The 72,089-nt window shown below is 33.1% G+C and overlaps 1 protein-coding gene across 2 annotated transcripts; it reads left to right on the top strand.

Annotated features, from left to right (window-relative positions):
• Positions 1-23,602: 23,602 nt before the first annotated feature.
• LOC129754639 (myb-like protein AA) lies at positions 23,603-64,048 on the top strand. Of its 2 annotated transcripts, XM_055750807.1 has the most exons (4): positions 23,603-24,410; positions 34,510-34,718; positions 34,755-35,183; positions 63,994-64,048. In XM_055750807.1, the coding sequence occupies exons 1-4, from the start codon at positions 24,339-24,341 to the stop codon at positions 64,013-64,015; spliced, it is 732 nt and encodes a 243-aa protein (XP_055606782.1). In that variant the 5' UTR covers positions 23,603-24,338; the 3' UTR covers positions 64,016-64,048. The 2 variants fall into 2 exon arrangements, with proteins under 2 accessions (XP_055606782.1, XP_055606781.1); XM_055750806.1 differs by having other exon boundaries at positions 34,510-35,183.
• Positions 64,049-72,089: the final 8,041 nt, after the last annotated feature.

Genomic DNA, 72,089 nt, shown 5'->3' with positions numbered 1-72,089 from the left:
TTTAGAATCTAGCACCCAGAGCTCAGATACGCGTTCTTTGAAAAAATTATTATTGAATTGTCTAACAAAAAACTTATTTCCACCTAAAATGAATCTTGAGCTAACATCAGATATTTAAATTTAAACTAAAATTCGAATTATGAATTCCAATTTGAAATTCAGTTTTAATTTATGGATAAGTAATTCAATCCAAAATAACATTTTCAGGTTCATATTTCTAATATCAGAAACCAAGGCTCAATGAAAAAGTTTCAGTATGAGGACAGAAAAAAATAATAAATTTTTCCATTGAATCTTCGGATCCAATTTTTGGATAACATGGAGTTAAATTAAAGCAATATATTATCAAATCCAACATATTTTTGTAAAGTATCCAAACAAATATTCATATATTTAAATATCTACATTTTAGTAAAAAAGAACGACAAACTGATTTCTTCATGATAATAAAAAACCGGGGAAATAATATACGAGCAACTAAATATTTAACGAGCAACCCGGGAAAACCGGGAATTTGAAAATCGAAACTCGCTGGCCACCCCGTGTATGGGGAATATTTGAAGATAAAACTTTGAAAATTTATTATGTAGATTATTTTATTTTGTAGAATTTCCCAACAAAAACTTACTCGTGCAAAATTTCAGCTCAATCGGACTTGATTTAGCAGTGCCTCAATGCGCTCAAAGTATCGTTTTCTTTTCTCGAAAATCACCAAAGAAAATCGGAAAAATCGCAATTTCCACTTTGATGCTAAATGACTAAAATTGGAGAAGCCCGCGAAATCTGGTGTTATCTCTAAAAATCTTTTTGTCAAAAATTGACTTTAAAGTTTAAAAAATCTCCAATGGACCAAAGGAAACTCGGAAAATCGAAAATTAAATTTTGATGATAAATAAATGACTTAAATATGCATGAAACGTCGAGATCTAGTGTCATCTCGAAAAACATGTTTGGCCAAAAATCGATTTTGGGGACTGGAATTCATTTTTTTGGCAACAAAAAATTAACTTAGTTCTGTTTTTGCATCGAGTGTCATTGGCAAATTGTCTTGAAAGAATTTTTGAATGTATTGCAGTTTAGACAACATAAATTTGATTCTCGACCAAATTACTCATATTTAAGTACTGGATAATTTTTTTTTTTTGCGAAATTCTGATTTTATGTTAGTTTCAAATGCAGAATTCTTTGGTGGAAAATTTCTTGATTGTTTAAACAGTATTTGAATTTTTAATAATCAGTCTAAGAAGTCGTTTTTTGAAAATTTGTTTTCACATTTTTGCGTTCTTGTTGGGAAAGTTATAAAAAAATATATCAACACATCTCAACATTAAATCTCCTGTTCCAGTTCAAGTGTGAATGAAGGGTGCTTTCTGGCAGGCAGCTCATGTCCAACAAAGAATGAATGAATATGTAATATAATTTCCTGTTGCATCCTCTCTGACGTTCTGGTTGTTGGCAACCGAGCATCATCCACATATTCCGAATCCCAATATCATATGGTTTTCGTCTTAATCGTCTTTTCCGGATGAAGCTGCCGGAACGTGTCATGATGATGGCGATGATGATGGCGAAGGGGATGCAGATGGGAAGCAGCCGTTATCCGTTTTGGAATTTGTAGCTGTGATTTGATTTCGAATCATGAAAGTTTACTCATATCCGGTACGGCGACGCTTTTGAAAGCGCATGTATGGGGGCATTTTATGTATTGTCGGCAACAAGTTTTTGATGGGAAATATTTCTCCGGCATTTGTGCTGAGCCATGAATCAGGAAAGGAACACATATTTTATGAATGAAATTTCAATAAGGTTTAAATGGGGATTTTTGGGCACATATTTGCTTTCAACTTTTCGACCAAAATAAAATGCTCGAAATTGAACAAAAATTTCACTCATTTAATTCTTTCGAAAAAAAAAATAAATTTCAGTGTATTTTTTTAAATTTTTATTTATGCTCTTCAGTATCTTATGTGGGTTGCCAATGATGGATTTTTGAATCACAATTTCCCATCCTTCTATCTTAAAATTATGCTTTGCTCTTCTGTTTCCTTTCGAATGCTCCGTAATTACCTGTTACCCAGTTCAAAAGTTCAAGGGAATCCAGCTCAATTCTCCGTTTTGCCTTATCGACCGGCAGCTCTCCGAAACCCATTTATCGTAATTGCTTCGCTTAGCTCATGATGCGTGCTCTATGGGGTGCCCACGATTTGCCAAAAATATAAATGAAACAACGAAGATTAAGATCAGAAGCCCATCTTGCTGCTGCTTGGGTCTTCTGTGTTCTGCATTTATGTTGCGTGATTGCTAGAAGCATAATTTCAATTGAAAAAAGAGTATTGAGTAAAAGGCAAAAAAAAAAACAAAAATTAAATAATCCTTCCGAAGGCAATGGAATCGAATGTCCGGAAAAAAAGAGATCACTTTCAGGCATGCTAAACTTTTTAAGGGGAAAAGTGGATTCGAACCAAAACATTCCGGCTGGGGAAAAAGGCTATTGTTACCCTTTCGGGATGTGAATTTTGTTTTGGTTTTGATTATTTACGTTTTGCTGACTCGTCTGCTTTTTCCATTGGCTGATAGACTTTGTCCGGGGCTGGCAATCAAAATTATTTTTTCATGAAGAAGCATTTTTTGGGAAGGAAGATATTTGAGAACGAGCTTCGGCGCTTCAGAATATTTTTGCTTCGGATAGTTTGAACCGTATAAAGTTTAGATCAATATGTATAAGGGTTGAAATTTCATATGGCTAAACTATTTTAGCATTTTCCAATTAAAAATAATGAAATTAAATAGACCCAGCGAATTCAATTTGATAAAATAAATTTGTAGCCAGATGTATAATACATGAGAACAGCATTCTTGACGCTTGTTATATGAATTTGATTCATTAGAGAGATTTAATCAATTATTTCAATGTAGGGACCAGAATTGCCCCTTGCATTTTACACAAAAATTCAAAATAATTTGTGGCATCATTCAAGTAAGTTTTTGAGCTATTCGCCAAAAAAACAAATTGATTTCGACATTCTTGAAAACCACCGATTATTTGAGGTAAACTAGAAAAAACGAAATTCAGCTTATGTTAATAATCTTTGAAAAAAAAACACCTATAAGATGTATAATTGTTTCTTACGGATACAAAAAACACTAACAAATGCTAAAATACACTAAGATGACTGTTTTTTTTTTAAACAAGAGTTGTTCGAGAAAACTGATAGCCTATTTCTGAAAAACGATGCCTTAAATTTGTCAAAATAAGCAGAAAATAAGCTTGAAATCTGATTTTGAAATCTGAAACTGAAATCTGCTGAATCTGAAATCTTAATCTGAAATCTTAATCTGAAATCTGAATCTGAAATCTAAATCTGAAACCTGAATCTGAAATCTGAAATCTGAAATCTGAAATCTGAAATCTGAAATCTGAATCTGAAATCTGAATCTGAAATCTGAATCTGAAATCTGAATCTGAAATCTGAATCTGAAATCTGAATCTGAAATCTGAATCTGAAATCTGAATCTGAAATCTGAATCTGAAATCTGAATCTGAAATCTGAATCTGAAATCTGAATCTGAAATCTGAATCTGAAATCTGAATCTGAAATCTGAATCTGAAATCTGAATCTGAAATCTGAATCTGAAATCTGAATCTGAAATCTGAATCTGAAATCTGAATCTGAAATCTGAATCTGAAATCTGAATCTGAAATCTGAATCTGAAATCTGAATCTGAAATCTGAATCTGAAATCTGAATCTGAAATCTGAATCTGAAATCTGAATCTGAAATCTGAATCTGAAATCTGAAATCTGAATCTGAAATCTGAATCTGAAATCTGAATCTGAAATCTGAATCTGAAATCTGAATCTGAAATCTGAATCTGAAATCTGAATCTGAAATCTGAATCTGAAATCTGAATCTGAAATCTGAATCTGAAATCTGAATCTGAAATCTGAATCTGAAATCTGAATCTGAAATCTGAATCTGAAATCTGAATCTGAAATCTGAATCTGAAATCTGAATCTGAAATCTGAAATCTGAGATCTGAGATCTGAAATCTGAAATCTGAAATCTGAAATCTCAAATCTGAAATCTGAAATCTGAAATCAGAAATCAGAAATCAGAAATCAGAAATCAGAAATCAGAAATCAGAAATCAGAAATCAGAAATCAGAAATCAGAAATCAGAAATCAGAAATCAGAAATCAGAAATCAGAAATCAGAAATCAGAAATCAGAAATCAGAAATCAGAAATCAGAAATCAGAAATCAGAAATCAGAAATCAGAAATCAGAAATCAGAAATCAGAAATCAGAAATCAGAAATCAGAAATCAGAAATCAGAAATCAGAAATCAGAAATCAGAAATCAGAAATCAGAAATCAGAAATCAGAAATCAGAAATCAGAAATCAGAAATCAGAAATCAGATATCAGAAATCAGAAATCAGAAATCAGAAATCAGAAATCAGAAATCAGAAATCAGAAATCAGAAATCAGAAATCAGAAATCAGAAATCAGAAATCAGAAATCAGAAATCAGAAATCAGAAATCAGAAATCAGAAATCAGAAATCAGAAATCAGAAATCAGAAATCAGAAATCAGAAATCAGAAATCAGAAATCAGAAATCAGAAATCAGAAATCAGAAATCAGAAATCAGAAATCAGAAATCAGAAATCAGAAATCAGAAATCAGAAATCAGAAATCAGAAATCAGAAATCAGAAATCAGAAATCAGAAATCAGAAATCAGAAATCAGAAATCAGAAATCAGAAATCAGAAATCAGAAATCAGAAATCAGAAATCAGAAATCAGAAATCAGAAATCAGAAATCAGAAATCAGAAATCAGAAATCAGAAATCAGAAATCAGAAATCAGAAGTCAGAAGTTAGAAGTCAGAAGTCAGAAGTCAGAAGTCAAAAATCAGAAATCAGGAAATTTAAATCAGAAATCTGAAATATAAAATCTTGTAAATCCGGTAAATTCTAAACCAAATTTCGAAAGAAAAATGAAAAAAATAACAGGGTTGTGAATAATTTTAATTCCAGTGAAAAAATTTCAGATTTATTTTGAAATTAAAATATAAATTGATTTGAATTTAGTTGAAAATGCGAGTGTTTAAATTTTAATTTTGTTACGTTCTAAAACTCGTTTTGAGCTCTCAGGTTTAAATTCGATGTCATGTCGACCTCAAAGCTGAGCTTAAAAGTTTTTCCGATCATTTCCATCCTCATAATTTACGGGAAATATTCAAATTCGTAAATCAAACCGAGGTAGAAGCTTGTCTCTTTTCGAATGCTCTTCCCATGCATTCAAGCCATATGTCATCCAATTTACTTTGGTTTGGTTTCTGTGTGAAATTTTTTGGTTCATTGCCAACAAATCTCAACTCGTATGAGACTTTCCACATTCATGCGTTTTGATTACAGCTCAAGCATAATTTGACACGTGAAATCTGCTTTTCTCATTTATTTTTGTTAGTATGAACAGTTACAGTTCTTGTACAATTGTTTAAATTTCAATTTCTTTTTCTCAATTGATCGAGTTTTATTTCACATAAGATTCAGGAAAATTTTTCGAAGATTTAAAATCTATTAGAATTTTCAGAAAGGCTTCATTTTTTTCATCTTATACTCCAGACATTCGAGGAAATCTGGTAAACAATTTCTTCTAAACTTCTCCTGTAAATTCTTAACAGAGAAACCTGCTGTGCCTTTGTAAGTGTACCATACAAATGCAAATTAGTTTGTCACTTGGAATACCATCAAACGATCGTTTAACATAAACATTCCTGAAAATCTGTTCCGCCCAAAATTAACGCCGGAGAAACATACTTCGCAGAAATAAAAGCACCTCTGAGAAATATTTTCCAACCACTTAGAAGGAAACTTTTCCGACTCTCGACTCCGGAAAAGAAGCGAAAAGCAAGAGGAAAAAACTGAATGCGAAACACACAAATGACTGCCTCCATCTCTGGCCCATTCGACTTAAACCGGAGGAGCAGCTCGGATGAACCGTGACATTTCCAAGTGAAGCCCTTCGGGAATAGAAACCACTTTTCGGTTGCCATTCAGAGATCTCCTTTTTCTAGCTCAGTGAGTCACACAGTTTCTTCTGTTGTGTTGTCAAAAAGAAGGAAGCCCCCGCGCCCTTCTTCTTGGGTTCCCATCTTCCTTCCCTTTCAACTTCCTTCCGGCAGGGACCCCGAGGCTGCCGGTGATGGTTAACATCGTTTCCGCTTTTCTTCTCCATTTTCGTCCCCATATCGTTTCACTAACTGCTCGAAAGCTCACATTTGCATAATTGCAAACGAGACTTGTTGCCATCGAGCGGAGAGCATGTGTACACGTACCACGTGGAAGGGAAGAGGAAGGCTTTCATTTCCAGCAACAGCCATTTGACATCGAGTTGGGGGGACATTCTCGAATGTCCAAAAACAGAAAAAGAAGGGCCGGGGAAGGAAACTCCAGACACGAGGATACCTCTTATTTCCGGCCCAAAATGCCCGGTCGACTGAATGTACCGGAATAATGTCCTGCTGCTCTCCCAAACATGGTACATGTTTCACTTTTCCGGAGCACACACACACCCAGTCAAACATTTACAGACCCACTTACGAATGCGATGGAGGACGACACGGCCGGTGGCGAGCTGGAATCCTATCGGGGTTGATGTTCAAATTATTATTTCCATCACGAGCTGAAAGGAGGAGTTAAAAAATTTGCTATCGGTTGCCGGTTAAGGATAAGTAAGAACTCATCTTTTTTTTGCAGAAATTAACACTTTTCGCAGAATTTTAATTATTTCTCGGGAATACTTTTAGAGAGATACTTATCTATACACTTTTTTACGAGGTATTTCGTCCCGCGTAAAAAAAACCGCGTTAATTCGAAAATCCGCGTAAAAAAACCGCGTTGATTCGAAAATCCGCGTAAAAAAAAACCTCGTTAATTCGAAAATCCTTGTAAAAAAACCCGAAATTCGAAAATCCACGTAAAAAATCCATTTTAATTAAAAAAATTGCACGTAAATTAAAATCAGCACGTTACTAAAAAAACGCGTGAGAACCATGATTATTTAAAAATTTGCGTACAATGATAGTTTATTTTTCAGATAAAAAACAAAATTAATTAGATTGATAGAATAGTAGAATATAGTGAGGCTTATTTGACAGTGTGGAATTCAGATCGTCTCATGTCTCATGTCTCAGGTCTCATGTTCCATGTCTCAGGTCTCAGGTCTCATGTCTCATGTCTCATGTCTCATGTCTCATGTCTCATGTCTCATGTCTCATGTCTCATGTCTCATGTCTCATGTCTCATGTCTCAGGTCTCAGGTCTCATGTCTCATGTCTCATGTCTCATGTCTCATGTCTCAGGTCTCATGTCTCAGGTCTCATGTCTCAGGTCTCATGTCTCATGTCTTAGGTCTCATGTCTCATGTCTCATGTCTCAGGTCTCATGTCTCATGTCTCAGGTCTCATGTTCCATGTCTCAGGTCTCATGTCTCAGGTCTCATGTCACAGGTCTCAGGTCTCATGTCTCATGTCTCAGGTCTCATGTCTCAGGTCTCAAGTCTCATGTCTCAGGTCTCATGTCTCAGGTCTCAGGTCTCATGTCTCAGGTTACCTCTTGTTGGTGATCTGTTTGTGAGATACGCAGCGCACAAAACAGCATCACCCCTCATCGTCTTCGAAAATCCGCCACCATGGATTATCCTTCTGACCAGTGCTGCAAATAATCAGTGTCAGCTTTCAATTTTCAATTGAATTTACTGCAGTGTGCGCTCAGTTCATTTCCATCTGCATCCATCTGATAATGAACAGAAAGCTCAATCCCGAAAGCACTCTGCATACTCATTCACGAATCGGCAACATCAGTGTTCAGTATACATTCAGGCTTTTTGCAGGTTCATGAGATTATCCAATCTTCATTTTCAGTTTCAAGCAAACATTGCTGAAAGTGGAAAAAGCTCAATTCGATTATCATTAAGTTTAGTTGAATGGTGACAAAGCTTGTTCGATCCGCAAGACTTGCGGAAATTGAATAATTACTGCTGAGATTTCTATTGTAGAGGTAGGAAGATTGAAAAATAAGTGTTCGGGTTGGCGAGAAAAACGCTGGCGAGGGAGCGTGTGGGACGACTGTGGGGGACAAAATTATGACAAAATTCCGACAAAAATGTAAAAAAAATGCACAAATCTGACCAATATGACTTAAATTTTACAATGTAATAAAAAAAACGCAACTCTGTCGAAAATATTACAAATGTGATAAAAATATGACAAATTTTTTTACAAAAAATTAAAAAATTTTGTAAACATATAACAACTGACAAAAATCTGACAACTATAACAAAAATATGACGAAATATTGGCAAAAATATTCAAAAATAAGACAAGCGTGGTAAAAATATGACGAATATATATTAATAAAATGACAATATCATGAAAAAAATTGTGATAAAAATAAAACAAAATAATGATGTAAAAAAGACAAATATGACCAATTTATGTTTAAAATATTTGAAAAATTTAAATTGAAGGGACAAAAATGTCGTCAACTATGTAAAATTATGACAAAGTGGTAAAATATGACAAATGTCGTATCTTTCAGATTATTGTCATTTTTTTACCAAATTTGTCATAAGTGTGCCATTTTTTTTCATTTTATTGTTTATCTTTTAGAAATAATTTTGTCATATTTATCAGATTTATTTCATAATTTTGTTTTATTTTTAACGCATTTGTCATATTTTTTACTAAGGTTTATCGAATTTATGTCATTTTATTGTTAAATTGTTTTAATTTTGACATATTTTTGTCATATTTTTCAGATTTTTGTCATAATTTTGTAATTTTTTTTGTCATGTTTTGTTATTGTACTGTCAAAATTTTGCTATATTTTTGTAGTATTCATATTTTTTTCCATATTTTTATCACATTTGTCAAATCTTTATCTCATCTGTCAGATTTTTGTCATGTTTTTGTTATTTTTTGTCATTTTATAGTTCATTTTTTTTGCCATAGTTAGGCCATTATTTTGTCATATTTGTTAGATTGTTGTCCTTTTTTGTCAAATTTTGTCATATCTGTCAGATTTCGGTCATACTAAATATTGTCATAATTTTGTTATAGTTTCACCATATTTATTTCATTTTGTCATAATTGGGCTGGTGATATAGCTTAGTTGGCAAGTCTGTTGTCTCCTGAGCCGATGTCCGCGAGTTCGAGCCCAAGAGTAAACATCGAACACAGTTGTACCGGATAAGTTTTTCAATAACGATCCGCCAACTGTAACGTTGATAAAGTCGCGAATGCCATAAAGATGGTAAAACGACTATAATCGAAACAAAAAAATTGTCATAATTTTGTCCTATTTTGACCACAATTGTCAAATTTTTGTTATATTTGTCAGATATTCGCCATGTCGTCATTAAGAAATTTATATTCATCTCTCTTCCCGTCCCCTCTGAACAATCGTATAGTCTTAGGTAATTTTAAATCGTGTTTTCTTTTCGAATCCCATTTCACAATTTTTGAAAATGGCGAAAAAACTAATGCCTACTGAAATTATCAGCAACTTTATCTGACACTGATTTAATGCTAAAGCTGAATTCACTGATCGAATGCAGTGAGTGACAGAAACGCCTAAGCGAAAGACGCTTTCGTAGCAGTCGAGTGAAACAAGTTAGTTCGGGTTTACGAATGAGCTTTCTACTGACTGATACACTCAGAAAAATCCTATTATGTAGGCCATAAGATTCTCTTATGAAGTGGCGCCATAAGAAAAAATAATGAAATTCATAAGATTGTCTTATGATGGAATGAACTCATAGGATGAACACCGGTTTCAATGAGAAGTTGTTGGTTTTCATAAGATATTCTTATGAGAAAAGAAATGTCGCATAAAATAAAAATAATTAAAGATTTTTTTTTTCATTTCATTTTATTTTCCGCTTAATTCGTATGAAAAAAAAAACATCATGGTGACAATCAGCTGGCTTTCAACACTCGGTGCCATAAAAAAACCTCGGTGCGCCTCGGACCTTTGACTTTGCGCTTTTTGCCGGTAATCAAGCTGAAAAGTAAATAAAACATAAAATTTTTCCATTGAGTTTACAAATATTTCCAAATAAAAATAAATTTCAACTCAAACTTACCATTTAGAAGAATAAAATCACATCAAAGTATTTAGTATATGTAGTAAATTTACAAATGGTGAGAGCTTCTGACGACGATGATACACATAACTGATGGAATGAATGTGTTCATCATTTTTTCACAATGCGGTTTCTTCTATTTTCCATAAGAACTTCGTATGGGAATATGAAGAATTTCATAAGACTCTTATGAAAAACAATTTTACACTCTAAAAAGCGGTTCATAAGAAGCATCTTATGAAAATTGTAATCAGAATTTGCCTGAGTGTAGACATACTCGCAAAGCTTGCCGTAAGCACGAAGATGACTGAGCCGATCAGAAGCTTTTATATTTGTTGACTTTTCTATTCCATTCATTTCAGTTCAAGCTTTTTACACTGATAAAAAATCACAGTCAATATCATTCGTGCTTTCAGAAAATTTGCAGCACTTCTTCTGACCTTTTCCATCAGTGTACAATTGGTTCGCTCGCTGAAGCCGTTCAGCCGAGTATTCGGGACCGTAAATATCATCTGTACTCCTTTTTTAGAACAATGACTTTGAAATTCTTTACTAACGTATTCACGCCCATTGTCGCATTGCAGCTTGCACAACTTCTGACCGGAGTGTGCAGTAGCCATAGTCTTGTACTGCTTGAAGCGCTCAAGCACCTCGCTCTTGTGTTTGAGTAGTTAGACGGTCATGAAGTGGGTGTAGTCGTCAATGTCGTGACGAAATAATGGAATCCGTCAAACGTCGGCACCTCCATATACCCACACACGTCCGAGTGCACAATCTCTAGATAATGGTCTACCCGACTTGTTCAGCTAGACGTCATGAAAACTGTTGTTGTTTTGTCTACTTTCCATACAGCTTGTTTCTCTACCGTGGCTGGAATATGACAGATACCCTCTACCACGTTTTCACGGACCATTCTCTTCAACGCCAAGATGTCCGAGTCGCATACCCCATTGTTTGACTGTTGACTGACTTACAAGTGAGGCTTTACGCCTGATTTTAGGGCTCCAAAACAAATCCAAGCAGTACAAGTCGTTTAGGAGTTTTCTTTGGGCAAAACCCTCCTCTGAAAACTCAATCTTGGCTTGCTTCCCAAAAAAAGTGACCCTTTACCTGTTCTCGGTGCACTTTCTGACAGAAAGAAGGTTTTCGGCGAGCTCTGGAATCCCAAGTACATTGTACAGTAGAATTGGAACAATTGACTTTTCAATTATACAGCTCAGATGCATTGTTCCAGTTTGCTTGGCTGTCAAACACTCGCCAGCTTTGTTGTGGTGATGATGTATGGCTCTGGCAGAGTCTTGACATCAACCGAAAACCTTTGATCTCACACTATGTATTGAGTGGTACCAACGCTGTTTCTCGATAATTTCGAGAAATCTTTAGATTCAGAAGCATGGGGTGGTTGAAGTCACTGGTGACTAACCGTAGCCAAAACCACCACCTCGAAGAATCCAGCAATTGCTTCTAGCTGTGCTCGAGCATGCTAACAGAAATGCACAATCAGGCTGACAGCTTCATCCTGCTCTTCAAGGGTGTTCCTCCAGGTGAACCTTCCGACCTTCGCGCTGCCCAGTTGCGGCTCCAGGAAATCCACCCGGCCGTCTGACGTGAGCTCACGTATGTTGACCGCAACGTGGCTCGTGACGGCATCGACAAAAAACCCTCTTAATCCGCGAACCTCCCCGAACTTGACCTCCGGTGGTACCTCCTGGCTGGTCTGGGACATCTCGCTGCCTGACGGTCCTCTGTTTAGTCCCTTTGCGCTAACTGGTCCCTCTGGACTGGGTCGTCTCGATGCTGACTGGTCCCTCTGGCTAATGGTCTCCTTCCTAATCGTCCTCTGGCTGCAGACTGGTCCACTTGCAAACCGCATGTAAAAAACTTGGGAGTACTCTTCTTGAACTAACTCGTAATTTCTGTATCCAGATGTATCTGGCCCCAAAAATTATTGAAAACATAGGTTTCAGAGGTGGAATAGAGTTATTTTTTATTCGTTATCATTTTCAAGTCCTTCAATAACTACACATTATATTAGCGATTGCTTTTTGTCACTTTCTTCTTCTCATATTCTCTAAGCGGGACAAAACTCATTTCTCAACGAGTAAAATGATACTTCTACTCAGAATATCTCTCAACACTGTTAGGATACCACGATTCCAATTTGAGTAGTTTTGCTAAACCGTATGATGATGTAAACGTTTGTAACGCGTTTATCATCATCACCTGTTATCATCAATCATTGATCATTTATTTTCGATTGCAATTGAACATAAAGCATCTCGTAGAACCAAAACAGTATACGTTTTGGCTCTGCGAGATGATGCAGCAGAATACTTCTGCTTGAAGAACGTATTTCGAGAGATCCAAAACCAAAGCTAGTGAGAGGAGTACTCTCAATTCTTAAACTTGCGGTTAGCAATTGCGCCAGCTACCAGCGTCAGCGAGAGGACCTCCAGCGCAGAGATTACCCAGAGGACCATTGCAGAGGGCCAGCCAGCAGCCAGAGGACCGCTAGAGCAAGATGTTCCAGATCAGCCAGGAGGTTGAGTCCGGAAAAGTTGGTGAACCAAGGAGGTTACTGTTGCCACGCTGCGGTAAGTAGCGTGAGTTTATATCCGACGTACGGGAGAAGTACCCTCGCGATCTCCAACGGAGATGGGTCATCTTCGAAAGCTTCAGATCCAACTCGGATCGAAGGTTAGAAGAAGCTGTTTGTTGAGAGGGCTACTCTCGTGATGTGGAGCTACGCTGCAGTCAGCACGCGTAAGCTGATCCAAGTCCCGCAGTACGATTTGCCGTAACCGATTGCCAGTAACTTCAGGAACACTTCAGAGCCAAATCGGATTCAGGCTGCTGAACGTTGTTCTCCGGTTTTTTCGGAACACTCGGAGCGTAAAAGTAACAGAGAGAAAGGCCGTGAAGCTGCAAGTCGAGAGTTTATCTTCGTCTGTTGAAAGAAATTGCTAGCGCTTCGTGGGAGATAGTCTGGTCGACGGTTAGTCATTAGTTGTTCTCGAAGTCTTCGGAACATCGATTCTGGTGCCAGTCAGCGTATGATGCGAGACGAGAGCGACTGCGAGAGTAGCGATGACGAAGATGAAGATGATGATCAAGACTCCGTCAATCCTGGTCAGAATTGCTCAATCTGTGAATTAAGGGGAGGTGTTGAAACTCACCGTTCGGATCCTTCAATAGAGCAATGTTTTGTGGATCGAAACAATTCACCAGCAGAAGTTATCTACTGCACCGAGCAGAACCAAAACACTGTTTGTTTTGGTTCTCCACATGCTTTGGTTAACTCGTAATTAAACAATAGATTTTTGATTCTTGATGACAGGTTACGATAAACTTGGTGCAAATGTTTACATCATCACACGGTAAACCTTGGCAGCACTGCTAGGCCTCTTGTCGGAAAAACACAAGCCTTTAAAACAGGAGCATAACAAAAAAAAAAACAGAGAAAAGAAATGGAAACCATAACCGTGATGGGCAAACGTGCAGAACAACAGCTCATCTCGCGTTCAGGGCGCCGGGTTCGTCCATATCCGTCATGACTTTTGGTCCGGCCAGCCAGTTGAGGGAAGGAACAGACAGCAAGGCGGAAGCACGCGGATTCAAGTGATGCTTGACAAATTTTTGCCGGAGAGCCGTGACACTGTTGATGGAAATGTTGCCCGAAAAAAGAGGAAAAAACACGGGAAAGAAAAACTGCCCTTTCGAGGTTCCTAAGTTTTAGGCAAACCAGGAATTCCGGATGATGGATTTAGAGCTTAGCGTGAAAACGTCAGACAGAGGCCAATTAGAGCCGGTGGGGGGGGAACAAAAAAAAAAATACTTTAAAAAAATTGAGTCCCATAACGATATCATTATGACACCGACATGGGTTCAGAGAACGGGATTTGGTGCTGTCCCAAATTGAGGTGCCGTGGAAAATGACGACGATCGTGATGGCGCAACCCTCGAGACAGGAGACATGGAGGACATGGAATTAGATGAGCTTAATCCCCGCCATTAGGGTAGATGAAGCTGAGTGATTGTGGGTGGGTTTTTTTTTTATCTGATAGACTCCGTCTCGTTGGGTGCTGCCGGGATAATATTCTGGTGTACGACAATTAGTTTGATTAGCTGAATAGTATTAATTAACATTAGGTACAGCGTGATAATGTGTTCTGAGATGAAAGCGAGCAGCCATTCAAGGATATGATGTTACATTCTGATGCTGAGAAATGGTCGTAAGGACCAACTTTAATCGCGAGATATTCTCCTTAACCGCAAGGAGGAAATTTATGACAATTAAAATTGGAATCCAGAAATTTGAAATCTGGAATCAGGAATCTTAAATTCGAAATCTGAAATTTGAAATCTGAAACCTAAAAAAAAATTATAATGAAAAAAAATTTAAAAAAATTCAGAAATTTGAAATTTGCAATCTAAAATCGGAAATTTGAATCTGAAATCTGAAATCTGAAATCTGAGAACTGAAATCTGAAATCTGAAATCTGAAATCAGAAATCAGAAATCAGAAATCAGAAATCAGAAATCAGAAATCAGAAATCAGAAATCAGAAATCTAAAATCTAAATTTTAAATCTGACATCTGAAGTCTGAGATTTGAATCTGAAAGCTGAAATATAAAATCTGAAATCTGAAATCTGAATCTGAAAGATGAAATCTAAAATCTGAAATCTGAAATCTGAAATCTGAAATCTGAAATCTGAAATCTGAAATCTGAAATCTGAAATCTGAAATCTGAAATCTGAAATCTGAAATCTGAAATCTGAAATCTGAAATCTGAAATCTGAAATCTGAAATCTGAAATCTGAAATCTGAAATCTGAAATCTGAAATCTGAAATCTGAAATCTGAAATCTGAAATCTGAAATCTGAAATCTGAAATCTGAAATCTGAAATCTGAAATCTGAAATCTGAAATCTGAAATCTGAAATCTGAAATCTGAAATCTGAAATCTGAAATCTGAAAGCTGAAATCTGAAATCTGAAATCTGAAACCTGAAATCTGAAATCTGAAATCTGAAATCTGAAATCTGAATCTGAAATCTGAAATCTGTAATTTGAAATTAAAAATTTGAAATTAAAAATTTGAATTTTAAAATCTGAAATTTGAAATCAGAAATCTGAAATCTGAAATTTTAAATTAAATATTTGAATTTTTAAATCAGAAATCTGAAATGTGAAATCTGGTGACTTGGTGTCTGGTTTTCAATATAGTTTTTTGTCCATCAATACACGAATAAAAAAAAAAAAGACAAATCATGTTAGAAATAATATGATTATTCATTATTCATTTACATTGATAGTTTTTATATAAATAGAAACTCTAGAAAATTGTTATTTTACCTAAATGGCTGACTAAATATTTATAATGAAACCTGAATTAACAAAATATGAAAGACAGTTTCATCGATAGTTTAAATCTTTGAATGAGTTTAAGATCCTGGTAAATAAAACTTGTTCTAGTTTAGCCAAAAATAAGTTTTAATAAGGAGAGCCACTTAAAAAAATACTTATTCTTTACTAAGATCAAACAAACTCGATCTTCTAATTTGTTTTGCGGAATCAAATATTTTAACCTTTGATGATAATGAATAAGATTTTCAAAAAAATGAAGAAATAAAATTTTTTTTAATCAAATTTGCTTGATAAAAACTTTATTCAAATTTATGATTTTAGTTTTTAATTTGGCATTTGAAAAATTGCAATATTAATAATGTCAAACAATACATATTTTGTGCAGATTTTCAAGTTGAAGACCAGGTAAATATTACTTTAACAGTAAAAATTTCTCAAAATATATAAATTCCATTATGAAAATCCTATGCATAATTTTTTGTATGTACTATTTTAGTTTTTTTGCATGAAAATTAACTCAAATTCTTCTTTCTATTTGCGATATTTAGCTTAATTGTGTGGCTTACCAATTTTGATTAAAAGTTTAAAATCTAAAAGTTTAATTTAGATTATTTTTTTTCTGTTCATGATCTCGTGAATTCCTCAACAATTTTATGTTTATTGTAAAGCTCATTTACTAGTTGATTTTTATTTTTTGAATTTTGAGTCCGCATCTGAATCTGAATTCTGAACCTGAGTTCAAAAATTGAACTTTGATTCTGTGTCCGAATTTCTATACGGTTTCTGAAATGTAAAAAAAATTGATTTCCGATTCAATATTCCAGAAGGGTGCTTAATCGCTTAGCGCACGGCACCCTCCCAAATAAACGCACTTCAATCAATCAATATTCCAGATCAGGATTCTATAAGCCAAGTTTTGGAGCCCTCATTTATGAATTTATTATTTAAATTCTAGTTCTGGTTCAATCTTAATTCATTATTTCAATTATTTATTCTCAATCTATATTGCGAATCTGAATTAAAATATTAATTTCAAATGATGAATCTAAACCTGATTATTCAATTTTGGATCGCCATTTAGAAGTTTTGAATGTTTGATTTTTGAGAATTAAGTTTAACAACTTTGAATTTGAATTGTAAATAAAATTTTTCTTTTTTTATATCCGGAAAACTATTATCGAAATATTGAAAATGTATATAATTTTCGAAAAACATGAATAAAATTTCATTTGAAATGCGAAACCAAATTTTAACCTCGACTTCAAATCAGCTTTTCATTTCTCGTTTCTTATGATTATTCGAACTGAAAATCGAGAATCCTTAATTAGATACAGAATCCGAAATACGAAAACTTCCGAAATGGATTCAATTTAATTTAAAATTTTATATTCAGACATGAATTTCCAGGAAAAGTGAGAATATTTCGAAAAACTGTAGCAGAATTTTGAATTTGGGATCGATTTTTGAATTTGAGGGTTTGGTATTAGTTTTAAGTCTAGATTGTTACTCCTGAAAAACTTTACTCTATTTGCATGATTTGATAGTGGATTAAAAACTTTGAGTGTAGAGTAGAAAACATCGCGTCCATTTTTTGGATTCTCATAAAAAAAACGCCACCCCTGAAAAAAAGAACATCAAAAAATCTTAAATTTGGAATCTAAAATCTGAAATCTAAATTTTTTATCATGTATCTGATATCTAAAAAAAAAAAATCTGTTATCCGGAATGATTTGTGACAGTTTTTTGTTGATTTCTGATTCAGCTAGTTTTTAGAATTCTTTAAAAATAAAAATAATAATAGTGTTGTGGCCATGAAAAGCCATTAGTGGACTGTGGGTGCGGCGCTTGGAAAAACGACCACTGCTTGCCCTTTCCCCTTCTGGGATTGGGCTTTGAAAACCCCTGTTGGTTGCTAAACAGTGGAGGCAGGTCCAAAGACTGTCTGCCTGGAGGCCAAGGCCGGGACGATGAGAGCGCTTGGGAAACTACCACTGATGGTCCGCTCCCCTCATGGGATTAGACCTCAAGAGACAACCACGCATGGTTGTCCCATCAGTGGAGGCAGGTCCTCATGACGCTGCCTGGCGGCCAAGGCTCGGGGGGATCTCGATCGCCTGGTTGACCGAGATCCAAAACTCTTTCTTGATAAGGGGGCTCTGAAAAGAGCCGATTGTGGCAGCTGGACCCGGGAGCAAGGCGACGGAACGAAGCAGCAGAAGAAACAAGGCGCTTATTTCGGCTTACATTCTATTTTATTTTCTCTTCACTTATCACTTATATTTACAAACTATTTACACTTTGATTTCTTCCGTCCATCTTGACGGTCTGACGGTTTGATAGCAAATGACTTCTAGGCGCATAAAGAATGCGCCCTTAAATAGGCTGACGAGCAAGCACACAACCACGTGCTCACGCCACGGGTTTCGTGGAAGCAACACTTCTTTTGGGCTTCCTCTGTCGCTGATTATGCTCTCGAAGAAGATCACTCCTCGCCGGATCTTCTTCCCTCTGGATTGTTTCGGTTCCTCGCTGAACCGATTTTACCCTCGGTGTGGAATTTGGGTAGTGCCAGTTCGTTCTCGAAAATTCCACCTCTCGAATTGCTCGTTTTCTCTCTGACTTTCTTCCTGCTCCGCTCGCCTACTTTGCTGCCCGATCCAATCCACACACACTCATGACGGAGGTATTCCGTCGGAAGGTACCGGCTTCTACATCCGGTTCGAAGGACCATTTCATGTTGTGGCCATGAAAAGCCATTGGTGGACTGTGGGTGCGGCGCTTGGCAAAACGACCACTGGTGGGACTCACTCCCCCTGCGGGAGCGAGCCTCTCCTAGACAACCCCTGGTGGCTGTCTCACCAGTGGAGGCAAGTCCTCGGACTGTACCTGGAGGCCAAGGCCGCGTCGATGTGAGCGCTTGGGAAAACAACCACTGATGGTCCGCTCTCCTCGTGGGTTTGGACTTTAAGAGACAACCACGCATGGTTGTCCTATCAGTGGAGGCAGGTCCTCTTGACGCTGCCTGGCGGCCAAGGCTCGGGGGGATCTCGATCGCCTGGTTGACCGAGATCCGAACTCTTTCAGATGAAGGGGCTCTGAAAAGAGCCGTTTGTGGACCCGGGAGCAAGGCGACGGAACGAAGCAGCGAAGAAGCACAAGACACTCTTTCGTTTATCTTGACGGTCTGACGGTTTGATAGCAAATGACTTCTAGGCGCATAAAGAATGCGCCCTTAAATAGGCTGACGAGCAAGCACACAACCACGTGCTCACGCCAGATGGAACCGCCTAAAACTTTCCACGTGCTTTCAGTGAGAGCAACTGTCTTGCTCTCTCGGTGCGGTGTTCTCGCGTCTATTCTCAGTCCGCTTGTCGGACTGAACATCCATAGGTCACTGGTTCAAATCCGGTTCGAAGGACCATTTCATGTTGTGGCCATGAAAAGCCATTGGACTGTAGGGGCGGCGCTTGGAAAACTAACCACCGGTGGGACTCATTCCCCTCATGGGAGTGAGCCTCTCCTAGACAACCTCTGTTGTTGTCTCACCGGTGGAGGCAAGTCCTCGGACTGTACCTGGGGCCAAGGCCGGTCGATCACTGTCACCACAGTGATCGCGAACTGAACTCTTCTAAGGGGGCTCTGATAAGAGCCGATTGGATCGGAAGCAAGCGAGGAGGAAGCACAGAGGAACAGCACCAATTTAGTACTGGAACATTCTGGATTTTATTCTCTCGGTTTACTATTTACACTTGTTTCGTCCTATGCACTGTTGCTGGCACACAACTTTTGCCTCTTCTTCCGGTGGTCTAGGATTAGACCATTCCTGGCTGGTTCGCCTCCTCGTGCGTCGACCACTCCACTGGACCGATGTTACCGCGATGATGGTTAAAAACAAACTGAAGATGCAACGCTTTTTTTTCCGGGAAAAAAAGAAGATGCAACGCGCGGGAGCGCGCGTTTTTATACCTTCGTCGCGTCGGCTGCTGTTCGCTGATTGGCTGGCGCTCCACTCGCGTGCATCTCCTCTCGCTCTCTTCTCAGTCCGCTCGTCGGACTGAACAAATAGAAATTGCCAAGTTTATTTAAAATTTGTTTTATCAAGGACCAATTTATTGTTATTTTTTTTAAACTCATATTTGTATTAGAGGCTTGAAAAAATATCAAACAATGAACAAAGCATTAAGAATTGAAAAAAAAAGGAAGGTAGATTTCAATTTTCAATCTTTATTTTAAAAGAGGTTTAAAAAAAATAAAAATTAGATTATTTGGTGAAAAACTTAAAACAGCTTCATAATTCTATAATTGAAATCCAAAAAAAAAAATATAAAAAAAGTTTAAAGTAGTTTTGAAAATATATTAGATTCTGAAGAAAAAAAAATAGATTATGTTTTTGTTATAATACCTATATCTATTTTGCTTTTTTTTTTGTTAATGAAAGTGAATCTTATAAAGTTCTTTACATCGAAAAAATGTTGTTCTTCGAGTTACACATAATTTTCTTTAAAATAATTTTATAAACTTTTTTTTCTTTGTTAGATTATTTTCGGCATTCGATCGGTGAAAATGTATATTCTTGGAGAAAGATTATTAAAATCGCAATATGGTAAAGATGGATAGAAAAGTTAGGAGAAAATCATTTTAATGGCTGTTAGCTTAGCTTAAAAATAGTTTTAAAATCTTTTGATGAATATCTGATAGAATGCAAAAAAAAAAGAAAAAAATGATCATTTAAAAATTATTAAATTAAGTTAAAGTTTTGGTAGAATATATTTTTTCTTCATAAATATTTACACAAAATTTGAAAAATCCAGAAAACATTAGAAATCACTAAAAACTGATTCTTTTTGTAAATTTAAAAAATAAAACTTATTTCCAAATACTTTGGAAGACAAACTCAGAAAATAAATCAACTGGATTTTGCTTAACTGCGTGTTATCAAACATAATCATGATTTTAGTTAGAAAAATCTTAATTCTAAACCTTCATCTTTAAGTATTTTAGTTTTCTCTTGTTCTTATTATAAGGATATTCAATTTGTACTGGTTCATCTCTCATATTCCAAGTTTGGAGGTATCGTATTTTATTTGTACCAGATGTTATAAATAACAAAATCTATTAGAACTGGTGTAAAATTTCTTCTTTTGTTGTCTTAAATAGCTTTTTTTTAATTAAAGATGTACCGAATACCGACAAAAAACCGTTACGCTGAATATTCGCCGAACAATTATTTTTAAATTTTATACATCAACATAATTTTCCAATTTTTCAAATCGTTTTAGAAAAATTATTAAATATCCAAAAGAAATGTTGAATAAGCTATATAATAATCGATAACTTGAACTTTCAGAGAAACATCTTATATGTATCCGTATATCGATATCGTTTGTTCCAGATTTTCTTGCTATTTCCAGGCTTGAAATAAATCCAATAAGCAATTCGAGATAAGTCAAATCTTGAATGAATATCAAAATATTGTTCAAATTTTCCCAGACTTTGGGCGAGTTTATTCCAGGGTCGCTAGCGAACCGGGAAAACCGGGAAAAACGGGAATTTCGGCACCTCACCGGGAAAATTAACTTGTTTGATATTTACTCATCATAAACACTTATTTTCGTTCATTAGTAAAACGAAGTTTGAATCGCTTTTTTAACTAATTGCGGAGAAATATGAGTTATCTTATTTTTTCGCTCTCCGCAAGCATATAATTTGGCAGCGTGAGACGTTTTTAAGCAGAGTTACACCTCTTTTTCACCAGAAAAAGATATTGGTTTTAAATTGTTGTTATTTTGTATTTCGTTTGAATTGGCCTGAGGAACGAAGCATAACATTGCAAATGTTAAGTTTTTAATCTATTCTACGTTAAACTGTTGCTTGAAGTTTCCAAAATCTAAGGTCTTAACCCTGATAAAAAATAATATCTTACACTCAAACAATTAAAGCTCAGCCCTGTCTTCTACACGATTTCTAAATATTCATGAATCTTTAGTTCAAATGACTATTACTAAAGTTATTCATTGTTTTGTATAAAAAAAAACAATATTTTCCAAATAATGTCTTTGGGTTTGTACAAAAAGTATAACTGAAGCTGTGGTTTTTGGCTTCAAAACGTATTAAAAAGAATTCCAATATAAATCAATCCATATATTTTAATGAATTATTTTGGAATAGTTGTCGAAATAACCACTTTTTCCAACAAAAAAATTGATTTTCAAAATTATATAAAACATGTTTAAAAAAATTTTACCTCTTTTTTCCTCTTTTTTCCGTTGGTTTTGTGTGATTTGAATTATCTAAATTTTAGACAATTTTGAGATTTTTTGATACGCGATATACGCGTATAAAAATCACTTTTGAGCGTTACAAGCGAGTGAAATGTGTCATTATAGTTTCAAGATAAATTTAACCGGACTTATTTTTGCAAAATTGTTAATATTGTGGATTTCGTTAGATTTTCTAAAAAAAAAATCAACCTGTCAATTTGATACGAAAAGACTACCTGGTAGAAGACGCCGAAATGTTTGCCATGATTTCTAACCGTTTAACAAGTTTTGGGATACAGTTATTAGAAATTTGAAGCCCTTTATATTGATTTTTTCATTCACCATGATTTTGTATCAAAAACGAGTATAATAATATCGGGGAAGTCATCATTTATAACCGGGAGAAAACCTGGGAAAAACCGGGAAATACTTTGGAATTTCAAAACGAAAAATCGCTAGCAACCCTGTTATTCATTTTTGTTTGCTGAATTAAATAAAAATCTCAAATTTCTTTTTGACATTTTTTTTTTAAATTTTATTCTTTTGTGTTACAAAACGATTGAAAAAAAAAATTCAAAATGGTTCTGAGTTTTGTTTAATAGAAAGATACGATTTAAATATTGCTGCAGCGATTTGACGAAAACTTGAAATTTCAAGTTATTTTCATTCACTTTCCTTTTGATTGTTTTTGGCATACATTTTGTTCAGATTTGCCTTTTTCACAAATTTTTCCAATAATCGGCCTGAATTGCCGAACCGTATGGTAAAAGTATGGCATGCTTAAGATTAAAGATCATCGATCTTTTCAACAACTTTTTAAAGATATCTTGCTAAAATTCTACTTTCATCTAATTCGATATCACATAAGCAATTTCAAATTGCTTGGCAACTGTTTCAACCGAGATTTCACAGGAATCCATTCTATTTGATGATAAACGCCCTAGAATCGACAAGACATCTTGTGTCCTTTCTGTAGTTGGTGATATTTTGTAAATACAAGAGACAACTAACTGAAAAAGGTTTTGTAAAACATCATCTGGTAATATCATTTGGTTCAAAATAATCGACTCAAAAAAATGAGAGGCATTGAGATGGTAGAGATTGAAGGAAATTGAAATAATCGCTTTTGTATTTTTATTGAAAACTCGACCGAATATTCAGACAAATAGTTGTAAAGTTTAATATTCAATTATCGGCCTTTAGCCGCATACAAGTATAAGGTACATCTCTAGTAAACATCAATTTATAAGTTTTATATGTTATTTTAAGATAATGTTTTTTAAATTTTAAGCTTTTCTGAGAAATTTTTCTCATCAGCTCGTTCCTAACCCAGTTTCTCAGAACGATAAAAACTTCATCTCAATCAACCAATTTCGATTGTTAACAAATCCTTTTGAGATTATGGCTGCCTTCCCAAAAACCTTGGCTAAGACACTCTCAGGACAGAACAATTTCGGTATCCTTCTCAATATGGGGTAGGTTTTACCTTTTCGCTTCGATTACACTTAAATTTCCGGAAACCCAGATCATTTCGGTAATCTCCGTCCAGGTGTGGTTTTCGGTTTGGAGAGAAAAAATACAAAAAAAGAACTTCTTCTAACTGTCTGATGACTGAATAACTTCTGTGTGGGTTGGAAGCGGAAAACGAAATCTGCAACAATCAATCCCCTTAAGATTTTCCCGAACAACTTACGGGATGAGTGCCGTTACCTATAGAAAATCACACTTGAAAAAATTCCTTAGAAAAATATGATTCCACAGCATAATTGATTATCCGTTCTTCTTGCTCAGTGCCTTTCCTTCTTTTTTTCTCGTTTTTCCCACAGGAAGACGTGCGTACTTGAGAGTGAACGAATGACGAGAACGATGCCGGCGACAGCTTCAGCATAACTGAATAGGTTGCTGCCTTCGACGACATCCCCCCTTTCCCAAAGGCGGGCGTTTAGCCGGAAAATTCATCCCCCCTTACTACAACTAATGCTTCTAGTGGGGGAAGTGGGGAAAAAAATAGCATTGCAGCAGCAAAAGGAGTGAAAAAAAACATCCTTGAGGCTCCTTCGGGAGACGACCGAGGAACATGTATACCTCTTGATGGAGTTTCCGAGGAAAAAATCTCATCAGTGGCATTGAGTGAAGTGAATATTATGACAGTGACAAGTGGCTACAAAGGCATCACCAGAAGCAGCAGATGCCGAAGAAGAATAGCATCCGGAGAGGAGCTGGGGTAAAAACATAAGGGGGAAGTCAATGAAAAAAAGGGTATCGCCACAAGCTCTACTAGTAGCTGAAGCAAACCATCCTGTTGGTCCTGTCGTTGAGGAGTAGCAAAATAGAGCGCCTCTCCCTCTGGTCAGGATCACCGGTAGGTCCCTTGCGACCTCCTCGACCCCGTTTTGTTATCGTCGGAGAAACACCGTGATCCGAATCAGTGGTCTTGAGGAGCTTCAAACCCCTTTCTGCTTCTTATTGAAGAAAAATCCTCCAAAGAGGACGACGCCGGGTAAATTGTGTCACGTTCACCCCGAACCGAACCGGCTGAACCCAGAATCGGCCAAAGCAAAAAATGGAATTGAAAGTATGGGTCGAAGGGATTCAGCGTATTGTTTGCGGAGTGACGGAAGTCACCACTTGTCAGGTAAGCTATATTATCGCATTCTCTAACCCCGGTTCGCTTCGCGGGGTCGCCCTTCGAAATCGTTTCCCAAACCAAACCAAACCGAAACCTAACCCAATCCGACCAGACCAGGCAGATGATGGCTTCTTGACGGAAGCATCATCCCGGGTCCTCCCACCATATCACCTTTTAACCACCGCCGAGTTATTTCAGCAGGTATACAACTGGTGGGCTGACTTTCGCTAAAAGGCTCTCGAAAAGGCATCATCCAGATTTCGTTTGACAATGTTTGTGCCCACGGATCTGATGAATTCCGGGGTGGTTCTCAGCTAACATAAGTTTTTTTTTGGCTCTTTTCAAAGCTCCCTAAACATTTGTTTAAAAAATAGCAGAAAATTAGCAGAAAAAATAGCAGAAAATTAGCTTGCGTCCTGCTGAGGATTTTAATTTGAAGATCATTAGACTCCTCTTCAAAGGAGCTTGAGATTAGAACTCCAAATATAAAAAAAAATACATTTTACAGATAAGCATCCTTCGATACATTTATACACATGTGCATCGAAGTAAGGAGTGTAATAATTTTGAATGCGCAATGCGCATGGATGTAAATTGATGAAATTTTCAGCGAATTTACGTGGTAACGTAATGTTCACATATGCAAATTTTTGTGATGTCCTGTCAAGTCATTTTTTGGGCAACACGTGCGCTGTCTATAACGCATAATTCAAACTACCTTTTTTTAACCAAGGCTATTTTTGATAACATTTGCTGTTTCTCGAAGCTTGACCTTCAAAATAACTCAGAATAAACTTTGAAAGGCCTTTTGAAATACTTTGCAGAGAAAACGGTCACATCTGGAGGAAGTCTTCGATGTATTTTTAACTATTCATCTTGGCAATCGTTATGAAACACTGAGTAATTTGCAGTTTACACAGATTGTTAGCCTCCTCAAGTACTAGACACATTTTTTGTTCAATTTTTTCTCCTTGTTTATTGCCGAAAAATACAGAGACTTGTCAACGAAAAGTTACTGGTTGGAAACCTGCCAGGTGACCGCTAAAGAGTTCGTTTTGCTGTTAATTACGAAATTTATTGAAAATATCTCTCCACAAGCAGTTCATATGTTTTGCGCACTATTTGACCACCGTATTTTGTTTATTTTACCGATGTGCAGCTTTTCTTTCTTGTAGAAATGAAATCAGTACTATTTATAAGCCAGCTTGATGAACTAGTCAGATAAATTTGACTTTTTTTTATCACTTTTTCTTTTCATATTTTCGGATAGAGCTGTAAAAACCCTCTCACATTCCTCTCACTTCATGGAATCAATAATTTTCACTTTTATACAAATTTTGGCTCACTTTTGGGTCCTTTAGGACTTCTTAAACGATTTATCATATAAACTTTGGTCAAATAGTTGATTTCCAACTGTTTTTGGGCCTCTCACTGGGACTTTTCAGATTTTTTCTCGATTCTGCTTTAAAAAATGTGTCATTGAACTTCAGTATAGAAAGCTATCAAAAACAACATGACAAATTGCCACCAAATTTTGTACATGTACACATTACATTATTACAGTGAGCGAAATATGAATAGCACCACTATGTGTTTTGCTTGTTCAAATATGAATGACGGAAAATTACGAAAATTTTCTTCCACAGTTTGTTCTGAATCGCTTAACGGATAAATCAAGAACAATTTTACTTTTTTTGGACGTAGCAATTGACGTTGAGGACTAAAAACGTGAACAAGGGGTGCGAAATAAGAATAGCACCACTTGAGTTTTTCAACACAAACAAGATTATTTTTAAAAATTTACTGTGTAAAAGTGAAAAATAAGGCTTCTTCGAATTATTTGAACAGATAAATGCATTTTAGGAGTTTTCCAGAATTCCAAAGGTTTCCAAAGGTATAAACGGGGGTTTAAAGAGATGCTCCTCTAGCGTTAAGGAATTTGATATTTGAGCTATAAAACTTTATAAAACTGCTTGATTTCTTCATTAAAATTCATAAATATGATGCAAAATTATGAAACATAGATTTGAGGCTGAGTTTGAATCCAAAAAGCAGCACTATCTCGCCATTTAACCAAATTCATGCACATTTTCGAATATCCGGGATTAATTAGGGAGTGCTGGATGATTTTGGGTGAAATAAGTACATGTACCGTGTGAACGCTTTGGAAATTCAAAGATCACTAAATCCAAAAAAAAATAGAATTGCATCACGGTCACTAAAAGTGATTTTTTGGACCGATTTTATCAGAATAAAGTTTTGCTTTGTGATGGAGCTTGATGGACCAGATGGTTAGCAGTTGTATTTGTAATTGAATCGGAAGTTGAGATGAGCAGGAATTTTAGCGGTTGTACATTTTTGTGCTGTTAATTCTTTTGCAAATCCGGAAAAGCTTTCTGCAGCGTGAACTTCCACAAAACTGTGATGAGAAAATACCTCAAAATGATGAATATGGGCTTAAATAAACCTGGAAAATGAATATTGAAACTAAATTTGGTTTTAACTGCAAGATAGTGCTGCCATCTACGACTTGAAACTGGAAAAAGTGTGGTTTACTGAACAAAATAAATGTTTTTGAATTCCAACCTATTTTTTCTGATTCAAAATTAATCCCGAATGTTTGTTTCATCATTTCAACTTTTGTAATTCTAGAAAAGTGCTTAAAATGCAGTTATCTATCCAAATAATTCGAAGAAGCATTATTATTCACTTTTACACAGTAAATTTTTAAAAATTATCTTGTTTTTGTTGAAATACCTGGGCCTAGTACAAGATCTCATGCCAAATTTGGGCCAGATCGGACCACGGGAAGGGGTCGCTCAACGAGCCTGAAGTTTGTATGGGATTTTGAGACATTTTGTTCGAGAGGAACATGAAAAACCAGTTTTTCGTCAATAACTTTTGTCCCCTTCGACCGATTTCTTTCAAAAACGGGTTTTCTTAAAGCCTAAATTATGAAAAGTATTTCATCCGAAAGTTTCATTTCAATTAAAGTTGAGATAAAAAAGTTATTAAGCTACAAAAATTGGTTAACTTTTTTAAGGGTGATATTCATCACTGTTTTAATGAGGCGACTAAATGTCCGACCAGAACACTCAATGTGAAATACATGCCGTTTCGTCAAATAATGGCCGATTTTAACCATTGTTGTTGAGCTCGATTGCAATTTTTGATGTTTTTCTAATATTTGAGTTTGGATGTTATTCACTTGATTGTTCGGAAAGAAGTAAGGGCGGAAAAATGCTTAACAATTAAAAAGAAAAATTGCATAACCACAGGGGCTTAAGAGCGATTGGACGATTTGTGATGCCAATAAAAAACAGTTTTTCATTAATAAATTTGGTTCCCGTCGGCCGATTTCTTTCAAAAACAATTTTTCTAAAAGCCTAAATTATGATAAATATTTCATCCCAAGACTGCATTTCGATAAGAGTTAAGATAAAAAAGTTGTTAGGCTTCAAAAATGGGCTAACTTTTTTACGGTGGTATTCAAACTGACTGTGATGAATACCCCGACTGTGATGAATACCATCCTTTAAGAAAAACCATTTTTAAAAGAAATCGGCCAACGAGAACCAAAGTTATTGATGAAAAACAGGTTTTTCATGTTTCTTCCAAGCAAAATGTCTCGAAATCCCATACAAACTTCAAGCTCGTTGAGCGACCCCTTCCCGTGATCCGATCTGGCCCAAATTTGGCATGAGATCTTGTACTAGTACCAATTTTAGCCTGCAGCGCATGACATTTTACAGGTTTTGAATTTCCCATACAAATTTGGGGCAGTCTATTGTAAATATTTCCACCTTTGGGCGACTCAACTGCCAACAATTTTTTTAGATCGAAAAACACATGTACCAACGCTTTATGATACCAATTAAATTATAATTTTTCGAAAATAGGTCCTTTTACATTTTTCTCACGTTTTTATTATATTAGCTGTAGCTTTCTTTTGATAGAAAATGAGGGTGAATCTTTTTATTGGCATCACAAATCGTCCAGTCATGTTCTTAAGCCCCTGTGGTTATGCAATTTTTTATTTAAATTGTCAAGCATTTTTCTGCCCTTACTTCTTTCCGAACTATCAAGTGAATAACATCCAAACTCAAATATTAGAAAAACATCAAAAATTGCAATCGAGCGCAACAACAATGGTTAAAATCGGCCATTATTTGACGAAACGGCATGTATTTCACATTGAGTGTTCTGGTCGGACATTTAGTCGCCTCATTAAAACAGTGATGAATATCACCCCTAAAAAAGTTAACCGATTTTTGAAGCTTAATTACTTTTTTATCTCAACTTTAATTGAAATGAAACTTTCGGATGAAATACTTTTCATAATTTAGGCTTTAAGAAAATCCGTTTTTGAAAGAAATCGGTCAAAGGAGACAAAAGTTATTGACGAAAAACTGGTTTTTCATGTTCATCTCGAACAAAATGTCTCAAAATCCCATACAAACTTCAGGCTCGTTGAGCGACCCCTTCCCGTGGTCCGATCTGGCCCAAATTTGGCATGAGATCTTGTACTAGGCCCAGGATCAATTTTAGCCTGCAGCGTTTGACATTTCACAGGTTTCAAATTTCCCATACAAATTTGAGGCAGTCTAATAGTGGTGCTATACATATTTCGCTCACTGTAGGTAGCTTCACTGAGAATTTAATCATTTTCATCCATGCATTTTATTTGCAAAATAAAGTATTATTTTCGAATACACTCTTTAGTTAAATCAAAGGCCTTACTGACTCGAATAATAGGCGCTCCTAGAAAACAGCAAGCAACGATGAAGCCAAAATAAATATTTCTTTTATTCGGAATGAGTTTTTGGTTCTAATAACGGGCTTTTATCATGAACGAACCAAAAAATTATAAGGTTCGATAGAATTTTCCAAGATCGAGTTATTTTACATTAAAAATTGGTTAATTTTTAGCCAATTTTTGAATGAAGTTTCAAGAAATAACTATGATATTTGAAGGTTTCCTTTTAAGAAAAACTTCATGTTTTTACTTAAATTAGCAAGCAATAAGCTTATTCATTCTTTTTAACCACAAACATTATCATTGGTTCAATTCAGATTTATTTTCTTCTCTACGATGAAAATTTGAGATTTCATTACGAGACTTTGTAAACCATAACCAAAAAAAAAAACATTTCCAGCTGAATTTTCACTTGAAGATAAACAACAAGTCCTTTCACTTAACAAAATTTATAATTTCTAACTTATTCCATAATTAGAATCTTGTGAATATTTGAATAAATTGAACTCTAGATTTTTCCAAGAACTAAATCTTCAAAATTAATCAAAACATTATTTTATATTTTGGATTTCTTTTGGTTTGTATTTTAAAACTGACCCTTATTAAAAATATAAAATTTGAAACCCGAATCAAAATTATTAAATTACGATTTCGGGCTATGTGAATCTTGAAAATTGAAATTAAAAAAATGAAAATTGCGAATAATGACACTGTCTCAATTCTGAATTAATATTATGGAACTTTCTCAAGTTCCGATTCTGTATTAGAGTTAAAATTTGGAATTCAAATCTTAAATATTTTTTAAATTATCAAGAAAGTATCGCGGTACCGTAAAAGTTTTATTTTGGATTTTGTCATACTGAAATCAGAATGTTTTCAGCCAGTGCACAATGGTTGAAAAGGAAAAAAAGTGATCATTGCTTTAAACTTTTTGCTAAACATTTAGTATTCTTGATGTCTTCAGAAAAGTTTAACAGTAAAAAAATCATTACGAGAAAAATCTTATGATTTTTAAATTACTCTCCCAATAAGTGGGATAGCAAAATCATCACCGGGGAAAATATTTAAATATAAAATATGAATATAAACATTTAAAAATGGGGTCAAAATTGTTTACGACAAAACGAAGCCTTCCTAATCTTAGCTTCTTCAGGACATTTGACCTATACTCTAAGGTACTTTTAAATAAGCTTTCGGTGACCTAGCAGTGAGACAGAAAACTATTTATTGAATTTTTCATTTTAGAGTAACCATGTTTTTCGCAAGTAAAAATGGTTACAATTTTGTTGAAAACGTCAACATCGTAGAGGCAAACACTTAAAAGTTAGAAGTGATAGATAGAAGTTTTTAACGATATCTTTTCAGGCAGAGCTTATGCATTCCAAATATGTGTGAAAGAGTTTTGAGTCACAATGGAACAATTTTTCAACACTTAATAATGAGATTATAAAACTTAGTAAAGTTGTCTAAATTGCCAAATCTCAAAACGTGCGCGAGCTAAATTCACCTTTCAATACTTTAAGCACAATTTTAGTAACTCTAGCAATTTTTTCGTAAAATTTCTTTGAAAATGCTTGAAACCGATAACTTTTATAGGACCAGGTCGTTATTTTAAAAATTCTATGTCTATTTTTATTGCATGGAATAAACCAAAATTGTTGCCATGTTATGAAATCAGTACATGCATAAAAAAAAACCTTAATCAAATCTGTTTTAAAATCTTTAATTTCATCTTGAGATGTTGATTGGGGCTAATATTCAAAGTAAAAATAATGAAAATCAAACATTTATACTATCATCCATGTTTTTTTAAAGTAGGTGTAGTTTACAAACATGACATTTCATTCAACGACACGAAGTATATAACCATCATGAATTTGAACTTATTTTTGATTGTAAGTTTGGAATTGCAATTCAATGAACCTTATGTATTGAATCTTGACACACAAAAATCCTACCTTTGGAATGAGTTTTTATGAAGTTTACAAGATAGAGGGTTTTGATCAATTACACAAGGCCACAAGATTCATATTTTCCAAGGTGCAGAGAATTCAAGAACTTATTATGATTAATTTGGTGTTCTAAGTCCACATTTACAATTAGTGCTTTTCTATCAGCATCTGTGTTTGAAATTATTTTTGAAAATATATATAAAAATCATTTAAGAAATTTCAGCATCTTTTTGACAAAACTTTTGAATAAAAGCAATTGAAATATTCCCTTTAATTCAACAACATATATCGTGAAACCGTGGTTGATTTAAAGGGAATATTCCGATTGCTTTAATTCAGTAGATTCATTCAACCAAGAAGGCAAACAAAACATTATAGACTTAAAAACTTTGAATCAATAACCAACTTTTCTCAAGACCTCAAGTACTTTCAACTTCTGCGAAAAAAGTTTTAAAAGATTTCTATTTGTTTCCTTTATTTAATTTGGTTAGAGAAGAGAATTTTGAAGAGTTTTTTCAAAAGGTTTTTTACTTCAATTACATTTTTAGTATTTTTGAAAGCAAACATCAACTCGATTTGTAGGATTTTTAAAAAAATATTCAATAAAATAAAAAGTTTTTTTCAAACTTGCTAATGCTAATGATACATTTTCAAATTAAAAAAAAACTGTAGAATTTAACTTTTTTGGATCATATTTCATTGTCTTCATCAAAATTTTAATCTTCAATTCAATGAAGTTAAATAAACAAATTTAGAATCAATATTTGTATTTATTAGTTCAGTAGTTATCAATGATTGATTTAACTTAAAACTAAACTTCATGTTAAAACTCATAAACATCATTTAAACAACAACTAGAGGTGACAGACAAAATCTGACAAAAGATATGAGTAAAAATCCATCCAAATCCAAATAATTTAAAAATCCATCTGAATTGTTAAAAAACTTATATTCTCCATCTTTTGTTTTGTTTTAATTTTCTTATAATTATACCGAATATTATAAAATTGTTTTTTTTGTTTTACCGATTTTAGAAGTAAAATTTTCCGATTTTTTTTTCATATTTTTAACAAGTTTATTATGTTTTTCGATCCTGATTTTTTGATAAAAAAAAAATAGTTTCAACATGTCCTTCCAATGACCATACGTTCCAATAAAGGGCGACCAAATATTCAGGGCATAAAATTTTAAATTAAAAAACCTGTGTTTGAAAATTAAAAATAATTCATGGGAAGGTATTTGATACAAATGTACTGAATTCGTTTGGCCAAATATTCGGCTCACCGAATAATTGAGCTAAGTATTCCGCCGAATAGGTCAGATAAGCCAAAAAATTCATACAATATCATCCATGCAGTTTTTTCTAAATGATGTTGGAAAATTTATGAAATATCCAAAAGTTTTGTTGAAAAAGCTACCCTATTACCAAAAAATTAAGGTTTTAGTAAAATAGTGAAATCCTCTTATTAGTTTTGGAATAATGTTTAGATTCTGTTCAGATTTGCTCTATTTCATACGCGCGGAAGAAAGTATAGCATGCTTGAGGATAAGGATCATCGTTCTTTTTAACTAGTATTTTAAAGATTTCTTGCTCAAACTTGACCCTCATCTAACTAGATTTCAAATTAGCAATTCCAATTGCTTGACCCCTGTTTCGACAAGTTTTATCACAGATTTCACTGTAATTTTTTTTTTAATAGACGCCCAAGAAGCGAAAAGTCATCGAGTATCCTTTAAGTAAGTGGTAATACTATGGAAATCGTCCGAATTTTCATTGGAGCGCGTTTACAGGTAATTAAACTAAATTAGACGAGTGCTCATTATTGAAGAATATCTTATGCTTTTAGATCGAAGAAATAGAAGGGAATAGATATAATCGCTTTTGTCTTTGGAAATTCGACTGAATATTTGACTGAATTTAATATGAGAGCATTTATGACTGTGAAAAAATGGGATAATTATCTCCTTCCAGCAGTTGCGGATAGTAAGGGGAAGGGGGGCTTTCATACATTTTTTTGGCGTAAATCGAGTTCTTATCAAGCAATAGAGACCATATTACGCAAGAGAGGTTGTAATTTGAGACCTTTTCTTTAATCTCGATAACTAATCAGACAATCTGAGCAAAATGTGACGTTTTTTAGATATTAATATATCTATAGTAGCTCGTGAGCCCTTTCCGCATTGAAAGGGGAAAGGATGGTGAGTCCATACACAGAAAATAAATTTTACTATTACGTGTCACTGAAAACTGCAACCTTTAAAATAAATCACCTGTAATTAACAAAACCTGAAATTTTAAATTGTTTTCCTTAAAAATTAACGAAGGTTCATTAATTATTACAGCAAAAGTCCTGTAAAAAAGTTGTACACTATAAATTAAATGTCACGTAATCATGACCTGTAAGATTACGGTAAATGGCCAGCTCGTTTTTGTTACAGGAAATTTGCGTAATTCAACAGGAAATAATTCTTGCTGTGTACCAGTAAAACACTCATTTGGGCATAATTAAAGAATCAATGAAGCGTATAAAAACATAGCAAAAATTCTAGATCTTGCAAAACAAATTTAGAGATCAAGTTTCGGAAAATTAGATTTTCCATCATTTTTGTAGAGCAATTCAAGACCCCAGTTACAGCACTAATTTAGAAACTTTAGCTTTGGAATTATGTTTAAATTTAAATTAAAATGATGCCTACAAAAAAAGAAATTCAAAAACTCTCCAAAAAAAATCATTTATTAAAGATGTGGCAAAGCACACCGGGTCAGGAAGTCTCATATAAACATGGATTTAAAACCTGATGTTGCGGATGGGGATGTTGAATGTTTGTACGCCAACTTCTTCAAAAATAATTGATAACCTTATCTTTTTTTTTCAATAATTTGCAAGTTGAATATGTTGAAAGATGCGTTTAGTCGAAGTTAAAGCATGAATCAAAACAAAGATTGTTTGAGAACCACCTCCCATCTTAATGATATCAATGAAGAAGCCAAGAAGAGAGGCCATAAATCATCATCGCAGTCGCTTTCCCATACCCAAGGTTTTCCTCGAAACCAAAACTCCATTCCATTCCTTGACATTGCTGGGGCATAGCGGCTCGTTTGTCAGCTTCGTAGCTCGATACTACAGATAGGTCTACCTCTACTTGGCTAGAGTGCTATATGACTACTATAGTCGCCTCTGGCCTCCGACAGTCATATTTTACTTTTTCTCATAACGATATTTTTTTCTAACGATTTTTTTCTTTTCCCCTTTCGCCGGTTACCGTTCGTTGGTGTTTCCGTTTCCCGGCGGCCTTCTTCCGGGACCATATCTGACTGCGGCTTCCGTCGTTTTTCACATTGGACGACGACACGGCGTGGGTGGATTTTTTTCCTGGTCTCTTCGTCTCCACACAGGACGTGGTTTTCGCCTTGGCCCATGCCACCGGAAAGACGGGCCGATTCACGCTCATCGAACGGTGGCGCAACAACGAACGGCTGCTGGCACCGCACGAGAATCCGCTGAAGATCCTGATGAAATGGGGCGAGTACTCGAGCGATGTGCAGTTTATCCTGCAACGGTCCGAACAGAAAAAGGACCAAGCCAATAGTAACAACAACAACAACAACAACAACAACAACAACAACAACAACAACAACAATAACACCAGCAATAGTAGTAGTAACGGAAGTAGCAACAACAACAACAACAACAACAACACTTCTCAGCAACAGCAGCTGAGACAAGTGTCCGCTAATCTAGGGCCTGTGGTGACGCAACAGCCAACCGCACCCGGAAGCAATCCTCAGCATCCGCAATCGCAACAACAAATCCTTCGGCAGCAACAGAAGCTAAACCAGATCAATAACAACAACAGCAACAACTTGGATGACACCAAGAGCAAGCTGCTGGTGCAGAACAATCTGAAAAACAGCACCGGAAATGACCCTTTTGGCGGCAAACAACAAGGACAGCAGCACCATCTGGTGGCTGGGTATCAGCATCATCATCATTCGGCACAAGCAGAGCTGATCAGCAATTCGCTGCTGCTAGATCGGGGGAAGGAAACGCGGAAGAGCCTTAACTCCGGGTAAGTTGTTACATGATTTTATTTGCTGACTGTAATTTCGGGGGAAAAGGATAACATTTTGTTTTTCCTCGTCGATGCATGGGGATGTGCTAACTTGCTTCTGGTTGAATCCTTTTGTCCAAAAACAAGAGATGAAAAAAAAGCTTGAATGTAATCAGATTGAGCAAAAGAAAACGGTTCGTTCTATCTTTGGAGCAGGAATACTGTTGGTCCAGAGTTTTGGAAGCAATTCGGACCGAAAAATCGATCCTAACCTAAAAGTGGAACGTGATTTTCGGTTTTGGTACTATTTTCGTACCGGAAGAGTTTGAAGTTTTCAAAAATAGTTTGATCTAATTAAAAACATTTGTACCAAGCATATGGTGCAGAACGTAAAATTTGTACTTTGTGGTTGTAAAGAAGCAATTTTAAGGATAAGCTTCCCAGCACTCAACGTCGATGTGAAATATATGATTTTTGTTAAATATTGTTAACAATTTTGCCAATTTTGACCATTTGGACAATTTTGACAATTTTGACAATTTTGACAATTTTTAAAAATTTTGACAATTTTGACAATTTTGACAATTTTGACAATTTTGACAATTTTGACAATTTTGACAATTTTGACAATTTTGACAATTTTGACAATTTTGACAATTTTGACAATTTTGACAATTTTGACAATTTTGACAATTTTGACAATTTTGACAATTTTGACAATTTTGACAATTTTGACAATTTTGACAATTTTGACAATTTTGACAATTTTGATAATTTTGACAATTTTGACAATTTTGACAATTTTGACAATTTTGACAATTTTGACAATTTTGACAATTTTGACAATTTTGACAATTTTGACAATTTTGACAATTTTGACAATTTTGACAATTTTGACAATTTTGACAATTTTGACAATTTTGACAATTTTGACAATTTTGACAATTTTGACAATTTTGACAATTTTGACAATTTTGACAATTTTGACAATTTTGACAATTTTGACAATTTTGACAATTTTGACAATTTTGACAATTTTGACAATTTTGACAATTTTGACAATTTTGACAATTTTGACAATTTTGACAATTTTGACAATTTTGACAATTTTGACAATTTTGACAATTTTGACAATTTTGACAATTTTGACAATTTTGACAATTTTGACAATTTTGACAATTTTGACGATTTTGACAATTTCGACAATTTTTACAATTTTGACAATTTTGACAATTTTGACAATTTTGACAATTTTGACAATTTTGACAATTTTGACAATTTTGACAATTTTGACAATTTTGACAATTTTGTCAATATTGACAATATTGACAATTTTGACAATTTTGACAATTTTGACAGTTTTGACAATTTTGACCATTTTGACAATTTTGACAATTTTGACAATTTTGACAATTTTGACAATTTTGACAATTTTGACAATTTTGACAATTTTGACAATTTTGACAATTTTGACAATTTTGACAATTTTGACAATTTTGACAATTTTGACAATTTTGACAATTTTGACAATTTAGACAATTTTGACAATTTTGACAATTTTGACAATTTTGACAATTTTGACAATTTTGACAATTTTGACAATTTTGACAATTTTGACAATTTTGACAATTTTGACAATTTTGACAATTTTGACAATTTTGACAATTTTGACAATTTTGACAAATTTTGACAATTTTGACAATTTTGACAATTTTGACAATTTTGACAATTTTGACAATTTTGACAATTTTGACAATTTTGACAATTTTGACAATTTTGACAATTTTGACAATTTTGACAATCTTGACAATTTTGACAATTTTGACAATTTTGTCAATTTTGATAATTTTGACAATTTTGTCAATTTTGTAAATTTTGACAATTTTGACAATTTTGACAATTTTGACAATTTTGACAATTTTGAAAATTTTGACAATTTTGACAATTTTGACAATTTTGACAATTTTGACAATTTTGACAATTTTGACAATTTTGACAATTTTGACAATTTTGACAATTTTGACAATTTTGACAATTTTGACAATTTTGACAATTTTGACAATTTTGACAATTTTGACAATTTTGACAATTTTGACAATTTTGACAATTTTGACAATTTTGACAATTTTGACAATTTTGACAATTTTGACAATTTTGACAATTTTGACAATTTTGACAATTTTGACAATTTTGACAATTTTGACAATTTTGACAATTTTGACAAATTTTGACAAATTTGACTTGACAATTTTGACAATTTTGACAATTTTGACAATTTTGACAATTTTGACAATTTTGACAATTTTGACAATTTTGACAATTTTGACAATTTTGACAATTTTGACAATTTTGACAATTTTGACAATTTTGACAATTTTGACAATTTTGACAATTTTGACAATTTTGACAATTTTGACAATTTTGACAATTTTGACAATTTTGACAGTTTTGACAATTTTGACAATTTTGACAATTTTGACAATTTTGACAATTTTGACAATTTTGACAATTTTGACAATTTTGACAATTTTGACAATTTTGACAATTTTGACAATTTTGACAATTTTGACAATTTTGACAATTTTGACAATTTTGACAATTTTGACAATTTTGACAATTTTGACAATTTTGACAATTTTGACAATTTTGACAATTTTGACAATTTTGACAATTTTGACAATTTTGACAATTTTGACAATTTTGACAATTTTGACAATTTTGACAATTTTGACAATTTTGACAATTTTGACAATTTTGACAATTTTGACAATTTTGACAATTTTGACAATTTTGACAATTTTGACAATTTTGACAATTTTGACAATTTTGACAATTTTGACAATTTTGACAATTTTGACAATTTTGACAATTTTGACAATTTTGACAATTTTGACAATTTTGACAATTTTGACAATTTTTAAAATCAGGAAAATTTTCAATACTTTGACAATTTGGAAAATTTCGAAAATTTTGACAATTTTGAAAATGATGACGGTTTTGACAATTTTGACAATGCAAACCATTTTGACAATTTTTCAATTGTAACAATTTTGTCATTTTTATCGTTTTTGTCATTCTTGTCATTTTTGTCATTTTTGTCATTTTTGTCATTTTTGTCATTTTTGTCATTTTTGTCATTTTTGTCATTTTTGTCATTTTTGTCATTTTTGTCTTTTGTCATTTTTGTCATTTTTGCCATTTTTGTAATTTTTTGTCATTTTTGTCATTTTTGTCATTTTTGTCTTTTTTTTTAAATTTTTGTCATTTTTGTCATTTTTGTCATTTTTGTAATTTTTGTCATTTTTGTCATTTTTGTCATTTTTGTCAATTTTGTTATTTTTGTCATTTTTGTCATTTTTGTCTTTTTTGTCATTTTTGTCATTTTTGTCATTTTTGTCATTTTTGTCATTTTTGTCATTTTTGTCATTTTTGTCATTTTTGTCATTTTTGTCATTTTTGTCATTTTTGTCATTTTTGTTATTTTTGTCATTTTTGTCATTTTTGTTATTTTTTTTTAAATCCCTTTTTTTCACTTGTGTTCTTAAAATGCTAGTTTATTTTTGCTAGTGGCTCCAGAGAGTTGATTCTGACATGTTGAAAATTTGTTTATCTTCTAGACTTTGTGTCTCTTGTTTCGGAATTTCTTTTAAGGACTTTGGTAAAGGCATTGAAAATTCTTGAATATTGATGTTCAATACTTTCCATTTATAAGTCCAACTTATCCATCATTGGTATTATACTCAGAACATTTAAAACGCTATCTCACCCTGAATGATGCATACCATGCATCGGGTAATGAATCCAGCCAACCCAAAATGCGTTATGAGCCTTCAACAGAGCCATATATATATTTTAATTAAATGCTTTGGTTTATTATCCTTAAAATACACCACTCATTCAGCGCATTCGTACGATCCAGCTCGCATTCCGAATGAAAGCCCGTGGACGTGGAAAATGTGCGGAATGTTCACTTTTATGTGATTAGATGCTGCTGCAACTGCAACTAGTCTTTAGGTACCGAGTGGCTTTTCCGAATGCATTTACAGATATGCTAAATGTGTCTGGAGTGGGGAAATGGGGAAAATGCATAGAAATGATGCACAAAACGGCATCTGTAAAAGCATCCACCCACATTTCCTTCGCGCGTATGTGAAGCACGTAAAATGCATCTTTTATCATCAGGATGTGGAGTGGATGATCACAAATTTCGATTTGCTCTGTTATTGCTTCAGAATGTGACCTTCTGCAGTCGGAATGTGACTAACGTTCTGAAGGATACCGTAACTTGAATAGTTTCAGGATGAAATAACTAAATAAATTCTTGATTGGAAGATCTCTAAATGTAAATCTGAAAGTTATGCTTCTGGCTTCATGAAATTTTCTATACATTAATTAAGTCAAACTTTCCCACATAAAACTATAAATCACGTACGCTTTTCCGTAGCTTGCATTGCATACAGATAAGAGTGCCGTTCATGAAAATAAACAACCACAAATTTTCCGTTCAGAATTCCGCCCGCCAAAACCGCCAAGTTTGATTGGGGCCAACCAAAAATCCAGATTCAACACTTCTGCTCCGGCGGGCGTGATTTCGGAAAAACACCATTCACAAACACTCCATTTCCCAGAGAAAGATAAGCGTGTGGAAACATGCTGCTGCTCCAGGGAAGAAAATTGAATAGAAGAGAGAACGAGCCAGTGAATGAAAAGCGGGAGCATCCATTCAGAAAACGGCACCAGCTCCAGGAACTCGAGGATGACGACGACGTGCGAAGAATTCCGGGTCAAATATCGGTGCAGTTTTCACAGAATGACTACCTCATACCCTCATCTCTCGATTTTACAGTACACAGTATTAGCAGCAAGCGGCAAATGGTGTAAAGTGCCGTTTCACATTTTGCCATAGCTGCTGGATTTGCTTGCTCTTGGCCTAACCAGGAAAAGTCACCAACTCATTCATAGTACAAGTCAACCGATCGGCCGGCCGCTGCGATAAGAGGGACTCAATGCGGCCAATTTCCAAGCCAATCGGATCGGAAACCAGCCGTTTTGAGGTTCAATGGACAGTGTCCGGTCTGGTCCAGTTCGGTTCAAGAATGAATTGTGCGTCGGCATTCTGGAAAGCAAATGAGGAAAGTACTTTTGATACTTCTTTAAGCGGTTCATGGGTTTGCAAATACTTTGAACTTTGGATGTTGAAATCTTTTGGAAAGTTTTTTCTTATATCGAGCTTTTCTTCAACTGATTACTCTCCAAACCAAAATGGTCAAAATTATCAAAATTTTCAAAGTTGGTAAAATTGATAAAATTTAAAAAAAATTGTCAAAATTGTCAAAATTGACAAAATTAATGTTATACTATCTGGAGCCACTAGCAAAAATGACCTGGCAATTTAAGCTACAAATGAAAAATAAATGAAAGTTAAACAAAAAAACTGTCTACATTGTTCTAATGGTCAGAATAGTTGATTTTGATTCCAAATGGGCTATCTATTTGCAAGTACCGATTTTTCAAACTTTTGGCGTCAAATTTTTAACTCCTATTCTTCTTTTAACAAATTTGAAATTTACGAAGATGATTGCTGATTACTTTTCCTTCGAGTCTGTTTCTGAAAGTTATCACTGATAAACGATTTGAGCTAGTAATTTGTGTCAAAACTCCAAGAATCAGTTATGGTTCAACGATATTGCTACCATTTATCTGGATCATCCAGCCTTTCATCTTGAATTAAGGCCATTACTCGGCTGGACAATCTCACTTAACACGGAAACTTTCCAGTGAACATTTTCCCTCGATGACATTTCTCCGGACCGACAATCGACTTCTGAACTTTAACTTTTTCCTGTTGACACTTGCCGAGGGGTTTTTTTTCCTCATATTTGGAAGGTGGAAACCTTCTCGTGAAATTTATTTTCAACCTTCTCCTCAGGCAACAATCATCGGCCCCAGAGGTCCTTTGAAGAACAGAATGATGTCCGAGCGAGAAAAAAAATCTCCAAAAGTGATGAAGCGGAAAATTTCTGGCCCTGAAGCAGTATCGGTGTGTCTGTCAATGGTGTTTCTGCTGACTTATTTCTCCCATCAGTTCTTGCCCCTACATTAAATAAACTGCAAACTCCGGGTCAGTTTTATGGCCACAGCTTTGGTTGCCCTTTTGTTGCTGCCCTGGTTCCCAGAACTGGTCCCCGATCTCCCATTCACCGGGACCCCTCGAAAGGGTAAGGGGGTGAAAATTGGAAAATGAGTTCACTTCACTACTTGTATACTGGCGATGATGGCCGGCCATCCCGGAAAACCCGAAAGCAGCACCCGCAATAAAAAACGGGTGGTCAACAAACAAAGTGTCCGTCCGGTGGGAAGTTTTTTTTGTGCTTTAAATTTTTCTTCCGGTTTAGGGGAGAGGTGCAAACCAGCTTGACCAGAGTAGGGAGCCGAGAACTCAAGACAAGACCAAACTTCTCAACCAGCAACTTTGGCCCTTTCTGGTGGGTTAAGTTTTCAGTAAACAAATAATTTTCGGCACCATGAGACATTTTGATCTACATTATGGGGGATTTTTATGACCCCGAAAAGGAATTGGAAATTTGGAAGATATTCCATTTCAGATTTCCCATCACGATGTCTTTTTTAAATGAATTGATTTGTTACAATTTAAAATTATTTCTGATTTAAGGATGACACTTATTTACAACATCAAATCAGCGTTTATCTTGTTATTCTACATTTGTTCGGAAGCAAATGAGGTACTCTGATTGCTAAATATGGGAGAGTGAGAAGACTTGACTCCTCAAATATATCTCGTGGACGTTATTTCTCACAAAGATCAATTTAAAAAAAAAGTGCGAAATGGGTCAAAATTATGCTATTAGCTCACAATACTTTAACAATTTTTTAACATATTAATCTTGGTTTTAAAATTTAACAAGAAGACATGATTTTCCTCATTTTGGATAGAAAAAGCTGCTTAGTACGACACTACAGAAATATGTTGTATATTAAGTAAATACAATATTTTGTTTGAACAGGTAAGATTTTTTACACCTTGTTTTGGACCGTTTAATTTTTTTTTCCTTGGAAGGCTTTGAACACGTGCAATAAAAAATAATATTACCAAAAAGTAATTAATGTTCCTTATTTCTCTCGATTTAGGAATGCATTTTCCGGAAGATTTACTCATGGAATTATCAATAAAGATAAGTTGAACTATATGTATATGCTTGTTTGCATACTCTTCATCGATTAGCCTGAAAATTGGCTAAGTGATATTTTTGGGCCAGAGAATGGTTTTCGTGATGACAATCGAACACGCTACCACAAGGCCACGCCTAGATGTTATTCTAGCTGAAACTAAAACTCGAAGTTGCTATGATGTGCTATGGTTCCGTACCATACCTGCAGACACACACGCTCAACCAGAAAGCAGGCTTTTTTGGCAGCCAGGAAGAAGCACCTCAATAAACTTTTTATGACTTAGTAATCCCCTTTTACATTACTTTTGTGCCTTTTTTGTGACTAAAGTCTCTTACAACGTACATATGAAGCACTTTTGCAACTTTCAAGTTCATTTATGAGTATGTATAGTTCACTTATGAAAATTGGGAAAAATAAGTCACATCAACGTACATATCAATCACTTTTGCAACCTTCAAGTTCAATCATGAGTACATAAAGCTCACTCGAGGATATTGGGCAGTTGTCTCTCTTTATCAGTCAATATGTATCAAACAAAGCCTTTTTCTAAGAAAATATGTGACTTTTGATTGCTTGGGATAGCCTATCGATCCATGTATTCTGTATTTAATTCTGTTATTTTTTAATTGATTTTTGATGAGTAGTTCCTATATTTTGATCAAATTATTCCGGATATTGCCCTGATTTTGGTCGACAATTTTAATTTCAAATGCCAGGATTTCGCCAGGTTTTAAGATAAAATAAGCCGGATTTGTCTGGCCCGGATACGTGCTGAAAAGTTCTGGCAACCTTTACCATTATCATGTTCCACTAAAATTCGAAAATAAAAATCACTTCAATATCATATCTCACGTTGAAAAAATATTCAGAAATTATTTTACTATGAAGATTGGCCGAAGGTTGCTTTCAGATTCATACAATAAAATCATAGCTCCAATAAAAATTCAAATTTGAAATCAGTATCGAAATTTTTAGAATTTTCTTAAATATCGATGGACATTGAAGTTCATTTGAATATTCACATGTATTCTGCAGGTACAAAATTTAAGTATGAATTTAGCATTTCCATTGCAAACAAACTAAAGAAAAATAAAAAGTTCTCACCTTAAACTCCGGTCATCTCTGCAAAAGTTTCTTCTGATTCCAAAGGGGATAAAAACGGGCATCCAGTTTACTAAAAACCCATTTTTTAAATAAATATAGTATATCAAGCATTTTACTCAAGTTCATTGAAAAAAATGATGCAACTTACCGAACGAACAAATTTTCATTAGCTTAAAAATCCGTTTCTATATTGACGAGCCGTATTGAAAAATAAATAACATTTTTACAACCTAGGGCTACTTTGTTGAAGTGTACATCACTAATAGTGTTTTCGTTTATTGACAGTGGCAACCTACAGTTGCGTTCAAAAAAGAATGAAATCGCGTGAAGCCGCGCACCCACTTCCAACTTTGACAAGCTGCCATTTCTCTCACGGTTGATATTTTTGTATGAAAATTTCACACAATCTAGTTCAACTATCCAACTAGCGTTCTACAAAATTTGAAGTCTTTACAATGACAGAAAACGAAGTTACAGCTATTCCCGTAAAAAAGGGAAATTTGGAGTTCCGTCACTAAATTTCCTGTATCTTTGATGATTTTCATTGAAAAATCTTGAAATTTAGTACAAAGATGCAAAAATGTTTGATCTAATACCAGGCCAAGTTTCGTCAAAATCGATGAACGTGATCAAAAATGGTGTCGGGTACAAAATGAGGTTCATTATCGCCAAGCAGACGATTTCATTCTTTTTTGGACGGATGTTTGTATGGAAAACATCGTAATCCATTTGTTCTTGGTTTTTCTTTCTCAAAAGCAAAATTTTTCACAAAGAATGTTGTAAAATGATAGGAACTTCATTCCTGCTTTGTTTAGAAATAGATATTTTTCCAACAGACCTGGTATTTAAACAAAAGAGCGAATAGAATACTTGTTTTAATTGTGTATCAAATTTGTTTTTCGGTATAATTAGCAGGTCATTTCTAAAACTCTGTTCTTCTTATTTTGCACTCTGTTGGATCATTTTCTCTTCCGAATTAAAGCACGAATGAAGTTTTTATCAATTTAAAACATTATTTATGATAAATTTTGCTTTTGAGAAAGAAAAAACCAAGAACAAATGGATTACGATGTTTTCTATACAAACATCCGTCCAAAAAAGAATGAAATCGTCTGCTTGGCGATAATGAACCTCATTTTGTACCCGACACCATTTTTGATCACGTTCATCGATTTTGACGAAACTTGGCCTGGTATTAGATCAAACATTTTTGCATCTTTGTACCAAATTTCAAGATTTTTCAATGAAAATCATCAAAGATACAGGAAATTTAGTGACGGAACTCCAAATTTCCCTTTTTTACGGGAATAGCTGTAACTTCGTTTTCTGTCATTGTAAGGACTTCAAATTTTGTAGAACGTTAGTTGGATAGTTGTACTAGAATGTGTGAAATTTTCATACAAAAATATCAACCGAGAGAGAAATGGCAGCTTGTCAAAGTTGGAAGTGGGTGCGCGGCTTCACGCGATTTCATTCTTTTTTGAACGCAACTGTAGTTACCCACGAGTTTTGCCCTAACTGCTGTTTTTATGTTCGGTTATTAATTCAGAAGTCCACTAGTTTTGCCCGGGATTTGAACCTCAAGCAGGCGGTTGCACCCCGTAAAGTTGTCAGGGTTGGGGGTAAGCATAAGGGTGAGTATAGCAACCACATATTTGCATCGTCCCGGGTAACGATTCTGTTTGTTTATTCAGAAAAAGTTTTGCCCCGCGCGAGTGGAGATAAACGAAAACGGCATAAGACTTAAAAGCGCGAAAAAATGTATTTTTTTTCTTGAAACCGACAATTACATAGGGTGGATTTCTATTTTTGCTGTGAAAACTTTTTTAAAACAATGGTAACATAGCTCATAGCAAGAAAAAAATTAAATCAATGGTAGGTTTAAACCTTCAGTTTTTAGGAAAAGCCTTTAAGGATGTTATAAATAGGTACAAGAAGTTTTTTTCAGCTTTACATCGCAATATTTAAAACCCAAATCTCTTTAAGAGTCATGTTAATTCCAAATTTTGGATGTGAGTGTAATTATCTATTTTTTACCATATTCGCCAAAAGTAATGTAATAATTTTTTTTTATTTAAATTGAGATTCTTCGCCTTTTTATGGTGTGGCGTTATCATTCCCTGTTTTTTAAACGGAATCAATTTTATTATATGATTTCTTGTCTTACTTTTTAGCTTGAAGTGTTAAATGAAAAGCAATTACGCAGGGTGGCCAGCCAACCGGGAAAAAACCGGGAATTGCAAATGGAACCGGGAAAATCCGGGAATTTGAAATCAAAACCGGGAAAAGTTTTCTCTTTTTTCCGTTTTATCCATACTCAAATCTTTTAAATTTTCAAGTCAATTTATTTCATCAAGACTAATTTTTCTCTCTGAAGCGGAGAAACCTCTGGATTTAAATTTCAAAGGGAAAATGAAGAGAAACTTCGGAATTTCTTTCAAAAACCAAGATTTTTGAGCTCAGTGCATACTTTCCAGTCCTCTGAACTCTGAAATGTTTCAGTTTCAATTTTTTAAATGTATGAAGTTATATCGTGAGAAGGAATACAATGTAAATAAAATAAAAATATGTATGAATAACAAAACGTCGTTGATAAATTTTTCTAGCATGGACTGTTGCTTGGCTCACAGATATTGTGCAGTGAATAGTAAAAAATTATAATCAAAATGAATAAACATAGTAATGAATGAACTTATTTTTTTTCTATTTGTCTTTCATTTAATATTTTAAAAGTACGGGGAGTAATTTTTTAGTGTCCGACCAACAAGTCAGATAAATTTGGTAAACAAATAAAAATGAAATGTTAATCGAACGTAATAAGTCATATATGAATTCAGTTATCGATTCACTCAAATCTAAGTCACGTGTAGGTCAAAAAAATTTCATGGAAAGAGAAGTTTTACAAAAGCTTTTTTTTTTAAGAATTTACTCATTGTCATAATTAGACAATATCTCAAGAAACTTATCATAAATGGTTTCGAATAAATTTTTTCACAATTAAAAAAATCTTTTGGGGGGAAATGTTATGTGGTTCATTAATGAATGCAAAGAACAAGGAAGAAGTGTTGTTGTGATTTCGTAATAATTTTGCGCTTATATTGGTAACTGCAAACTTTATGTATATATTTATCTTTGAAAGAGTACAGATCATAAGTGAATTAGTAACGGAAATAATTTAAAACAATTTGATTCATGAGCCCCACATTAAGAATTTTTCACAAAATAAAAATTAAATTTACAAAGTATATTTGGATCTAGATTTCCAATTGAGATATAAATTTCACGCGTCATATTGAAAATTTCGACTCAGAATCAAGATTTTATGCCAATTCCAGGCTCTAGTACTCAGAACTCAGGCTTTTTAAGAATCATTCTTAAAAAATAATTTAAAATTTATCCTACAAAAAATCCGATTCAGTATTCAAGCAAATGAAGTTGAAGAATGCTTCAGATTCTTGAGCAAGGCATAAGAAATAAAAATAACAAAAATTCGAATTATGAATCCAAATTGAAAAAGAAGTTTTGATTCATGGATTAGTAATTCAACCCAAAATTTATCGTTTATGTTTACATTTCTTATTTCAGAACTCAGAAGGTAGAGCTCAACATTTAACTTCAATATGAGGGCAGGAAAAATAAACTAACTTTAAATTGGAATTTCAACTGGAAGTTTTGAAAGTATTATATAGCATAATAAAAAAAAAATAAAAAAAAGCTGTCTATCTCACTTTTACATGAAATTTTTTAAATTGTATTCTTTTTTGGCAAAAAAAAAACTTAAAAACATATTTATTTGCGTATTCTAAAACCGCGGAAGTCATAAAATCTCAACCGAGAAAACCGGGAATTTGAAACTGGAAACTTCCTGGTCACCCTTAATTACGTTAAAAGTTTAGCCAAGAACATTCAAGTGTTAGGAATTTGAGCTGCAAATGGACCAAATCAGGCAAAATGATCTATATTTCTCCAATATTCTTTACTTATTTGCCATTGTCAGTCAGTAAGAAAACGTTTTTTAAACGAAATAAGCATCGTCAACATTTACACCATTGAAAAGCTGGAACCTTCCTCTTACATTGAGGCTCAAGATGTAAATATCCACTGGGGGCCTAAAACACTTTTTTTCAGATTTTTAAATCGGTTCAATGGACTATCAATACAAAAATTCACGCTGATCACAGTTCAAAGACTTTTCTAACCCTATTCATAACCAAAATTTCTAATTCTAGAATTTGATCTAATACAAACAAATTTTTTTTTTTTCAAATGTTTAGAAAACTCCAAACTGATCGAAATCAAGAATAAAAAGATTGAATTCTGGTGATTTTTTAAAATAGCTCTAATCGATGCTTATTTTCATAAAACAAAAAAAAATCTTTCTGGCATATTGTGCTTTGGAGTAGAGATTGTTAGATCACACGTTGGGCACTTACGTCTGAAAAACTGCAATGAAGGCATAGATTATATCACTGTTGGACAATATTTAACATTGATTACGTTCAACGTTTCCAAAGTGTAAAGACTATATATTGTCTGATCAGCTTTGTTGAACTTTTACTTGTTTTAACATTTTAAAGATGCACAAGAATTTACGTTAAACCGACCGAAATGCACTTTCAACTTAACCATTAGACTGAGTCGATCTGGGGTCAGTTTTGAATTTCTCAAACCCTGGGGCCTAAAAAGCTTCGTTTTGGTCAAAACTTATCCATGATTTTTTTGTATATTTGGTTGGGTTTTGTGCTAATTTATACATTCTCTGCAGCAAATTTTCCGGTGAACTACTTTGTCGATATTGTAACTTCGTATTTTAATATGCAAATATAATACTGGATGTCGAAAAGAGGCATGTCAATTGGCATTGAAAACCAATCAATTCAACTGCCATCACTGTTGGTCCCTACAAGGTACAGCACGACTACTTTTCAGGCAGGCGACTACTTCTTGGTTAGGCATCAGCAGTGATGTCAGTTGAATTGATTGTTTTTCAATGCAGTAAGACAAAATTCTTTTCAACAGCTAATAACTTATTTGCCTAATAAAATACGAAGTTACGATATCGACAAAGTTGTTCAGCGGAAAATTTTCTCTACACAATTCATAAAATGGCACAAAAACCATCAGCAGGCTTGGTTGCGTGGAAGAAACATACATGATGATGTTGATTTTTCTGTACAAAATTTCATTTTTTTTCTCATACAAACATAAAAATTTAAATTTTCTCATGTAAACGTTACTTAAAAACTCTGCAAAAAATCATGGATGAATATCGATCCAAAACAAAGCCTTTAAGGCCCCAGGGTTTGAGAAATTCAAAAATGATCTCTAATCCGCATAAAATTGAGATTAACTACATAAACTCACTTTCGACTCGATGAACAGTGGTTCAGCATATCATTTCGTTAAACCAGGGCAGCCTTTTATATATTTTTTAGTGATAAATCTGAAAAATCACCTTATTGCACCCGTTGTCCCGTGGTTAGATAACTTTCCATCTCCCTGCCCATGGAGTCAAATGGTTTTGTTTACCTTTGGGAGGATTGGTCTAGGGATGTGGTCTTTTGTTGATGTTTCTTGTTGCTATTATTACTATTATTTTAATGGCGGTCTATCTCCAGAGCCATTTCCAGACCGGGAAAGTAGTCAACCTGTTCCTGACCAAAATTCCTCGGAAACACATAGGCTCTCCAGCATCCAGGAGGTGGGAAAAAGCCAAAGGGACAGCAAACCATGGGCCAGATTTTGGGACCGAGGCTCGACGGTTTGTTTATTTGTGGCTCACCTTGCGGTTTGTTAATTAAAATGAATTTTAGACGATACCTGTGCCTTTTTGCCTTGACGTGGTGTGGTGGCCCCAAAATGGGACACCCAGTCAGGCTGGATTGGGCCATGGGAACTTTACTCTAACATGGGACCACCATGGACCAAACAAGGACTGGCAAAGTTCCGCCGAGATAGGGAGACGGTCATACAGCTCAATTAATTGGCTAATTTGTCAACCTTCCAGCCATTCAGAGGGGTCGACTTATTTTGGGTTCGGCCGGGTTGTTCCCGAGTTCCAGAGCGAAGAACCTGCATTAATAAATTTGTTTGAATTATTAGTATAGTGTATTTTACGGTAATCAGGAACAATGGCTGTTGGGTTTTAATATTTATTGGGCTTGTTAATTCGGGTTTTATCCACTTTACTGTTTGTTGTTTATTCGGGAAAAGGTGATTATGTTTCGGGACAGCTGTTTTGGGTGCAAGATCACCGAAGGACAGCTCATTAGGGCGTTAGCTAGAATAATTTAAAAAAATGGGTTTATTAAATCAATATTGAAATTAGTAATAGAAATACCTAAGCTCAAAATGTGTTTATTGTTTTCAAAACATACAATCAAAAATAACAGAAATGTTTTTATGTTATAATTAATAAAAAAAAAATGTCTTCTCATATGAAACAGCTTGGTTAATGAAAGTCAATTCAGATAATATGGCATCGAATAAAAATCGTTACAAAAAGTCTATTTTCAATTATCCAACAACTAAATACTTCTTCAAATTCCTTCTTTTTTTAAAAAATCTACAAGACTAAAGTTCAGAGTGTTCTGGTTATGAAATAAACGTTGAAAAGTTTAACTGCTCTGAAATGAAAACCGGGAAAAGGCACTTGTTTGATGTAGGTACATGTGCTGTGCTGATCCTTTTCCGTTCATGTTTGTCTTTCAAGTTAGCTTTGTTTTGTCTAAACTTGTCGTCATCCGAAGAAGTTGATCCACTGGAATTTTCTTTTTTCAGACAATCTCAACGTAATATAAAAGTCCATCCTAATTTTAAACAATTTTCATACGTTAACTGTTGTATTTGATACCTTCCGTAAATCGAAGGAATGATAATCACCATATCTCCTTCTTTACATCACTTTTCAGAAATGACAAAAATGACAAAAATGACAAAAATGACAAAAATGACAAAAATGACAAAAATGACAAAAATGACAAAAATGACAAAAATGACAAAAATGACAAAAATGACAAAAATGACAAAAATGACAAAAATGACAAAAATGACAAAAATGACAAAAATGACAAAAATGACAAAAATGACAAAAATGACAAAAATGACAAAAATGACAAAAATGACAAAAATGACAAAAATGACAAAAATGACAAAAATGACAAAAATGACAAAAATGACAAAAATGACAAAATTGACAAAAATGACAAAAATGACAAAAATGACAAAAATGACAAAAATGACAAAAATGACAAAAATGACAAAAATGACAAAAATGACAAAAATGACAAAAATGACAAAAATGACAAAAATGACAAAAATGACAAAAATGACAAAAATGACAAAAATGACAAAAATGACAAAAATGACAAAAATGACAAAAATGACAAAAATGACAAAAATGACAAAAATGACAAAAATGACAAAAATGACAAAAATGACAAAAATGACAAAAATGACAAAAATGACAAAAATGACAAAAATGACAAAAATGACAAAAATGACAAAAATGACAAAAATGACAAAAATGACAAAAATGACAAAAATGACAAAAATGACAAAAATGAAAAAAATGACAAAAATGACAAAATTGACAAAATTGACAAAAATGACAAAAATGACAAAAATGACAAAAATGACAAAAATGACAAAAATGACAAAAATGACAAAAATGACAAAAATGACAAAAATGACAAAAATGACAAAAATGACAAAAATGACAAAAATGACAAAAATGACAAAAATGACAAAAATGACAAAAATGACAAAAATGACAAAAATGACAAAAATGACAAAAATGACAAAAATGACAAAAATGACAAAAATGACAAAAATGACAAAAATGACAAAAATGACAAAAATGACAAAAATGACAAAAATGACAAAAATGACAAAAATGACAAAAATGACAAAAATGACAAAAATGACAAAAATGACAAAAATGACAAAAATGACAAAAATGACAAAAATGACAAAAATGACAAAAATGACAAAAATGACAAAAATGACAAAAATGACAAAAATGACAAAAATGACAAAAATGACAAAAATGACAAAAATGACAAAAATGACAAAAATGACAAAAATGACAAAAATGACAAAAATGACAAAAATGACAAAAATGACAAAAATGACAAAAATGACAAAAATGACAAAAATGACAAAAATGACAAAAATGACAAAAATGACAAAAATGACAAAAATGACAAAAATGACAAAAATGACAAAAATGACAAAAATGACAAAAATGACAAAAATGACAAAAATGACAAAAATGACAAAAATGACAAAAATGACAAAAATGACAAAAATGACAAAAATGACAAAAATGACAAAAATGACAAAAATGACAAAAATGACAAAAATGACAAAAATGGCAAAAATGACAAAAATGACAAAAATGACAAAAATGACAAAAATGACAAAAATGACAAAAATGACAAAAATGACAAAAATGACAAAAATGACAAAAATGACAAAAATGACAAAAATGACAAAAATGACAAAAATGACAAAAATGACAAAAATGACAAAAATGACAAAAATGAAAAAAATGAAAAAAATGATAAAAATGAAAAAAATTACAAAAATGAAAAAAATGATAAAAATGAAAAAAATTACAAAAATGACAAAAATGACAAAATTGACAAAAATGACAAAAATGACAAAAATGACAAAAATGACAAAAATGACAAAAATGACAAAAATGACAAAAATGACAAAAATGACAAAAATGACAAAAATGACAAAAATGACAAAAATGACAAAAATGACAAAAATGACAAAAATGACAGAAATGACAAAAATGACAAAAATGACAAAAATGACAAAAATGACAAAAATGACAAAAATGACAAAAATGACAAAAATGACAAAAATGACAAAAATGACAAAAATGACAAAAATGACAAAAATGACAAAAATGACAAAAATGACAAAAATGACAAAAATGACAAAAATGACAAAAATGACAAAAATGACAAAAATGACAAAAATGACAAAAATGACAAAAATGACAAAAATGACAAAAATGACAAAAATGACAAAAATGACAAAAATGACAAAAATGACAAAAATGACAAAAATGACAAAAATGACAAAAATGACAAAAATGACAAAAATGACAAAAATGACAAAAATGACAAAAATGACAAAAATGACAAAAATGACAAAAATGACAAAAATGACAAAAATGACAAAAATGACAAAAATGACAAAAATGACAAAAATGACAAAAATGACAAAAATGACAAAAATGACAAAAATGACAAAAATGACAAAAATGACAAAAATGACAAAAATGACAAAAATGACAAAAATGACAAAAATGACAAAAATTACAAAAATGACAAAAATGACAAAAATGACAAAAATGACAAAAATGACAAAAATGACAAAAATGACAAAAATGACAAAAATGACAAAAATGACAAAAATGACAAAAATGACAAAAATGACAAAAATGACAAAAATGACAAAAATGAAAAAAATGACAAAAATGACAAAAATGACAAAAATGACAAAATTGACAAAATTGACAAAAATGACAAAAATGACAAAAATGACAAAAATGACAAAAATGACAAAAATGACAAAAATGACAAAAATGACAAAAATGACAAAAATGACAAAAATGACAAAAATGACAAAAATGAAAAAAATGACAAAAATGACAAAAATGACAAAAATGACAAAAATGACAAAAATGACAAAAATGACAAAAATGACAAAAATGACAAAAATGACAAAAATGACAAAAATGACAAAAATGACAAAAATGACAAAAATGACAAAAATGACAAAAATGACAAAAATGACAAAAATGACAAAAATGACAAAAATGACAAAAATGACAAAAATGACAAAAATGACAAAAATGACAAAAATGACAAAAATGAAAAAAATGAAAAAAATGACAAAAATGACAAAAATGACAAAAATGACAAAAGTGACAAAAATGACAAAAATGGCAAAAATGACAAAAATGACAAAAATGACAAAAATGACAAAAATGACAAAAATGACTAACATGACAAAAATGACAAACATGACAAAAATGACAAAAATGACAAAAATGACAAAAATGACAAAAATGACAAAAATGACAAAAATGACAAAAATGACAAAAATGACAAAAATGACAAAAATGACAAAAATGACAAAAATGACAAAAATGACAAAAATGACAAAAATGACAAAAATGATAAAAATGATAAAAATGACAAAAATGACAAAATTGACAAAAATGACAAAATTGACAAAAAAGACAAAAAAGACAAAAATGACTAAAATGACAAAAATGACAAAAATGACAAAAATGACAAAAATGACAAAAATGACAAAAATGAAAAAAAAATGCAAAAATGACAAAAATGACAAAAATGACAAAAATGACAAAAATGACAAAATGACAAAATTGACAAAAATGACAAAAATAACAAAAATGACAAAAATGACAAAAATGACAAAAATGACAAAAATGACAAAAATGACAAAAATGACAAAAATGCCAAGAATGACAAAATGACAAAAATGACAAAATGACAAAAATGACAAAAAAGACAAAAATGACAAAAATGACAAAAATGACAAAAATGACAAAAATGACAAAAATGACAAAAATGACAAAAATGACAAAAATGACAAAAATGACAAAAATGACAAAAATGACAAAAATGACAAAAATGACAAAAATGACAAAAATGACAAAAAATGACAAAAATGACAAAAATGACAAAAATGACAAAAATGACAAAAATGACAAAAATGACAAAAATGACAAAAATGACAAAAATGACAAAAATGACAAAAATGACAAAAATGACAAAATCGACAAAAATGACAAAAATGACAAAAAAGACAAAAATGACAAAAATGACAAAAGTGACAAAAATGACAAAAATGACAAAAAAGACAAAAATGACAAAAATGACAAAAATGACAAAAATGACAAGAATGACAAAAATGACAAAAATGATAAAAATGATAAAAATGATAAAAATGACAAAATTGACAAAAATGACAAAAATGACAAAAATGACAAAAATGACAAAAATGACAAAAATGACAAAAATGACAAAAATGACAAAAATGACAAAAATGACAAAAATGACAAAAATGACAAAAATGACAAAAATGACAAAAATGACAAAAATGACAAAAATGACAAAGATGACAAAAATGACAAAAATGACAAAAATGACAAAAATGACAAAAATGACAAAAATGACAAAAATGACAAAAATGACAAAAATGACAAAAATGACAAAAATGACAAAAATGACAAAAATGACAAAAATGACAAAAATGACAAAAATGACAAAAATGACAAAAATGACAAAAATGACAAAAATGACAAAAATGACAAAAATGACAAAAATGACAAAAATGACAAAAATGACAAAAATGACAAAAATGACAAAAATGACAAAAATGACAAAAATGACAAAAATGACAAAAATGACAAAAATGACAAAAATGACAAAAATGACAAAAATGACAAAAATGACAAAAATGACAAAAATGACAAAAATGACAAAAATGACAAAAATGACAAAAATGACAAAAATGACAAAAATGACAAAAATGACAAAAATGACAAAAATGACAAAAATGACAAAAATGACAAAAATGACAAAAATGACAAAAATGACAAAAATGACAAAAATGACAAAAATGACAAAAATGACAAAAATGACAAAAATGACAAAAATGACAAAAATGACAAAAATGACAAAAATGACAAAAATGACAAAAATGACAAAAATGACAAAAATGACAAAAATGACAAAAATGACAAAAATGACAAAAATGACAAAAATGACAAAAATGACAAAAATGAAAAAAATGAAAAAAATGACAAAAATGAAAAAAATTACAAAAATGACAAAAATGACAAAAATGACAAAAATGACAAAAATGACAAAAATGACAAAAATGACAAAAATGACAAAAATGACAAAAATGACAAAAATGACAAAAATGACAAAAATGACAAAAATGACAAAAATGACAAAAATGACAAAAATGACAAAAATGACAAAAATGACAAAAATGACAAAAATGACAAAAATGACAAAAATGACAAAAATGACAAAAATGACAAAAATGACAAAAATGACAAAAATGACAAAAATGACAAAAATGACAAAAATGACAAAAATGACAAAAATGACAAAAATGACAAAAATGACAAAAATGACAAAAATGACAAAAATGACAAAAATGACAAAAATGACAAAAATGACAAAAATGACAAAAATGACAAAAATGACAAAAATGACAAAAATGACAAAAATGACAAAAATGACAAAAATGACAAAAATGACAAAAATGACAAAAATGACAAAAATGACAAAAATGACAAAAATGACAAAAATGACAAAAATGACAAAAATGACAAAAATGACAAAAATGACAAAAATGACAAAAATGACAAAAATGACAAAAATGACAAAAATGACAAAAATGACAAAAATGACAAAAATGACAAAAATGACAAAAATGACAAAAATGACAAAAATGAAAAAAATGACAAAAATGACAAAAATGACAAAAATGACAAAAATGACAAAAATGACAAAAATGACAAAAATGACAAAAATGACAAAAAATGACAAAAATGACAAAAATGACAAAAATGACAAAAATGACAAAAATGACAAAAATGACAAAAATGACAAAAATGACAAAAATGACAAAAATGACAAAAATGACAAAAATGACAAAAATGACAAAAATGACAAAAATGACAAAAATGACAAAAATGACAAAAATGACAAAAATGACAAAAAAGACAAAAATGACAAAAATGACAAAAATGACAAAAGTGACAAAAATGACAAAAATGACAAAAATGACAAAAATGACAAAAATGACAAAAATGACAAAAATGACAAAAATGACAAAAATGACAAAAATGACAAAAATGACAAAAATGACAAAAATGACAAAAATGACAAAAATGACAAAAATGACAAAAATGACAAAAATGACAAAAATGACAAAAATGACAAAAATGACAAAAATGACAAAAAAGACAAAAATGACAAAAATGACAAAAGTGACAAAAATGACAAAAATGACAAAAATGACAAAAATGACAAAAGTGACAAAAATGACAAAAATGACAAAAATGACAAAAATGACAAAATGACAAAATTGACAAAAATGACAAAAATAACAAAAATGACAAAAATGACAAAAATGACAAAAATGACAAAAATGACAAAAATGACAAAAATGACAAAAATGACAAAAATGACAAAAATGACAAAAATGACAAAAATGACAAAAATGACAAAAATGACAAAAATGACAAAAATGACAAAATGACAAAAATGACAAAATGACAAAAATGACAAAAAAGACAAAAATGACAAAAATGACAAAAATGACAAAAATGACAAAAATGACAAAAATGACAAAAATGACAAAAATGACAAAAATGACAAAAATGACAAAAATGACAAAAATGACAAAAATGACAAAAATGACAAAAAATGACAAAAATGACAAAAATGACAAAAATGACAAAAATGACAAAAATGACAAAAATGACAAAAATGACAAAAATGACAAAAATGACAAAAATGACAAAAATGACAAAAATGACAAAAATGACAAAAATGACAAAAATGACAAAAATGACAAAAATGACAAAAATGACAAAAATGACAAAAATGACAAAAATGACAAAAATGACAAAAATGACAAAATCGACAAAAATGACAAAAATGACAAAAAAGACAAAAATGACAAAAGTGACAAAAATGACAAAAATGACAAAAATGACAAAAAAGACAAAAAAGTCAAAAATGACAAAAATGACAAAAATGACAAAAATGACAAGAATGACAAAAATGACAAAAATGACAAAAATGATAAAAATGATAAAAATGACAAAATTGACCAAAATGACAAAAATGACAAAAATGACAAAAATGACAAAAATGACAAAAATGACAAAAATGACAAAAATCACAAAAATGACAAAAATGACAAAAATGACAAAAATGACAAAAATGACAAAAATGACAAAAATGACAAAAATGACAAAAATGACAAAAATGACAAAAATGACAAAAATGACAAAAATGACAAAAATGACAAAAATGACAAAAATGACAAAAATGACAAAAATGACAAAAATGACAAAAATGACAAAAATGACAAAAATGACAAAAATGACAAAAATGACAAAAATGACAAAAATGACAAAAATGACAAAAATGACAAAAATGACAAAAATGACAAAAATGACAAAAATGACAAAAATGACAAAAATGACAAAAATGACAAAAATGACAAAAATGACAAAAATGACAAAAATGACAAAAATGACAAAAATGACAAAAATGACAAAAATGACAAAAATGACAAAAATGACAAAAATGACAAAAATGACAAAAATGACAAAAATGACAAAAATGACAAAAATGACAAAAATGACAAAAATGACAAAAATGACAAAAATGACAAAAATGACAAAAATGACAAAAATGACAAAAATGACAAAAATGACAAAAATGACAAAAATGACAAAAATGACAAAAATGACAAACCTACGTAAGGGTCCAGCGCCGATTGACCGGCGCATAGGGCTGAGATAAAAGATCTCCACTGCTGGCGATCCGGAGCCAGCGTCTTCACTTGCTGCCAGCCGAGGTTCTCGTCAACTGTGCGGATTTCAGCGGCTAGACTTCGCCGCCACGAGCTTTTGGGCCTGCCTCTTCTTCGATGCCCATCTGGATTCCAGTCAAGCGCCTCTCTGCAAATCTCGTTTTCATCTCTTCGCAGCGTGTGCCCAATCCATCTCCACTTACGTTCCCGAATCTCGATTTCTAGCGCCTTTTGATGACACCGGCGATGAAGTTCAACGTTTGAGATCCAGCTGCCAGGCCACCAAGCGCGGATGATGTTCCGCAGGCAGCGATTCACAAAAACTTGCAGTTTTCGCGTCGTCACCGCATATGTGCACCAAGTTTCACACCCGTACAGCAATACGGATTTGACGTTTGAGTTGAAGATTCGGATCTTAGTTCGTAGAGAGATCTGGCGTGACCGCCAGATGTTTCGGAGACTCGCAAACGCAAATCGGGCTTTTCTGATCCGGGTTTCGATGTCCTTCTTGGTCCCACCATCAGGCGTAATCTGGCTACCAAGATACTGGAAGCACTCCACTGTCTCAACCTGTTGTCCAGCTACCACGAAATTGGAACGATTTTCTGTATTGATTTCCATCGACTTGGTCTTTCCGACATTGATTTTGAGACCTGCTGCCTTGGAGCTTTCGGTGAGGTCGTCGAGTTTGCTCTGCATGTCTTGTTGTGTTTGGGCGAGCAAAACAATATCGTCTGCCAGGTCAAGGTCGTTTAGTTGCTCCATGGTTGAAGGATTCCACGGCAATCCTCGGTTTGGTCTACAGTCAATCGATCCAGTCAAGATCTTATCCATTACGATGAGAAAAAGCAGCGGTGACAAAATACATCCTTGTCTCACTCCAGCAGTTACCGGGATTGGTTCGGACAAGACACCGTCGTGCAAGACCTTGCACGAAAATGCCTCGTACTGTGCTTCGATGAGATGGACTAGTTTCTCTGGGACCCCTCGTCGTCTAAGAGCAGCCCAGATGTTTTCGTGGTTCAGTCGGTCAAATGCTTTTTCGAAATCAACGAACACCAGCAGAAGAGAGTCCTGGAATTCGTTGATTTGTTCCAGTATTATTCGTAGCGTTGTGATGTGGTCCACACATGATCGTCCGGATCGGAATCCAGCTTGTTGCCGTCGGAGTGTAGCGTCGATTTTCTCCTGGATCCTGTTCAGGATCACTTTGCAGAGTACTTTGAGGGTTGTACAGATCAAAGTTATGCCACGCCAGTTACCGCACTCTGTTAGGTCTCCTTTCTTTGGGACCTTTACGAGGATACCCTGCATCCAGTCGGCCGGGAATGTTGCAGTATCCCAAATGTCAGCGAATAGACGGTGCAACATTTGTGCTGACAAGGCAGGGTCGGCTTTGAGCATTTCAGCAGGAATGCAATCGATTCCAGGCGCTTTGTTGGATTTCATGTCCTTGATTGCCGCTTCTATTTCAGCCAGCGAGGGCGCTTCCGAGTTGACGCCATTAATGCGACTTACTGTGGGCGCCTCGAGCTGCGGGTTCTGTTGGCCATTGCTATTTGTAACTCGAAAAAGTTGATCAAAATGCTCAGTCCAACGCTTGAGCTGATCTGTTCGATCTGTCAGCAGCTGACCTGCTCGGTTTTTCAGCGGCATTCTTGCATTAGTCCTTGCACCACTAAGGCGGCGAGAAATATCATATAATAATCGGATATCTCCAATGGCGGCGGCTCTTTCTCCCTCTTCGGCTAGGGAGTTTGTCCAGGCTCTCTTGTCTCGTCTACAAGCTCGTTTAACTGCCTTTTCCAGCTCCGCATATCGTAAGCGGGCGGCTGCTTTGGCTGACCCGGTACATGCCTGCTCAATTCCGACTTTCGCCTTTCTCCGATCATCGATCATCCTCCAGGTTTCATCCGACATCCATTCACTTCGTCTTCCACAAACTTTACCGAGAGTACCATGGCTCGTCGTGATAAAGGCATTCTTGATTCCACACCACTGTTCTTCGACTGTTCCGTCTGTCGGCAATTCCGAGGCTCGGGATTCTAGCTGTTCAACGTATGCCCTTTTCACCTCTGGATTCTCCAACCGGCGGACGTCGTATCGACACCCGACTTTCTCCTCGCGCCGTTGGACACGCGCAACTCTCAGTCGTATCTCGCCAAGGACGAGGTGATGGTCAGATGCAATGTCTGCGCTTCGTTTGTTGCGGACATCAAGAAGGCTCCTTCTCCATTTTCGGCTGATGCAGATGTGGTCAATTTGATTTTCTGTTCGGCCATCTCGGGATACCCAAGTGACCTTATGTGCTGGTCGATGGGGGAAGAGCGATCCACCGATCACCATGTTGTTGTTGCCACAAAATTCTACAAACAGCTCTCCGTTTTCGCTCATCTGTCCTAGGCCATGGCGCCCCATGATGCGCTCAAAGTCCTGATTATCGGAGCCAATCTTTGCGTTGAAGTCGCCTAAGTGGATTTGAATGTCACCCTTCGGAATTCTCTCAACCACGCTGTTCAATTGACTGTAAAACTGCTCTTTCTCCTGCAAATCGGCAACGTCAGTTGGCGCATAACACTGGACCATTGTAAGGTTTCTAACCCGTGTTCTGAATCTGGCTACGATTATTCTTTCGTTTATCGGTTCCCATCTTATGAGGGCCGCATGGGCCTGCGGGCTTAACAGGAAACCAACTCCTCGTTCCCGAGTAGCATGTTCTCCTCGTATGCCAGAGTAAAGCAGTACTTGCCCGGACTGTGTCTTGTGTTCTCCAGTGTTAGGCCAACGGACTTCGCTCAGTCCCAATATCTCTAGCTTGAGGCGGCTAGCTTCTCTAGCAAGTTGAGCCAGCTTTCCTGGCTGGGCAAGGGTCAAAACATTCCAAGTTCCAATTCTAGTCCGTGTTTTCATGCTAAAAGTCGTTGCCAAAGTTCCAATTCGGTTATTTCTTCTCTCAGTTTCTGTAACAATAAATGATTTCAGGAGCAGTAGGTTGTTAGCCTAAAGTCCCTATCCCGCGATGGGGCTGCCATCTTGGACTTAGCTGGCGGGAGCCGCATTTCATAAATTCAGCCGCTTGCTGCAAGCAAAAATGACAAAAATGACAAAAATTACAAAAATTACAAAAATGACAAAAATGACAAAAATGACAAAAATGACAAAAATGACAAAAATGACAAAAATGACAAAAATGACAAAAATGACAAAAATGACAAAAATGACAAAAATGACAAAAATGACAAAAATGACAAAAATGACAAAAATGACAAAAATGACAAAAATGACAAAAATGACAAAAATGACAAAAATGACAAAAATGACAAAAATGACAAAAATGACAAAAATGACAAAAATGACAAAAATGACAAAAATGACAAAAATGACAAAAATGACAAAAATGACAAAAATGACAAAAATGACAAAAATGACAAAAATGACAAAAATGACAAAAATGACAAAAATGACAAAAATGACAAAAATGACAAAAATGACAAAAATGACAAAAATGACAAAAATGACAAAAATGACAAAAATGACAAAAATGACAAAAATGACAAAAATGACAAAAATGACAAAAATGACAAAAATGACAAAAATGACAAAAATGACAAAAATGACAAAAATGACAAAAATGACAAAAATGACAAAAATGACAAAAATGACAAAAATGACAAAAATGACAAAAATGACAAAAATGACAAAAATGACAAAAATGACAAAAATGACAAAAATGACAAAAATGACAAAAATGACAAAAATGACAAAAATGACAAAAATGACAAAAATGACAAAAATGACAAAAATGACAAAAATGACAAAAATGACAAAAATGACAAAAATGACAAAAATGACAAAAATGACAAAAATGACAAAAATGACAAAAATGACAAAAATGACAAAAATGACAAAAATGACAAAAATGACAAAAATGACAAAAATGACAAAAATGACAAAAATGACAAAAATGACAAAAATGACAAAAATGACAAAAATGACAAAAATGACAAAAATGACAAAAATGACAAAAATGACAAAAATGACAAAAATGACAAAAATGACAAAAATGACAAAAATGACAAAAATGACAAAAATGACAAAAATGACAAAAATGACAAAAATGACAAAAATGACAAAAATGACAAAAATGACAAAAATGACAAAAATGACAAAAATGACAAAAATGACAAAAATGACAAAAATGACAAAAATGACAAAAATGACAAAAATGACAAAAATGACAAAAATGACAAAAATGACAAAAATGACAAAAATGACAAAAATGACAAAAATGACAAAAATGACAAAAATGACAAAAATGACAAAAATGACAAAAATGACAAAAATGACAAAAATGACAAAAATGACAAAAATGACAAAAATGACAAAAATGACAAAAATGACAAAAATGACAAAAATGACAAAAATGACAAAAATGACAAAAATGACAAAAATGACAAAAATGACAAAAATGACAAAAATGACAAAAATGACAAAAATGACAAAAATGACAAAAATGACAAAAATGACAAAAATGACAAAAATGACAAAAATGACAAAAATGACAAAAATGACAAAAATGACAAAAATGACAAAAATGACAAAAATGACAAAAATGACAAAAATGACAAAAATGACAAAAATGACAAAAATGACAAAAATGACAAAAATGACAAAAATGACAAAAATGACAAAAATGACAAAAATGACAAAAATGACAAAAATGACAAAAATGACAAAAATGACAAAAATGACAAAAATGACAAAAATGACAAAAATGACAAAAATGACAAAAATGACAAAAATGACAAAAATGACAAAAATGACAAAAATGACAAAAATGACAAAAATGACAAAAATGACAAAAATGACAAAAATGACAAAAATGACAAAAATGACAAAAATGACAAAAATGACAAAAATGACAAAAATGACAAAAATACAAAAATACAAAAATTACAAAAATGACAAAAATGACAAAAATGACAAAAATGACAAAAATGACAAAAATGACAAAAATGACAAAAATGACAAAAATGACAAAAATGACAAAAATGACAAAAATGACAAAAATGACAAAAATGACAAAAATGACAAAAATGACAAAAATGACAAAAATGACAAAAATGACAAAAATGACAAAAATGACAAAAATGACAAAAATGACAAAAATGACAAAAATGACAAAAATGACAAAAATGACAAAAATGACAAAAATGACAAAAATGACAAAAATGACAAAAATGACAAAAATGACAAAAATGACAAAAATGACAAAAATGACAAAAATGACAAAAATGACAAAAATGACAAAAATGACAAAAATGACAAAAATGACAAAAATGACAAAAATGACAAAAATGACAAAAATGGCAAAAATGACAAAAATGACAAAAATGACAAAAATGACAAAAATGACAAAAATGACAAAAATGACAAAAATGACAAAAATGACAAAAATGACAAAAATGACAAAAATGACAAAAATGACAAAAATGACAAAAATGACAAAAATGACAAAAATGACAAAAATGACAAAAATGACAAAAATGACAAAAATGACAAAAACGACAAAAATGACAAAAACGACAAAAATGACAAAAATGACAAAAATGACAAAAATGACAAAAATGACAAAAATGACAAAAATGACAAAAACGACAAAAATGACAAAAATGACAAAAATGACAAAAATGACAAAAATGACAAAAATGACAAAAATGACAAAAATGACAAAAATGACAAAAATGACAAAAATGATGTTTCCTTTCTAACGGTCGCCAAAAAAAAACAACTACAGGTTTTGGTAATTTGATTTTGCGTTTTGATCCTTTTCTTGAAAAAAAAAGCTACAACTTATAATTAATCTTAATTCTGGGTAACATGTATAATATTTTTGTTTTTTCTTCTTCTTCAGGTATGTTACAAAAATTCTCTGATGATTTTGAGAGAGGATTTCAAGTAAGTAAGTACAATTAAAAAGTAACTGAGAAATTTGGAGTTTATTAATAAAAAAGTCATGCTGCTGTCTTTTCCAGTTGTCTGTAATAGAAATGAAACAAATCGAAACAAAAACAAACCAGAAAAATAGAAGGTTGACTATCTGCAGATCAAAATGACCCACTTCCTGCTAGAAAATTGTTGTTGCCCGAAACGATTGATGTTCCACATTTTCCGTTCGTGTCACTGCATGATGTGACGACATTCATTTCCCTTTTTTTCCTTGTTCTTTTTGGCCGCGCTCTGAAAAGCAATGGAACTCTGCCAATCCTCAAATTTACGCTTCATAATTTTTCACCCTTTTTGACAGGGACCGATTTTTTCACTCCACCCTCCAAAACCGTTATTCTGAAATCGTTTCATTCAACACTCAACGCGCTGGGTAGTTCTTTCGACGGCCAGGTAACGGCTTTTAGGGTAAACCATTTCCGGTGTATGTTTTCCTTTCTTTTTGTTTTGGTTTTCTGATGGGGATGCAGTCAATTTTTGCCCGCAATGCTGCTCACATGTTCGAGAAAGGACCATCGAAACGGACAATCGAAACGTGGGACAGGATTAGGATGACCTTTGCTAGGCCAAGCGGAACCGTTTCAGAAAACCAAAAAAAAAAAATCGAAATCGAAACAGAGAATGTTTCATCGAGCACAAAATTCATAACGATGACTGACGGAAGGTAAAAGTGAAATGTTGAACTATTCACCTAGTAGTGTTGCAAATCTCTAGTACCTTTCCAAAAAAAAAAATACTAACTAAAATAACAATGTTTCAACTCTGAAGGTTTCATTGGAAATTGAACCGAATATTTTTGATCTGTATATTTTTGGATCGTATTCAATTTTTCACTGTCAACATCAGTGATAAATAGAATATGTTGGCAGCTAGCCGCAGTATTTCGTGCCAAAGCTGATAGATTGGGTAGCAATGCTGCACAATTCATATTTTTTCTGTCTCCGGGTTTCCCAACGATTCCCAACCTCAATTTCTCGCCATCCATACTGTGGGGGAATAGCATATTATTGAATTTCCGGTTGTTTTATCTTCCGCTTTACCTTGGCACCAACCAAACGGGAAAAAATCCCAATCGCCCTCCAGAGCAGCTCAAAGGTTGGCAGTTTGTTTTTGCTAATGGTTTTCCTGGCGCCAGAATGTGACATTCTTCAACTTTTCCTCCCTGTGCCACCCACCCACCATTATTTTTACCTTTTTCCAAATGAAATGGCATTTCGACACGTGTGGTGAAATATGGAATATGAACTCTCGATTCTTGGCAGCCGGCAGCAGCCAGGTCCAGGATCAGTTGAAAAATGGCGGTTAGCTACTTCCTGGAGCCACTCGCGCCAGACATAAACCGGGGTCATCCATTTCCATTAGGGCAAATTGGATGGGAACCTCCGGATCCGGTGAAGTGCAACAATTCATGCTACGGGAAACAAAAGAACGTTGGCGTCGCGTGTGGACGCGTAAAACCGAGACTCTCGTCCTCTTTCTCTATCGTCGTTTGAACCGGAACTGGAACTGGAACTAGAGTGGAGTTATCTTCTGTCGGATTGAGTGCTGCTGGTCGCTGTGGAGTGGAATTTATGGGGATTATGATGGCTTCCTACGCACGTTTGGGTTCCAGTTTTTGCCATGGTACTCCTAAGTGCAATCGGATGTGGCGAAAGTATTGTAACAGTTGAGCACAAGTTCCTGTGAAATCTGTCTGAAGTTTTCTTATTGAAAATTGATAAATTGAAAAAAAAACCCTTTCAATGAAAGAGTAGTGCGTTCGGTTTAATTCATTTTAAAACAATTTATTCAAATCGTACTTTTCAATTACAAGACGCAAATTGAAAACCTTTTCCTTCAAAATCATGAGATAATTGAAAAAGGTGAAAATCATTTGAGTTACTAAGAACCAGAACCAGAAAAAAATAAAGTTTACCTGTCCCGATTCCCATATATTTCGGAAAATTGTAGTTTCAACATAAACAAAAAATTTAAAAAAAAGTTTGTTACAATCAACTCAAAATGGGTACATTTTCACTTAAACTAAACCTTCATGGCTCTTATAGCCTTTTTTGAGTAAAGCATGACCAAATAATTTTAACCCATGCATAAATATTCAGTGAGTATAAAAAACGGCGATAAATCCGATCCATGTTTTTTGAACATTTTTGTAACTCGAGAATTAAAAAAAAAACTACGAATTTTGTAGGTATGATATTTTGAAGCAAACGTTTCTCAATTAAACTTTTGTCAAAAATATCCTACAAGAATCTGACACCGTACGGTAGACATTTTAAAAATAAAAGTTTACCTACTTTTAAATTTTGTGAAATGATACAACACGATTCTGAGGATAATCAGGTTTTGTTTATATCGATTTTTTTTATCCAGCAAGCAAGGCCGTATTAAGGAGGAGCAACAATTGCCCCGGGCCCTCCGAGGAAAATTAAAATTTAAACATTACTTTAATCTTAATGCTCTAAGTTCTAGAAAACTAGAAAAAAAAATGGAAATCGTAATTAAATTGTTTAATTAACAGGTAAGGAGCCCCCTTGAAATAATATCTCGAATAGTTTCACTCTAATATGAGATAAGGAGGCTTCCTATAGTAAGCATTGCAGAATTTTCCCCGCAAATTTTTGGCTGAACAAATAAGTAGGGGAGAGTGGGGTATCGTGTGCCATGGGGAATCGTGGGCCACACATCTTGAACCACCTATATTTTTATGTTTTTATACACATTCAGAACTTAAAATACGTTTTACCTATCTGCAAAGTTTTCTTATGCCAAATGAAGAATAATGAAAAATATTTTGTCCACCCTATATAAGAAATTTTGCCAAAACGTTCGCGAGCCAGTTTTTGGAATATATGCGATCATACACAGCTCTCTATTTTTATTTCATCATCTGAAATTGCTTTTAAATAACGAAATGAATTACGAAATCACGGTTTTGGGTCAACTCATAAACTTTGCATGTTATTTGGTCAATTTGGATTTGGTAGCCCACGATTCCCCACCATTTTTCAAAATCCAAAAAATATTGCTTTTTTTCAAACAGTCAGAATTTGGGGAAAATAACTTATTAAATTTTTTTAAAAAATATCTTATGATACCTTGAAAATGTAGAAAACCATTCCTTTTTTTATTTTCATTTTATCTTTTATAATAACGAAGTTATGGAACAACGAAAAAAAGTGGCCCATGATTCCCCACTCTCCCATACCTAAAAACTTTTACAGTACCTGGCAATACCTAGGCATTTGATCTCTTATTTTTCCAAATAAAATTTGAACAAATCTAAGCTGAATTTGGTGATAATTAAAAAATATATAAAAAAGTGATTCAAAGCATCAAATATTTTAATTTTTACATCGAAAAACGTCAGTACCGTTCAAATCTCTTCTCAAACTCCCAAAAAAACATCTTCAATAATAATTGCACAAGAAATTAAGCTTAACATACCCTATGATTGCTTTAGTTGGCGACTTTACTTTTAGAACCTGAGATGTCGTTATAAGTCCGGGAAATCTGGAATGAATATTATTTATTCATCACTTTCTCTTATTCATTGATTAAAGAAAATATTTCAGGAGTTTCCAGCGAACCATGCATTATGTTCTGTTAACGAAATATTTCTTCCTAATAGGAAAAAAAATTGAACGGCTTTAACGTGGGATTGATCTTATTTTTCTTAAATTTGTCAAAATTTTAAAAAAATATAAAGAAATTTTCAACTTTTGAAAGAAAATTTGCAGAAATATGAACAAAGTGAAGAAAGATAAGAAAACATTCAAAATCCCATTTATTTTTTCTCAGGATTGGTTGGGAATAAAATTGATATAAACAGCCAATCTGAAATGTTCACTTTACAAGCATAAGTATGAGTTTGAATAATGCAAAAATAATGTTAGTTTTTCTATCATTATTGAAATTTGCGTTGATTTATACACTCTTAACCCATTTTTATTAATAAAAGAAACGGAATTGACACAACAGGATCAATTGGCAAAACAGAGTTCTAATTTTTTATTTCCAATTGAATCTAAGATTTGAAATTCTAATTGAAACTTTTCCAAATGATTAAGCCTGAATCATATTCTTTTAATTCTGATGTGTTGATTCTCTACATGACCATTTTCAAATTATTATTATCAGAAAAACTCGCTCCTTGTTGGATTATTAATATTTTCAATCTGTTCTTATTCCAGATTTATGATTCTGTGTGTTGAAAATTTGATCTCCATTCTGAATTATGGTATCCGAAAGTGATTTTTGCTCACATTTATATAAACTGTTGACGAAAGCCTCTTTCAGAGTTCAGAGTTTCAATCCGCATTACATTTAAAAAACTTCAGGACATTACACGACCAATTTTTTTTGTGTGTTTTAAATATATTAAAGTGAAATAATAAATCTTGCAATTCCTGCTTAACTCTGATTGTAACTTTTATTCTCAATTCTGCATTTAAATTTCATCTGTAATGTGATAGTATCATTTTAATTTGAGACTTTGAATTGTGGGTCTGCTTTAAATTCGATTTTAGGTTTCGAATTTCACTGTTGAACTGTCGGTATCTCCATAGAATTTGAATTTAATTCTGTTGATATCTGTTTTTGGATTCGTTGTCTGAAGTCTTAAAGTTGCTTCTCGATAAACATGATGGAATTATTTATTCTGCTTTCGATGAAGCTTATACCAAGTGATGGTTAATGAAAGTTTTAATATCTATCTGTAAATTTTTTTAATCCTGATATTTTTAAGTTGTGCTAGAGTTATTAAATTAATTGTGAATTGAATTTCGCATTTAAAAGCTCTAATCAGCATTTTCATTTTCGATTAGTTGATTTTTTCTTGATTTATTTTTTATCTTTTTGGCTAGAGATGTCAACGCTCGTTCGTCATTCTTTTCCAATAAATTCTGATTTATTCAAGATTCTTGAATAAATAAGAAAAATCGTTATTACAACCTTAAAAATAAAATAAAGATTGAAGGGAACTTTCTTTTAAAATTCAGGGTTTCAGGGTTTAGATTTAACTTTAGCTCGGGGTTGAGGTGAGCAAATTTTGTTTATCAAAGGTTGAATAATGTACTGTACATACCTTATATGTTAATAAATACATAATAATTCTCATAAACAAGACTCCCGTTTGATCTTGGCAACATGCCCGCAACATTTTTTGCCAAAATCGGTCGGTTTTTTTTCTTAAATTTTGTTTTCTTGTTTTTCCAAAATAACTATTATTATTATCATTAAAATTATTTTTAGTCAACTTCCGATCATTTTAGCCATTTTTTATTTTTTATTATGTTTTTGATAAATTTTGCTCTATTCTTGTTTTGTTTTTAATGTTTGATTTTTTGTCGTCATATTTGCTATTCTTGTCATTCTTCATAATTTTTTAATTGTTTTTTGTTTTTAAGTTTTTTGTTTGAATTTGTTTTTTAACTTTTTGAAATTTTCATCTGTTTGTCATTTTTGAGTACTCTATAAGGTTTTTTTAAAGCTTTTATTTTTGTTGTTGTATTTTATCACTATTTCAGAACTTAAAAACGTATACATGGTGTTTGTTTAAATTAATTAGTCCCGTTATAGTGAAACTGAAAGGTAATGTTGTTTCTAGAAACCTTTCATGTGCCAAAATCGGATGATTCCAAAATCGAATGTTGCCAAAATAGAATTTTGCCAAAAACAAACGGGGTCTCTATCAAACAACTTACGAAGACAAAGACTTCCTTCCTATGAATATTCATGATAAATAAGTGTAACGTTTAAATTTAAATATAATAAATTTGATTGAACAGAATATCTGTGCTTATCTTAAATTCACACAAAATCATCAACCGCGATGCACTGAAAATGAGCAAAACCTTTTCACTCACGTCACGCCAACGGGAGAATTCTCAATGGATGCCGTTCAATTTGCTCCCATTACAAATGAGCTCAATGCATTATAATGCATTATAGTAAGCTTGCCAGATTGCCCGGTTTTATCCGGGTTTGCCCGGGTATTTGATGCAAAATGTCGAGAAAGTCCGGTCCGGCCCGGTTGCCCGGATATCGTGAAAAAAGTCCGGATATTGCCCGGATTTTTTCACAATTTTGACAAAGTAACAAAAAAAATCAAAGTTTTTTTAAATAAATTTTAGCAAAATCGATTAACAGTATGGAAATTTTCAACAGTTGTTTCAAATAATTTCGCTGATTTACATTTATAAACCTTTAAATATTTAAGTGTTCCAAAAAGTTTTTGGAAGTCTGCAATTACATTCATAAAATATTAATTTCATTGTTTTAATTTTTTTTTCTTTGCTTTTATATATAATAACACCTAAATTTTGCCCGCTTTTTGCCCGGTTTTTGGATTTGAAAAATTGAAATCCATGCCCGGATTTTGCCAGGTTTTTTTGAAAAAATGCCCGGAATTGCTAGGCCCGGATGGGAGTGGAAAAAATTCTGGCAACCTTATATTATAGAGAGTTATATCGCAGACTCCCACATACCCACATACTCAGGCGGTTGAATCCATACAAATGCATATCACCCTCGGGCCTCGTTAAACCATTAGGCGTTATCAAGAAAAATAAATCACGCTTGATAATAAACAAGCAAAAAAAACTGTCTTGATTGAATCACCCAATTGTATTTGAAAGTCCATCTCTAATTAACAGTATTAGCTGTATTAAAGATTAATGATGGACAATCGATTTTCTGTTGATCGACTTTGATTTAAAAAAATACAACCCTATCTTGTGTTATGCCGTTTGGAGTTGGGTACCAATTATTTTAGAATCCAGATTTGATTTTGAGATTTATCCGGCTTCGTGAAAGTGTGGAAATCAAAATATTCGTAATAACTAATTTGATAAGTCCCGGATTATTCGTGGTAATCTGAATGGTTAGTAGTTAAACAAATATTTAATAACAAAAAAATACAAAAGTAAATAAAGCAGCATGAAAAAAAATATTTCTTAATATTAATTAAAAACTGTGTCGCCTGTTTTGCTGGTGTTTTCTTCCATATTTATCCGTACATGCGAACAAGTGTGCGTTAAAAATGTCAAAACCATTTCATTACCTTTTTTTCGGGACAGATTGTTTTCGAATAAGTAAATTATGGTAGAAGCTGGTTAAACTCGAAACAAAAAAAATTCTATGTCAAAAGACATTGTCGAAAACAAAGGCCCATTTCCATTGAATTCGGGACAAATAAAAATTTCCATTTTCAAATCCATTTTCTTTTCCATGAAGAGAATTTTGCATCAACATTTTTTTTTAAATACCAAAGTCCGCAAAATTTTGTACAAAAAATAACTGCGGTCCGAACAGTTTGACAACAATCAGAACGAAATTTTTCTAATTTTACGGAGGTCGCACCACAAACAGTCGTCGCTTGGGATGGCTGCTTCAAAAAGGACCGAACCGTTGGCTTACATAAGTTTTGGCGACTAGTGACCCCAAGATTAAGCAAAATAGTTTCCTGTGAACCGGCTTCCACTTCCGAGAAACAGTACCGTGTTTTGGAACCATATTCTTGGAAATGAGAATGTGATTATTTTTCGACCACACCGGAGATATTGAAAAATGGTTATTTTTCAAATCTAACGCAATGCAGTCAGGCAAGTTCTTATTATAATTTTTATAAGATGCGTCTTATAAACCGCTTTTAAGAGAGTGAAATTGCTTTTCATAAGAGCCTTATGAAATTGTTCCAGTTTTCGTGAGAAAATCTTATGAAAAATAGAAGAAACGGCATTGTAGAACAAAATGAACAAATTCATTGATTCCTGAAGTTTTCTCATCGTCTAACGGAGCATTTCCCGTGAAGTTTTCAATTTTCCTTAATGAAATGAACTTGTATTTTCTTATGAAAAATTTGAGTTGAAGTTTTTTTTGTAGTTGATAAATATATTTGCAAACAATTTCTGGCTTACTTTTCAGCATGTTGACCGGCAACAAACACAAGGTAAAAAATTAAAAATAAAAAAAACTAAGTGGATCTTACACACAAATTTGCGAAAA

The sequence above is a fragment of the Uranotaenia lowii genome, chromosome 3 (genome assembly GCF_029784155.1).
Source record: "Uranotaenia lowii strain MFRU-FL chromosome 3, ASM2978415v1, whole genome shotgun sequence".
Lineage (NCBI taxonomy): Eukaryota > Metazoa > Arthropoda > Insecta > Diptera > Culicidae > Uranotaenia > Uranotaenia lowii.
Note: the sequence above shows the minus strand (reverse complement) of the source record. Positions and strands in the feature narration are given on the sequence as shown.

Bases quoted from the DNA above. Each gene is read 5' to 3' on its own strand.
- LOC129754639 (XM_055750806.1), top strand. From the start codon at position 24,339: ATGGAATTGAAAGTATGGGTCGAAGGGATTCAGCGTATTGTTTGCGGA. The intron at 24,411-34,509 runs GTAAGCTATATT...GTCTCCACACAG, and splicing joins CGGAAGTCACCACTTGTCAG to GACGTGGTTTTCGCCTTGGC. The intron at 35,184-63,993 runs GTAAGTTGTTAC...CTTCTTCTTCAG, and splicing joins CGGAAGAGCCTTAACTCCGG to GTATGTTACAAAAATTCTCT.